Here is a 71,402-nt window from a genome sequence, read left to right as displayed (position 1 = left end):
GTGTGTATGGGGGGGTCTCGGTTCGGTTGTGTGTGGGGGGTCTCGGTTAGGTTGTGTGTGTGGGGTAATCGTGGTTAGGTTGTGTGCGTGGGGGTCACGGTTAGGCTGTGTGTGGGGGGGGGTCTCGGTTAGGTTGTGTGTATGGGGGGGTCTCAGTTAGGTTGTGTGTGGGGGGGTCTCGATTAGGTTGTGTGTGGGGGGGTCTCGGTTAGGTTGAATGGGGGGAGATGGTCATGTTTAGTTTGTGTGTGTGGGGGTGGTGTCACGGTTAGGTTGTGTGTGTGGGGGGGTCTCGGTTAGGTTGTGTGTGTGGGGCGGGGGTCACGGTTAGGTTGTGTATGTGGGGGGGGGGGTCTCGGTTAGGTTGTGTGTATGGGGAGGCCTCGGTTAAGTTGTGTGTGTGTGGGGGGGTCTCGGTTAGGTTGTGTGTGTGGGGGGGTCTCGGTTAGGTTGTGTGTGTGGGGCGGGGGTCACGGTTAGGTTGTGTGTGTGGGGGGGGGTCTCGGTTAGGTTGTGTGTGTGGGGGGGGCTCGGTTAGGTTGTGTATGGGGGGGAATCTCGGTTAGGTTGTGTGTGTGGAGCGGGGGTCACGTGTGTGGGGGGGGCTCGGTTAGGTTGTGTATGTGGGGGGGGGTCTCGGTTAGGTTGTGTATGTGGGGGGGGGGTCTCGGTTAGGTTGTGTGTGTGGGGGGGGGTCTCGGTTAGGTTGTGTGTGTGGGGGGGGGAATCTCGGTTAGGTTGTGTGTGTGGGGGGTGGGTGTGTAACAGTTAGTTACAGATATAACATCAGTTCTACACTCACTGGTTCCCCTCCCCTGAAGGTGCTGACTCTGGCTGGGTTCAGTTCTACTCACTGGTTCCCCTCCCCTGAAGGTACTGACTCTGGCTCGGCTCAGTTCCAGACACCGACATCATTCACTTTATTCCTGTACGAAGATGGCCGCGGAAAATGGCGGCGCGCTGAACCTGCCTTCCTGTACCAAGATGGCCGCCGTTAGCCTGGGGCTGTGACGGGAGAAAGCCCTGAAGCTGCAACCGCCGATATTCCGGTTATTATTCCGGGCTTGCGGCGGGCACCGGTTGTTTATGAAGCCTGCCCGGCTCCCCGCTGGTACATTATTCCGCTCCGTCCCACTGAAAAGGGCACTTCTGAGGAGCCTGTGTAAAACATGTCTTCTCCGCCATTACACGCACCGCGCCTGCTCCAAACACAGCCAGGGCCCGCGCCTGCGTACTGAGCTCCTGCAGTCTGGGTGCGGCACATTCTCCATCACGGGGCATGCTGGGTACAGAAGACCATGAGAAATAGGAGCAGGAGTGGGCCACTCGGACTCCTCCACCCCCTCGAGCCTGCTCCCCATTCAATAACATTTGACTGGACAGTCTAGGGGGAACTTTACTCTGTACCTGTTCTGCAGTGTTTGATGGGACAGCGTACAGGGAGATTAACTCTGTATCTAACCAATGCAGTACCTAACCTGGGAGCGTTTGGGACAGGTTGGAGAGAGATTAAATCTTTAGGTAACCCGTCCTGTATCTTCCCAGGGTTTGTTGGTAAAGTAAAGACGGAGAAATTACTCTCTATTTATACCATTCTGTTCCTGCCGTGGAGTGTTTCGGGAAGATATACACCGTGTCTATCCTGTGCTGTACTGGCCCTGGCACTGTTTGATGGGACAATGCTGAGGGGGCTTTACTCTTCATCTAACCTGTGCTGTGCATGCGCTGGGAATGTCTGGTGGGACAGTGCAGAGGGATCCTCACTGTGTATTTAACCTGTGCTGTCCTGCCCTGGGAGTGTTTAATGGGTCAGACTTCAGGGAGCTTTAAATTGTGATGAACCTTTGCTGTACCTGCCCTGGGATTCTTTAGGACAGTGCAGAAGGAGCATTACTCTGTATATAACCCGTACTGTACCTGCCCTGGGACTGTGTAGAGAGAGATTTACTCTGTGTTTAAACTGTGCTGTACTTCACCTTAGTGTTTGATGCAGGAGAGTAGAGGGAACTTTACTTGGTAACTATCATCTTTTGTACCTGCCCTGTGAGTGTTTGATGTGTCAGTGCAGAGGGAGCTTTAGTCTGTGTCTAACATATGTTGTACTTGCGCTGGGAGTGTTTATGAGGACAGTGCAGAGGGAGCTTTATTTGGTATCTAACCCGCGCTGTACCTGCCCTGGGAGTATTTGTTGGGACTCACCAGATCAGTGTGTGTGTGTAATTCACTGGGTCAGTGTATGTGTAAATCGCCAAATCAGTGTGTGTGTAAATCACGAGGTCAGCGTGTGTGTGTGTAAATCACCAGGTCAGTGTCTGCGTGTAAATCACCAAGCCAGTGTGTGTGTGTGTACATCACCAGATCAGTGTGTGTGTGTGTGTGTACATTACCAGATCAGTGTGTGTATAAATCACGAGGTCAGTGTGTGTGTGTTTAAATCACCAGGTCAAATGTAATTCTGTAAATCACCAGGTGAGTGTGTGTGTAAATATCCGGGTCAGTGAGTGTGTAACTCACCAGATCAGTGTGTGTGTAAATCACGAGGTCAGCGTGTGTATGTGTAAATCACCAGGTCAGTGTATGCGTGTAAATCACCAAGCCAGTGTGTGTGTGTACATCACCAGATCAGTGTGTGTACATCACCAGATCAGTGTGTGTACATTACCAGATCAGTGTGTATAAATCACCAGGTCATTGTGTGTGTAAATCACCAGGTCAGTGTGTGTTTGTGTAAATCACCAGGTCAGTGTATGTGTGTAAATCACCAGGTCAGTGTATGTGTGTAAATCACCAGGTCAGTGTATGTGTGTAAATCACCAGGTCTGTGTGTGTGCAAATCACCATGTCTGTGTGTGTGTGTAAATCACCAGGTCAGTGTGTGTGTGTAAATCACCAGCTCAGTGTGTGTGTGCATTTAAATCACCAGGTCAGTGTGTGTGTGTCTGTAAATCATCAGTTCGGTGGGTGTAAATCACCAGCTCAGTGTGTGTGTATGAATCACCAGGTCAGTGTGCATGTGTGAATCACCAGGTCAGTGTGTATGTGGAAATCACCAGGTCAGTGTGTTTGTGGAAATCACCAGGTCAGTGTGTGGGTGTGTGTGTAAATCACGATGTCAGTGTGTTTTTGTGTGTGTAAATCACGATGTCAGTGTGTATGTGTAAATCACCAGGTAAGTGCGTGTGTGTAAATCACCAGGTTAGTGTGTGTGTAAATCACAAGTTCAGTGTGTGTATGTGTAAATCACCAGGTCAGTGTATGTGTGTAAATCACCACGCCACTGTGTGTGTGTGTAAATCACCTGGTCAGAGTGTGTGTGTGTGTGTGTAAATCACCAGGTCAGTGTGTGTGTGTGTACATCACCGGGTCAGTGTGAGTGTGTGTGTGTGTGTAACTCACCTGGTCATTGTGTGTGTGTAAATCATCAGGTCAGTGTGTGTGTGTGTGTGTGTGCGCGTGTGTAAATCACCAGGTCAGTGTGTGTATAAATCACCAGGTCAGTGTGTGTGTGTGTGTGTAAATCACCAGGTCAGTGTGTGTGAGTGTTTGTGTGTGATTGAATCACCAGGAAAGTCTATGTGCGTGCAAATCATCAGGTCAGTGTGTGTGTGTAAATCATCAGGTCAGTGTGTATGTGTAAATCACCAGATCAGTGTCTGTATAAATCACCAGGTTAATGTGTGTGTGTAAATCACCAGGTCAGTGTGTGTAAATCACCAGGTCAGTGTGTGTGTGTGTGTGCGTTTGTTCATCACCAGGTCCGTGTGTGTGTGCATAAATCACCAGGTCAGTGTGTGTGTAAATCACCAAGTCTGAGTGAGTGAGTGTGTGTGTGCAAATCACCAGGTCAGTGTGTCTGTGTGTGTGTGTACATCATCTGATCAGTGTGAATGTAAATCACCAATTCAGTGTGTGTGTAATGACCAGCTCAGTGTGTGTGTGTGTGTGTGTGTGTGTGTAAATCACCAGGTTAGTGTATATGTGTGTAAATCACCAGGTTAGTGTGTGTCTCTGTCTGTACATCACCAGGTCAGTGCATGTGTAAATCACCAGGTCAGTGTGTGTGTGTACATCACCAGGTCAGTGCGTGTGTAAATCACCAGGTCAGTGTGTGTGTGGAAATCACCAGGTCAGTGTGAGGTGTGTGTGTGTGTAAATCACAAGCTCAGTGTGCGTGTGTTTGTAAATCACCATGTCAGTGTGTGTTTAAATCACCAGGTCAATGTGTGTGAAAGTAAATCACCAGATCCGTGTGTGTGTAAGTAAATCACCAGATCCGTGTGTGTGTGCGTAAATCACCATGTCAGTGTGTATGTAAATCCCCTGGTCATTTTGCGCGTGTATAAATCACCAGGTCAGTGTGTGTGTGCAAATCACCAGGTCAGTGTGTGTGTGTGTGTGTGTAAATCACCAGATCAGTGTCTGTATAAATCACCAGGTCAGTGTGTCTGTGTGTAAATCACCAGATCAGTGTGTGTGTGTGTGCAATTCACCAGGTTAGTGTGTGTGCGTGTAAATGACCAGGTCAGTGTGTGTGTGTGTTAATCACCAGGTCTGTGTGCGCGTGTGTATATCACCAGGTTAGTGTGTGTATGTGTCTGTAAATCACCAGGTCAGTGTATATGTGTATATTACCAGGTCAGCGTGTGTGTAAATCACCAGGTCAGTGTGTGTGTGTGTAAATCACCAGGTTAGTGCGTGTCTCTGTCTGTACATCACCAGGTCAGTGTATGTGTGCATATCACCAGGTCAGTGCGTGTGTAAATCACCAGGTCAGTGTGTGTGTGTGTAAATCACCATGTCAGTATGTATATAAATCCGCTGGTCAGTTTGCGCGTGTGTAAATCACCAGATCAGTGTGTGTATAAATCACCAGGTCAGTGCGTGTGTAAATCACCAGGTCAGTGTGTGTGTGTGTAAATCACCATGTCAGTATGTATATAAATCCGCTGGTCAGTTTGCGCGTGTGTAAATCACCAGATCAGTGTGTGTATAAATCACCAGGTCAGTGTGTGTGTAAATCACCAGGTCAGTGTGTGTGAGTGTTTGTGTGTGATTGAATCACCAGGAAAGTCTATGTGCGTGCAAATCACTAGGTCAGTGTGTGTGTGTAAATCATCAGGTCAGTGTGTGTGTGTAAATCACCAGATCAGTGTCTGTATAAATCACCAGGTTAATGTGTGTGTGTAAATCACCAGGTCAGTGTGTGTAAATCACCAGGTCAGTGTGTGTGTGTGTGTGCGTGTGATCATCACCAGGTCCATGTGTGTGTGCATAAATCACCAGGTCAGTGTGTGTGTAAATTCCCAGGTCAGTGTGTGTGTGTGTGTTTGAAAAATCACCAGGTCAGTGTGTGTGTGTGTGTACATCACCAGATCAGTGTGTGTGTGTAAATCACCAGATCAGTGTGTGTGTAAATCACCAGGTCAGTGTGTGTGTGTAAATCACCATGTCAGTGTGTATATAAATCCCCTGGTCAGTTTGCGCGTGTATAAATCACCAGATCAGTGTGTGTATAAATCACCAGGTCAGTGTGTGTGTGTAAATCACCATGTCAGTGTGTATATAAATCCCCTGGTCAGTGTGTGTGTATAAATCACCAGATCAGTGTCTGTATAAATCACCAGGTTAATGTGTGTGTGTAAATCACCAGGTCAGTGTGTGTAAATCACCAGGTCAGTGTGTGTGTGTGCGTGTGTTCATCACCAGGTCCGTGTGTGTGTGTGTAAATCACCAGGTCAGTGTGTGTAAATCACCAGGTCAGTGTGTGTGTGTGCGTGTGTTCATCACCAGGTCCGTGTGTGTGTGCATAAATCACCAGGTCAGTGTGTGTGTAAATCACCAAGTCAAAGTGAGTGAGTGAGTGTGTGTGTGTGTGTAAATCACCAGGTTAGTGTATATGTGTGTAAATCACCAGGTTAGTGTGTGTCTCTGTCTGTACATCACCAGGTCAGTGCATGTGTAAATCACCAGGTCAGTGTACGTGTGCATATCACCAGATCAGTGTGTGTGTAAATCACCAGGTCAGTGTGTGTGTGTGTACATCACCAGGTCAGTGCGTGTGTAAATCACCAGGTCAGTGTGTGTGTGGAAATCACCAGGTCAGTGTGTGTGTGTGTGTGTGTAAATCACAAGCTCAGTGTGCGTGTGTTTGTAAATCACCATGTCAGTGTGTGTTTAAATCACCAGGTCAATGTGTGTGAAAGTAAATCACCAGATCCGTGTGTGTGTAAGTAAATCACCAGATCCGTGTGTGTGTGCGTAAATCACCATGTCAGTGTGTATGTAAATCCCCTGGTCATTTTGCGCGTGTGTAAATCACCAGGTCAGTGTGTGTGTGCAAATCACCAGGTCAGTGTGTGTGTGCAAATCACCAGTTCAGTGTGTGTGTGCAAATCACCAGGTCAGTGTGTGTGTACATCATCTGATCAGTGTGCATGTAAATCACCATGTCAGTGTGTGTGTAAATGACCAGCTCAGTGTGTGTGTGTGTGTAAATCACCAGGTTAGTGTGTGTCTGTATCTGTACATCACCAGGTCAGTGTGTGTTTAAATCACCAGGTCAGTGTGTGTGTGAGTAAATCACCAGGTCAGTGTCTGTGTAAATCACCAGGTCAGCGTGTGTGTGTAAATCACCAGGTCAATGTGTGTGTAAGTAAATCACCAGGTCAGTGTGTGTGTGTGTAAATCACCAGGTTAGTGTGTGTCTGTATCTGTACATCACCAGGTCAGTGTGTGTGTGTACATCACCAGGTCAGTGTGTGTGTAAATCACCAGGTCAGTGTGTGTGTGTGTAAATCACCATGTCAGTGTGTATGTAAATCCCCTGGTCAGTTTGCGCATGTGTAAATCACCAGATCAGTGTGTGTATAAATCACTAGATCAGTGTGTGTGTGTAAATCACCAGGTCAGTGTATGTGTGTGTATAAATTACCGGTCAGTGGTATGTGTGTGTAAATCACCACGTCAATGTTTGTGTTAATCGGCAGGTCAGTGTGCGCATGTAAATCACAATGTCAGTGTGTGTGTGTAAATGACCAGGTCAGTGTGTGTGTGTGTGTGTGTGTGTGTAAATCACCAGTTCAGTGTGTGTGTAAATGACCAGGCACTGTGTGTGTGTGTAAATGACCAGGCACTGTGTGTGTGTGTAAATGACCAGGCACTGTGTGTGTGTGTAAATGACCAGGCACTGTGTGTGTGTGTAAATGACCAGGCACTGTGTGTGTGTGCAGATCACCAGGTCAGTGTCTGTATAAATCACCAGGTTAATGTGTGTGTGTAAATCACCATGTCAGTGTGTCTGTGTGTAAATCACCAGATCAGTGTTTGTGTGTGCAATTCACCAGGTTAGTGTGTGTGCGTGTAAATTACCAGGTCAGTGTGTGTGTGTGTGTTAATCACCAGCTCAGTGTGTGTGTAAATCCCCAGGTCAGTGTGCGCGTGTGTAAATCACCAGGTAAGTGTGTGTATGTGTCTGTAAATCACCAGGTCAGTGTATATGTGTATATTACCAGGTCAGTGTGTGTGTGAGTAAATCACCAGGTCAGTGTCTGTGTAAATCACCAGGTCAGCGTGTGTGTGTAAATCACCAGGTCAATGTGTGTGTAAGTAAATCACCAGGTTAGTGCGTGTCTCTGTGTGTACATCACCAGGTCAGTGCATGTGTAAATCACCAGGTCAGTGTATGTGTGCATATCACCAGGTCAGTGCGTGTGTAAATCACCATGTCAGTGTGTATATAAATTCGCTGGTCAGTTTGCACGTGTGTAAATCACCAGGTCAGTGTCTGTGTAAATCACCAGGTCAGTGTGTGTGTGTGTAAATCACCAGGTTAGTGTGTGTCTGTATCTGTACATCACCAGATCAGTGTGTGTGTAAATCACCAGATCAGTGTGCGTGTGTACATCACCGGGTCAGTGTGTGTGTAAATCACCAGGTCAGTGTGTGTGTGTAAATCACCAAGTCAGTGTGTGTATATGTTAATCACCAGGTCAGAGTGTGTGTGTTAGTGTGTGTTTGTGTGTGTGCAAATCACCAGGTCAGTGTGTGTTCATCACCAGGTCAGTGTGCGTGTGTAAATCACCAGATCAGTTTGTGTATAAATCACTAGGTCAGTGTGTGTGTGTAAATCACCAGGTCAGTGTGTGTGTGTGTATAAATTACCGGTCAGTGGTATGTGTGTGTAAATCACCACGTCAATGTTTGTGTTAATCGGCAGGTCAGTGTGCGCATGTAAATCACAATGTCAGTGTGTACGTGGAAATGACCAGGTCAGTGTGTGTGTGTGTGTGTGTGTAAATCACCAGTTCAGTGAGTGTAAATGACCAGGCACTGTGTGTGTGTGTAAATCACCAGGTCAGTGTGTGTAAATCACCAGGTCAGTGTGTGTATATGTTAATCACCAGGTCAGAGTGTGTGTGTTAGTGTGTGTTTGTGTGTGTGCAAATCACCAGGTCAGTGTGTGTTAATCACCAGGTCCGTGTGTGTGTGCATAAATCCCCAGGTCAGTGTGTGAGTAAATCACCAGGTCAGTGTGTGTGTAAATCACCAGGTCAGTGTGTGTGTGTGTAAATCACCAGGTTAGTGTGTGTCTCTGTCTGTACATCACCAGGTCAGTGCTTGTGTAAATCACCAGGTCAGTATATGTGTGCATATCACCAGATCAGTGTGCGTGTAAATCACCAGGTCAGTGTGTGTGTGTACATCACCAGGTCAGTGCGTGTGTAAATCATCAGGTCAGTGTGTGTGTGTAAATCACTAGGCCAGTGTGTCTGTGTGTGTCTGTGTAAATCACCAGGTTAGTGTGTGTCTGTGTCTATACATCACCAGGTCAGTGTATGTGTGTACATCACCAGGTCAGTGTATGTGTGTACATCACCAGGTCAGTGTGTTTGTGTATATCACCGTGTGTGTGTGTGTGTGTGTGTGTGTGTGTGTAAATCACCAGGTCAGTGTGTGTGTGTGTATAAATTACCGGTCAGTGGTATATGTGTGTAAATCACCACGTCAATGTTTGTGTTAATCGGCAGGTCAGTGTGCGCATGTAAATCACAATGTCAGTGTGTGTGTGGAAATGACCAGGTCAGTGTGTGTGTGTGTGTGTGTGTGTAAATCACCAGTTCAGTGTGTGTGTAAATGACCAGGCACTTTGTGTGTGTGTGTAAATCACCAGGTCAGTGTGTGTAAATCACCAGGTCAGTGTGTGTATATGTTAATCACCAGGTCCGTGTGTGTGTGCATAAATCCCCAGGTCAGTGTGTGAGTAAATCGCCAGGTCAGTGTGTGTAAATCACCAGGTCAGTGTGTGTGTGTGTGTCTGTAAATCACCAGGTCAGTGTGTGTGTAAATCACCAGGTTAGTGTATGTCTCTGTCTGTACATCACCAGGTCAGTTCGTGTGTGTACATCACCAGGTCAGTGTGTGTGTGTAAATCACCAGGTCAGTATGTCTGTGTGTGTCTGTGTAAATCACCAGGTTAATGTGTGTCTGTGTCTCTACATCACCAGGTCAGTTCGTGTGTAAATCACCAGGTCAGTGTGTGTGTGTACATCACCAGGTCAGTGTGTGTGTGTGTACATCACCAGGTCAGTGTGTGTGTGTGTAAATCACCAGGTTAGTGTGTGTCTCTGTCTGTACATCACCACGTCAGTGCATGTGCAAATCAACAGATCAGTGTGTGTGTGTATAAATCACCAGGTTAGTGTCTGTCTGTGTCTGTAAATCACCAGGTCAGTGTGTGTGTGTAAATCACCAGGTCAGTGTGTGTGTGTAAATAACCAGGTCAGTGTGTGTGTGTGTGTGTGTGTGTGTGTAAATCACCAGGTCAGTGTGTGTGTAAATCATCAGGTCAGTGTGTGTGTGTGTATTTCACCAGGTTAGTGTGTGTGTGTGTGTGTAATTCACCAGGAAAGTCTATGTGCGTGCAAATCACTAGGTCAGTGTGTGTGTGTAAATCACCATGTCAGTGTGTCTGTGTGTGTCTGTGTAAATCACCAGGTCAGTGCATGTGTACATCATCAGGTCAGTGCATGTGTACATCACCAGGTCAGTATATGTGTGCATATCACCAGATCAGTGTGTGTGTAAATCACCAGGTCAGTGTGTGTGTGTACATCACCAGGTCAGTGCGTGTGTAAATCACCAGATCAGTGTGTGTGTGTGTATATCACCAGGTGTGTGTAAATCACCAGGTTAGTGTGTGTCATTGTCTATACATCACCAGGTCAGTGTGTGTGTAAATCACCAGGTCAGTGTGTGTGTGTGTACATCACCAGGTCAGTGTGTGTGTAAATCACCAGGTCAGTGTGTGTGTGTGTACATCACCAGATCAGTGTGTGTGTGTTTGTGTACATCACCAGATTAGTGTGTGTGTAATTAAATCACTAGGTCAGTGTGTGTGTGTGTGTGTGTGTGTGTAAATCACCAGGTCAGTGTGTGTGTGTGTGTGTGTACATCACCAGATCAATGTGTGTGTAATTAAATCACTAGGTCAGTGTGTGTGTGTGTGTATAAATTACCGGTCAGTGGTATGTGTGTGTAAATCACCACGTCAATGTTTGTGTTAATCGACAGGTCAGTGTGCGCATGTAAATCACCATGTCAGTGAGTGTGTAAATGACCAGGCACTGTGTGTGTGTGTGTAAATGACCAGACACTGTGTGTGTGTGTGTGTAAATCACCAGGTCAGTGTGTGTATATGTTAATCACCAGGTCCGTGTGTGTGTGCATAAATCGCCAGGTCAGTGTGTGAGTAAATCGCCAGGTCAGTGTGTGTGTCAATCACCAGGTCAGTGTGTGTGTGTGTAAATCACCACGTCAGTGTCTGTGTAAATCACCAGGTCAGCGTGTGTGTGTAAATCACCACACCACTGTGTGTGTGGAAATCACCAGGTCAGTGTGTGTGTGTGTGTGCAAATCACCAGGATCAGTGTGTGTGTGTGTACATCACCAGGTCAGTGTGTGTGTGTGTACATCACCAGGTCAGTGTGTGTGTGTGTACATCACCAGGTCAGTGTGTGTGTGTGTACATCACCAGATCAATGTGTGTGTGTGTACATCACCAGATCAATGTGTGTGTGTGTACATCACCAGATCAATGTGTGTGTAAGTAAATCACCAGGTCAGTGTGTGTGTAAATCACGATGTCAGTGTGTGTTTAAATCACCACGCCACTGTGTGTGTGTAAATTAGCAGGTCAGTGTGTGTGTTTAAATCACCAGGTCAGTGGGCGTGTGTGTGTAAATCACCAGGTCTGTGTGTGTGTGTGTGTAAATCACGAGATCAATGTGTGTCTAAGTGAATCACCAGGTCAGTGTGTGTGTGCGTGTGTAAATCACCAGGTCTGTGTGTGTGTGCATAAATCACCAGGTCAGTGTGTATGTAAATCCCCAGGTCAGTTTGCGCGTGTGTATATTACCAGGTCAGTGTGTGTGTATATTACCAGGTCAGTGTGTATGTAAATCACCAGGTCAGTGTGTGTGTGTGTAAATCACAAGGTCAGTGTGTGTGTGTGTGTGTAAATCACAAGGTCAGTGTGCGTATGTGTGTAAATCACCAGGTCAGTGTGTGTGTATATCACCAGGTGTGTGTGTCTGTGTAAATTACCAGGTTAGTGTGTGTCTGTGTCTATACATCACCAGGTCAGTTCGTGTGTGCATCACCAGGTCAGTGTGTGTGTGTACATCACCAGGTTAGTGTGTGTCTCTGTCTGTACATCACCATGTCAGTGTGTGTGTGTAAATCACCAGGTTAGTGTTTGTGTAAATCACCAGGTCAGTGTGTCTAAGTAAATCACCAGGTCAGTGTGTGTGTGTGTGTGTGTGTGTGTGTAAATCACCAGCTCAGTGTGTGTGCAAATCCCCAGGTCAGTGTGCGTGTGTGTAAATCACCAGATCAGCGTGTGTGTAAATCAGCAGGTGAGTGTGTGTGTGTGTGTGTGTGCAAGTCACCAGGTCAGTGTGTGTGTGTGTAAATCACAAGGTCAGTGTGCGTATGTGTGTAAATCACCAGGTTAGTGTGTGTCTCTGTCTGTACATCACCAGGTCAGTGCATGTGCAAATCACCAGGTCAGTGTGTGTGTGTTTAAATCACCAGGTCAGTGTGTGTGTGTATAAATCACCAGGTCAGTGTGTGTGTGTGTGTGTAAATCACCAGGTCAGTGTTTGTGTCTGTGGAAATCACCAGGTCAGTGTGTGTGTGTGCGTGCGTTCATCACCAGGTCCTTGTGTGTGTGCATAAATCACCAGGTCAGTGTGTGTGTAAATTCCCAGGTCAGTGTGTCTGTGTAAATCACCAGGTCAGTGTGTGTGTATATCACCAGGTGTGTGTGTCTGTGTAAATCACCAGGTTAGTGTGTGTCTGTGTCTATACATCACCAGGTCAGTTCGTGTGTAAATCACCAGGTCAGTGTGTGTGTGTGTGTAAATCACCAGGTTAGTGTGTGTCTCTGTCTGTACATCACCAGGTCAGTGCATTTGCAAATCACCAGGTCAGTGTGTGTGTGTTTAAATCACCAGGTCAGTGTGTGAGTCTGTGTGTGTGATTAAATCACCAGGAAAGTCTATGTGCGTGCAAATCACTAGGTCAGTGTGTGTGTGTAAATCACCATGTCAGTGTGTCTGTGTGTGTCTGTGTACATCACCAGGTCAGTGCATGTGTACATCACCAGGTCAGTGCATGTGTACATCACCAGGTCAGTGCATGTGTACATCACCAGGTCAGTGCATGTGTACATCACCAGATCAGTGTGTGTGTAAATCACCAGGTCAGTGTGTGTGTCTGTGTAAATCACCAGGTTAGTGTGTGTCTGTGTCTATACATCACCAGGTCAGTGTGTGTGTAAATCACAAGGTCAGTGTGTGTGTGTGTACATCACCAGGTCAGTGTGTGTGTGTGTAAATCACCAGGTCAGTGTGTGTGTGTGTACATCACCAGGTCAGTGTGTGTGTGTGTACATCACCAGGTCAGTGTGTGTGTGTGTACATCACCAGGTCAGTGTGTGTGTGTAAATCACCAGGTCAGTGTGTGTGTGTAAATCACCAGTTTAGTGTGTGTCTCTGTCTGTACATCACCAGGTCAGTGCATGTGTAAATCACCAGGTCAGTGTATGTGTGCATATCACCCGATCAGTGTGTGTGTAAATCACCAGGTCAGTGTGTGTGTGTACATCACCACGCCACTGTGTGTGTAAATCACCAGGTCTGTGTGTGTGTGTGTGTGTGTAAATCACCAGGAAGTCTATGTGCGTGCAAATCACTAGGTCAGTGTGTGTGTGTAAATCACCAGGTCAGTGTGTGTGTGTGTGTGTGTGTGTAAATCACCAGGTCAGTGTGTGTGTGTACATCACCACGCCACTGTGTGTGTAAATCACCAGGTCTGTGTGTGTGTGTGTAAATCACGAGATCAATGTGTGTCTAAGTGAATCACCAGGTCAGTGTGTGTGTTTGTGTTAATCACCAGATCCGTGTGTGTGTGCATAAATCACCAGGTCAGTGTGTATGTAAATCCCCAGGTCAGTTTGCGCGTGTGTAAATCACCAGATCAGTGTGTGTGTGTAAATCACCAGGTGAGTGTGTGTGTGCGATTAAATCACCAGGAAAGTCTATGTGCGTGCAAATCACTCGGTCAGTGAGTGAGTGTAAATCATCAGGTCAGTGTGTGTGTGTAAATCACCAGAACAGTGTCTGTATAAATCACCAGGTTAATGTGTGTGTGTATATTACCAGGTCAGTGTGTGTGTAAATCACCAGTTTAGTGTGTGTCTCTGTCTGTACATCACCAGGTCAGTGCATGTGTAAATCACCAGGTCAGTGTATGTGTGCATATCACCAGGTCAGTGTGTGTGTGTGTGTAAATCACCAGGTCAGTGTGTGTGTGTGTACATCACCAGCTCAGTGTGTGTACATCACCAGCTCAGTGTGTGTACATTAACAGGTCAGTGTGTGTGTGTACATCACCAGGTCAGTGTGTGTGTGTGTAAATCACCAGGTTTGTGTGTGTAAATCACGAGATCAATGTGTGTCTAATTGAATCACCAGGTCAGTGTGCGTGTGTGTGTGTGTCTCGGTTAGGTTGTGTGTGGGGGGGGGGTCTCGGTTAGGTTGTGTGTATGAGGGGGTCTCGGTTCGGTTGTGTGTGGGGGGGTCTCGGTTAGGTTGTGTGTGGGGGGGTCATGAATAGGTTGTTTGTGGGGCTGCTCTCAGTTAGGTTGTTTTTGGGGGGGTCTCAGTTAGGTTGTGTGTGGGGGGGGGTCTCGGTTAGGTTGTGTGTGTGGGGTAATCGTGGTTAGGTTGTGTGCGTGGGGGTTTCTCGGTTAGGTTGTGTGCGGGGGGGTCTCGGTTAGGTTGTGTGTGTGGGGTAATCGTGGTTAGGTTGTGTGCGGGGGGGTCTCGGTTAGGTTGTGTGTGGGGGGTCATGGATAGGTTGTTTGTGGGGCTGCTCTCAGTTAGGTTGTTTTTGGGGTGTCTCAGTTAGGTTGTGTGTGGGGGGGGGTCACGGTTGGGTTCTTTGTGGGGGGGTCACGGTTGGTTTGTTTGTGTGGGGGTCTCGGTTACGTTTGTGTGGGGGGGTCACGGTTTGGTTGTTTGTGGGGAGGTCTCGATTAGGTTGTATGGGGAAGGGTCACGGTTAGGTTGTGTGTGTGGTGGGGGTCTCGGTTAGGTTGTGTGTGGGGGGGTCTCGGTTAGGTTGTGTGTGGGGGGGTCTCGGTTAGGTGGTGTGTGGGGGGGTCTCGGTTAGGTTGTGTGTGTGGGAGGTCTCGGTTAGGTTGTGTGTGGGGGGGTCTCGGTTAGGTTGTGTGTGTGGGGGGTCTCAGTTAGGTTGTGTGTGGGGGGGTCTCGGTTAGGTTGTGTGTGTGGGGGGTCTCAGTTAGGTTGTGTGTGGGGGGGTCTCGGTTAGGTTGAATGGGGGGAGATGGTCATGTTTAGTTTGTGTGTGTGGGGGTGGTGTCACGGTTAGGTTGTCTGTGTGGGGGAGGCCTCGGTTAGGTTGAATGGGGGGAGATGGTCATGTTTAGTTTGTGTGTGTGGGGGTGTTGTCACGGTTAGGTTGTCTGTGTGGGGGAGGCCTCGGTTAGGTTGTGTGTATGGGGAGGCCTCGGTTAGGTTGTGTGTGTGTGGGGGGTCTCGGTTAGGTTGTGTGTGTGGGGGGGGCTCGGTTAGGTTGTGTGTGTGGGGGGGGCTCGGTTAGGTTGTGTGTGTGGGGGGGGGGGTCACGGTTAGGTTGTGTGTGTGGGGGGGGGCTCGGTTAGGTTGTGTATGGGGGGGTCTCGGTTAGGTTGTGTGTGGGGGGGGGTCTCGGTTAGGTTGTGTGTGTGGAGCGGGGGTCACGTGTGTGGGGGGGCTCGGTTAGGTTGTGTGTGTGGGGGGGGGTCTCGGTTAGGTTGTGTGTGTGGGGGGTGGGTGTGTAACAGTTAGTTACAGATATAACATCAGTTCTACACTCACTGGTTCCCCTCCCCTGAAGGTGCTGACTCTGGCTGGGTTCAGTTCTACTCACTGGTTCCCCTCCCCTGAAGGTACTGACTCTGGCTCGGCTCAGTTCCAGACACCGACATCATTCACTTTATTCTTGTACGAAGATGGCCGCGGAAAATGCCGGAGCGCTGAACCTGCCTTCCTGTACCAAGATGGCCGCCGTTAGCCTGGGGCTGTGACGGGAGAAAGCCCTGAAGCTGCAACCGCCGATATTCCGGTTATTATTCCGGGCTTGCGGCGGGCACCGGTTGTTTATGAAGCCTGCCCGGCTCCCCGCTGGTACATTATTCCGCTCCGTCCCACTGAAAAGGGCACTTCTGAGGAGCCTGTCTAAAACATGTCTTCTCCGCCATTACACGCACCGCGCATGCTCCAAACACAGCCAGGGCCCGCGCCTGCGTACTGAGCTCCTGCAGTCTGGGTGCGGCACATTCTCCATCACGGGGCATGCTGGGTACAGAAGACCATGAGAAATAGGAGCAGGAGTGGGCCACTCGGACTCCTCCACCCCCTCGAGCCTGCTCCCCATTCAATAACATTTGACTGGACAGTCTAGGGGGAACTTTACTCTGTACCTGTTCTGCAGTGTTTGATGGGACAGCGTACAGGGAGATTAACTCTGTATCTAACCAATGCAGTACCTAACCTGGGAGCGTTTGGGACAGGTTGGAGAGAGATTAAATCTTTAGGTAACCCGTCCTGTATCTTCCCAGGGTTTGTTGGTAAAGTAAAGACGGAGAAATTACTCTCTATTTATACCATTCTGTTCCTGCCGTGGAGTGTTTCGGGAAGATATACACCGTGTCTATCCTGTGCTGTACTGGCCCTGGCACTGTTTGATGGGACAATGCTGAGGGGGCTTTACTCTTCATCTAACCTGTGCTGTGCATGCGCTGGGAATGTCTGGTGGGACAGTGCAGAGGGATCCTCACTGTGTATTTAACCTGTGCTGTCCTGCCCTGGGAGTGTTTAATGGGTCAGACTTCAGGGAGCTTTAAATTGTGATGAACCCTTGCTGTACCTGCCCTGGGATTCTTTAGGACAGTGCAGAAGGAGCTTTACTCTGTATATAACCCGTACTGTACCTGCCCTGGGACTGTGTAGAGAGAGATTTACTCTGTGTTTAAACTGTGCTGTACTTCACCTTAGTGTTTGATGCAGGAGAGTAGAGGGAACTTTACTTGGTAACTACCATCTTTTGTACCTGCCCTGTGAGTGTTTGATGTGTCAGTGCAGAGGGAGCTTTAGTCTGTGTCTAACATATGTTGTACTTGCGCTGGGAGTGTTTATGGGGACAGTGCAGAGGGAGCTTTATTTGGTATCTAACCCGCGCTGTACCTGCCCTGGGAGTATTTGTTGGGACTCACCAGATCAGTGTGTGTGTGTAATTCACTGGGTCAGTGTATGTGTAAATCGCCAAATCAGTGTGTGTGTAAATCACGAGGTCAGCGTGTGTGTGTGTAAATCACCAGGTCAGTGTCTGCGTGTAAATCACCAAGCCAGTGTGTGTGTGTGTACATCACCAGATCAGTGTGTGTGTGTGTGTGTACATCACCAGATCAGTGTGTGTACATCACCAGATCAGTGTGTATAAATCACCAGGTCAGTGTATGTGTGTAAATCACCAGGTCAGTGTATATGTGTAAATCACCACGTCTGTGTGTGTGTGCAAATCACCAGGTCTGTGTGTGTGTAAATCACCAGGTCAGTGTGTGTGTGTAAATCACCAGGTCAGTGTGTGTGTGTAAATCACCAGCTCAGTGTGTGTGTGTAAATCACCAGCTCAGTGTGTGTGTGCATTTAAATCACCAGGTCAGTGTGTGTGTGTGTCTGTAAATCATCAGTTCGGTGGGTGTGTAAATCACCAGCTCAGTGTGTGTGTATGAATCACCAGGTCAGTGTGCGTGTGTGAATCACCAGGTCAGTGTGTATGTGGAAATCACCAGGTCAGTGTGTGGGTGTGTGTGTAAATCACGATGTCAGTGTGTTTTTGTGTGTGTAAATCACGATGTCAGTGTGTGTGTGTGTAAATCGCCAGGTCAGTGTGTATGTGTAAATCACCAGGTAAGTGCGTGTGTGTAAATCACCAGGTTAGTGTGTGTGTAAATCACAAGTTCAGTGTGTGTGTGTGTAAATCACCAGGTCAGTGTGTGTGTGTGTAAATCACCGGGTCAGTGTGAGTGTGTGTGTGTGTAAATCACCTGGTCATTGTGTGTGTGTAAATCATCAGGTCAGTGTGTGTGTGTGTGTGTGTGCGTGTGTGTAAATCACCAGGTCACTGTGTGTGTGCAAATCACCAGCTCAGTGTGTGTGTGCATGTAAATCACCAGATCAGTGTGCGTGTGTAAATCACCATGTCAATGTGCATGTGTGTGTGTGTAAATCACCTGGTCAATGTGTGTGTGTAAATCACCAGGTCAGTGTGTGTGTGTTTAAATCACCAGGTCAGTGTGTGTGTAAATCACAAGGTCAGTGTGTGTGTGTGTGTAAATTACCAGGTCAGTGTGTGTGTGTGTAAATCACCATGTCTGTGTGTGTGTAAATCATCACTTCGGTGTGTGTGTGTAAATCACCAGGTCAGTGTGTGGGTGTAAATTACCAGATCAGTGTGTGTGTGTGTAAATCACTTGATCAGTGTGTGTGTGTGTAAATTACCAGATCAGTGTGTGTGTGTGTAAATCACCAGATCAGTGTGTGTGTGTGTAAATCACCAGGTCAGTGTGTGTGTGTGTAAATCACCAGGTCAGTGTGTTTGTGTGTCTGTGAAAATCACCAGGTCAGTGAGTATGTGTATAAATCACCAGGTCCTTATGTGTGTGTGTGTGTAAATCACCAGTTCAATGTGTGTGTCAATCACCAAGTGACTGTGATTGTAAATCACCAGGTCAGTGTGTGTTTAAATCACCAGGTCAGTGTGTGTGTGTGTGTACATCATCTGATCAGTGCGAATGTAAATCACCATGTCAGTGTGTGTGTAAATGACCAGCTCAGTGTGTGTGTGTGTGTGTGTGTGTGTGTAAATCACCAGGTTAGTGTATATGTGTGTAAATCACCAGGTTAGTGTGTGTCTCTGTCTGTACATCACCAGGTCAGTGCTTGTGTAAATCACCAGGTCAGTGTATGTGTGCATATCACCAGATCAGTGTGTGTGTAAATCACCAGGTCAGTGTGTGTGTGGAAATCACCAGGTCAGTGTGTGTGTGTGTAAATCACAAGCTCAGTGTGTGTGTGTGTAAATCACCAGATCAGTTTGTTTATAAATCACCAGATCAGTGTGTTTATAAATCACCAGGTCAGTGTGTGTGTGCAAATCACCAGGTCAGTGTGTGTGTGTGTGTACATCATCTGATCAGTGCGCATGTAAATCACCATGTCAGTGTGTGTGTAAATGACCAGCTCAGTGTGTGTGTGTGTAAATCACCAGGTTAGTGTGTGTCTGTATCTGTACACCACCAGGTCAGTGTGTGTGTGTAAATCACCAGATCAGTGCGCATATAAATCACCAGGTCAGAGTGTGTGTGTTTGTGTGTGTGCAAATCACCAGGTCAGTGTGTGTTAATCACCAGGTCAGTGTGCGTGTGTAAATCACCAGATCAGTGTGTGTGTGTAAATCACCAGGTCAGTGTGTGTGTGTGTATAAATTACCGGTCAGTGGTATGTGTGTGTAAATCACCACGTCAATGTTTGTGTTAATCGGCAGGTCAGTGTGCGCATGTAAATCACAATGTCAGTGTGTGTGTGGAAATGACCAGGTCAGTGTGTGTGTGTGTAAATCACCAGTTCAGTGTGTGTGTAAATGACCAGGCACTGTGTGTGTGTGTAAATGACCAGGCACTGTGTGTGTGTGCAAATCACCAGGTCAGTGTGTGTAAATCACCAGGTCAGTGTGTGTATATGTTAATCACCAGGTCAGAGTGTGTGTGTTAGTGTGTGTTTGTGTGTGTGCAAATCACCAGGTCAGTGTGTGTTAATCACCAGGTCCGTGTGTGTGTGCATAAATCCCCAGGTCAGTGTGTGAGTAAATCGCCAGGTCAGTGTGTGTGTAAATCACCAGGTCAGTGTGTGTGTGTGTAAATCACCAGGTTAGTGCGTGTGTAAATCACCAGGTCAGTGTGTGTGTGTAAATCACCAGGCCAGTGTGTCTGTGTGTGTCTGTGTAAATCACCAGGTTAGTGTGTGTCTGTGTCTGTAAAACACTAGGTCAGTGCATGTGTAAATCACCAGGTCAGTGTGTTTGTGTATATCACCAGGTGTGTGTGTGTAAATCACCAGGTCAATGTTTGTGTTAATCGGCAGGTCAGTGTGCACATGTAAATCACCAGGTCAGTGTGTGTGTAAATCACCAGGTCAGTGTGTGTGTGTGTAAATCACCAGGTTAGTGCGTGTGTAAATCACCAGTTCAGTGTGTGTGTGTAAATGACCAGGCACTTTGTGTGTGTGTAAGTCACCAGGTCAGTGTGTGTATATGTTAATCACCAGGTCCGTGTGTGTTAATCACCAGGTCCGTGTGTGTGTGCATAAATCCCCAGGTCAGTGTGTGAGTAAATCGCCAGGTCAGTGTGTGTGTAAATCACCAGGTCAGTGTGTGTGTGTGTGTCTGTAAATCACCAGGTCAGTGTGTGTGTGGAAATGACCAGGTCAGTGTGTGTGTGTGTGTAAATCACCAGTTCAGTGTGTGTGTAAATGACCAGGCACTTTGTGTGTGTGTAAGTCACCAGGTCAGTGTGTGTATATGTTAATCACCAGGTCCGTGTGTGTTAATCACCAGGTCCGTGTGTGTGTGTGCATAAATCCCCAGGTCAGTGTGTGAGTAAATCGCCAGGTCAGTGTGTGTGTAAATCACCAGGTCAGTGTGTGTGTGTGTGTCTGTAAATCACCAGGTCAGTGTGTGTGTAAATCACCAGGTTAGTGTATGTCTCTGTCTGTACATCACCAGGTCAGTGTGTGTGTAAATCACCAGGTCAGTTCGTGTGTGTACATCACCAGGTCAGTGTGTGTGTGTAAATCACCAGGTCAGTGTGTCTGTGTAAATCACCAGGTTAGTGTGTGTCTGTGTCTCTACATCACCAGGTCAGTTCGTGTGTAAATCACCAGGTCAGTGTGTGTAGTACATCACCAGATCAGTGTGTGTGTGTACATCACCAGGTCAGTGTGTGTGTGTAAATCACCAGGTCAGTGTGTGTGTAAATCATCGGGTCAGTGTGTGTGTGTGTGTGTGTGTGTAATTCACCAGGTTAGTGTGTGTGTGTGTAAATGACCAGGTTAGTGTGTGTGTGTATAAATCACCAGGTCAGTGTGTGTGTCTAAATCACCAGGTCAGTGTGTGAGTCTGCGTGTGTGATTAAATCACCAGGAAAGTCTATGTGCGTGCAAATCACTAGGTCAGTGTGTGTGTGTAAATCACCATGTCAGTGTGTCTGTGTGTGTCTGTGTAAATCACCAGGTCAGTGCATGTGTAAATCACCAGGTCAGTGCATGTGTACATCACCAGGTCAGTGCATGTGTACATCACCAGGTCAGTGCATGTGTACATCACCAGGTCAGTGTATGTGTGCATATCACCAGATCAGTGTGTGTGTGTAAATCACCAGGTCAGTGTGTGTGTGTACATCACCAGGTCAGTGCGTGTGTAAATCACCAGATCAGTGTGTGTGTGTATATCACCAGGTGTGTGTGTCTGTGTAAATCACCAGGTTAGTGTGTGTCTGTGTCTATACATCACCAGGTCAGTGTGTGTGTAAATCACCAGGTCAGTGTGTGTGTAAATCACCAGGTCAGTGTGTGTGTGTGTAAATCACCAGGTCAGTGTGTGTGCGTGTGTACATCACCAGATCAATGTGTGTGTAATTAAATCACTAGGTCAGTGTGTGTGTGTGTATAAATTACCGGTCAGTGGTATGTGTGTGTAAATCACCACGTCAATGTTTGTGTTAATCGACAGGTCAGTGTGCGCATGTAAATCACCATGTCAGTGAGTGTGTAAATGACCAGGCACTGTGTGTGTGTGTGTAAATGGCCAGACACTGTGTGTGTGTGTGTGTGTGTGTAAATCACCAGGTCAGTGTGTGAAAATCACCAGGTCAGTGTGTGAAAATCACCAGGTCAGTGTGTGTATATGTTAATCACCAGGTCAGTGTGTGTGTCAATCACCAGGTCAGTGTGTGTGTGTGTAAATCACCACGTCAGTGTCTGTGTAAATCACCAGGTCAGCGTGTGTGTGTAAATCACCACGCCACTGTGTGTGTGGAAATCACCAGGTCAGTGTGTGTGCGTGTGTGTGCAAACCACCAGGTCAGTGTGTGTGTGTGTGTACATCACCAGGTCAGTGTGTGTGTGTGTGTACATCACCAGATCAATGTGTGTGTGTGTGTACATCACCAGATCAATGTGTGTGTAAATCACCAGGTCTGTGTGTGTGTGTGTAAATCACCAGGTCAATGTGTGTGTGTAAATCACCAGGTCTGTGTGTGTGTGTGTGTAAATCACGAGATCAATGTGTGTCTAAGTGAATCACCAGGTCAGTGTGTGTGTGTGTGTGTGTGTAAATCACCAGGTCAGTGTGTGTGTGCATAAATCACCAGGTCAGTGTGTATGTAAATCCCCAGGTCAGTTTGCGCATGTGTAAATCACCAGATCAGTGAGTGTGTGTAAATCATCAGGTCGGTGTGTGTGTGTAAATCACCAGATCAGTGTCTGTATAAATCATCAGGTTAATGTGTGTGTGTAAATCACCAGGTCAGTGTGTGTAAATCACCAGGTCAGTGTGTGTGTATATTACCAGGTCAGTGTGTATGTAAATCACCAGGTCAGTGTGTGTGTGTGTAAATCACAAGGTCAGTGTGTGTGTGTGTGTAAATCACAAGGTCAGTGTGCGTATGTGTGTAAATCACCAGGTCAGTGTGTGTGTGTGTAAATCACAAGGTCAGTGTGTGTGTGTGTGTAAATCACAAGGTCAGTGTGCGTATGTGTGTAAATCACCAGGTCAGTGTGTGTGTATATCACCAGGTGTGTGTGTCTGTGTAAATTACCAGGTTAGTGTGTGTCTGTGTCTATACATCACCAGGTCAGTGTGTGTGTGTACATCACCAGGTCAGTGTGTGTGTAAATCACCAGGTTAGTGTGTGTCTCTGTCTGTACATCACCATGTCAGTGCATGTGCAAATCAACAGGTCAGTGTGTGTGTGTAAATCACCAGGTCAGTGTGTGTGTGTGTATAAATTACCGGTCAGTGGTATGTGTGTGTAAATCACCACGTCAATGTTTGTGTTAATCGACAGGTCAGTGTGCGCATGTAAATCACCATGTCAGTGAGTGTGTAAATGACCAGGCACTGTGTGTGTGTGTGTAAATGACCAGGTCAGTGTGTGAAAATCACCAGGTCAGTGTGTGTATATGTTAATCACCAGGTCCGTGTGTGTTAATCACCAGGTCCGTGTGTGTGTGCATAAATCCCCAGGTCAGTGTGTGAGTAAATCGCCAGGTCAGTGCGTGTGTAAATCACCAGGTCAGTGTATGTGTGTACATCACCAGGTCAGTGTGTGTGTAAATCACCAGGTCAGTGTGTTTGTAAATCACCAGGTCAGTGTGTGTGTGTGTGTGTAAATCACCAGGTTAGTGTGTGTCTCTGTCTGTACATCACCAGGTCAGTGCATTTGCAAATCAACAGGTCAGTGTGTGTGTGTTTAAATCACCAGGTCAGTGTGTGTGCGTATAAATCACCAGGTCAGTGTGTGTGTCTAAATCACCAGGTCAGTGTGTGAGTCTGTGTGTGTGATTAAATCACCAGGAAAGTCTATGTGCGTGCAAATCACTAGGTCAGTGTGTGTGTGTAAATCACCATGTCAGTGTCTCTGTGTGTGTCTGTGTACATCACCAGGTCAGTGCATGTGTACATCACCAGGTCAGTGCATGTGTACATCACCAGGTCAGTGCATGTGTACATCACCAGGTCAGTGCATGTGTACATCACCAGGTCAGTGCATGTGTACATCACCAGGTCAGTGCATGTGTACATCACCAGGTCAGTGCATGTGTACATCACCAGGTCAGTGCATGTGTACATCACCAGGTCAGTGCATGTGTACATCACCAGGTCAGTGCATGTGTAAATCACCAGGTCAGTGCATGTGTACATCACCAGGTCAGTGCATGTGTAAATCACCAGGTCAGTGAATGTGTGCATATCACCAGATCAGTGTGTGTGTAAATCACCAGATCAGTGTGTGTGTGTATATCACCAGGTGTGTGTGTCTGTGTAAATCACCAGGTTAGTGTGTGTCTGTGTCTATACATCACCAGGTCAGTGTGTGTGTAAATCACCAGGTCAGTGTGTGTGTGTAAATCACCAGGTCAGTGTGTGTGTGTGTGCATAAATCACCAGGTCAGTGTGTGTGTATATTACCAGGTCAGTGTGTGTGTATAAATCACCAGTTTAGTGTGTCTCTGTCTGTACATCACCAGGTCAGTGCATGTGTAAATCACCAGGTCAGTGTATGTGTGCATATCACCCGATCAGTGTGTGTGTAAATCACCAGGTCAGTGTGTGTGTGTGTGTGTGTGTACGTGTGTTCATCACCAGGTCCGTGTGTGTGTGCATAAATCACCAGGTCAGTGTGTGTTTAAATCACCACGCCACTGTGTGTGTGTAAATCACCAGGTCTGTGTGTGTGTGTGTAAATCACGAGATCAATGTGTGTCTAAGTGAATCACCAGGTCAGTGTGCGTGTGTGTGTGTGTGTGTCTCGGTTAGGTTGTGTGTGGGGGGGGGTCTCGGTTAGGTTGTGTGTATGGGGGGGTCTCGGTTCGGTTGTGTGTGGGGGGTCTCGGTTAGGTTGTGTGTGTGGGGTAATCGTGGTTAGGTTGTGTGCGTGGGGGTTTCTCGGTTAGGTTGTGTGCGGGGGGGTCTCGGTTAGGTTGTGTGTGGGGGGGTCATGGATAGGTTGTTTGTGGGGCTGCTCTCAGTTAGGTTGTTTTTGGGGAGGTCTCAGTTATGTTGTGTGTGGGGGGTGGTCACGGTTGGGTTCTTTGTGGGGGGGTCATGGTTGGTTTGTTTGTGTGGGGGTCTCGGTTACGTTTGTGTGGGGGGGTCACGGTTTGGTTGTTTGTGGGGAGGTCTCGATTAGGTTGTATGGGGAAGGGTCACGGTTAGGTTGTGTGTGTGGTGGGGGTCTCGGTTAGGTTGTGTGTGTGGGGGGTCTCAGTTAGGTTGTGTGTGGGGGGGTCTCGGTTAGGTTGTGTGTGGGGGGGTCTCGGTTAGGTTGAATGGGGGGAGATGGTCATGTTTAGTTTGTGTGTGTGGGGGTGGTGTCACGGTTAGGTTGTCTGTGTGGGGGAGGCCTCGGTTAGGTTGAATGGGGGGAGATGGTTATGTTTAGTTTGTGTGTGTGTGGGGGTGGTGTCACGGTTAGGTTGTCTGTGTGGGGGAGGCCTCGGTTAGGTTGTGTGTATGGGGGGGTCTCGGTTAGGTTGTGTATGGGGGGGAATCTCGGTTAGGTTGTGTGTGTGTGGGGGGGTCTCGGTTAGGTTGTGTATGGGGGGGAATCTCGGTTAGGTTGTGTTTATGGGGGGGTCTCGGTTAGGTTGTGTGTGTGTGGGGGGTGTCTCGGTTAGGTTGTGTGTGTGGGGGGGTCTCGGTTAGGTTGTGTATGGGGGGGGTCTCGGTTAGGTTGTGTGTGTGGGGGGGTCTCGGTTCGGTTGTGTGTGTGGAGCGGGGGTCACGTGTGTGGGGGGGGCTCGGTTAGGTTGTGTATGGGGTGGGATCTCGGTTTGGTTGTGTGTGTGGGGGGGTGGGTGTGTAACAGTTAGTTACAGATATAACATCAGTTCTACACTCACTGGTTCCCCTCCCCTGAAGGTACTGACTCTGGCTCGGCTCAGTTCCAGACACCGACATCATTCACTTTATTCCTGTACGAAAATGGCGGAGCGCTGAACCTGCCTTCCTGTACCAAGATGGCCGCCGTTAGCCCGGGGCTGTGACGGGAGAAAGCCCTGAAGCTGCAACCGCCGATATTCCGGTTATTATTCCGGGCTTGCGGCGGGCACCGGTTGTTTATGAAGCCTGCCCGGCTCCCCGCTGGTACATTATTCCGCTCCGTCCCACTGAAAAGGGCACTTCTGAGGAGCCTGTCTAAAACATGTCTTCTCCGCCATTACACGCACCGCGCATGCTCCAAACATAGCCAGGGCCTGCGCCTGCGTACTGAGCTCCTGCAGTCTGGGTGCGGCACATTCTCCAAAACGGGGCATGCTGGGTACAGAAGACCATGAGAAATAGGAGCAGGAGTGGGCCACTCGGACTCCTCCACCCCCTCGAGCCTGCTCCCCATTCAATAACATTTGACTGGACAGTCTAGGGGGAACTTTACTCTGTACCTGTTCTGCAGTGTTTGATGGGACAGCGTACAGGGAGATTAACTCTGTATCTAACCAATGCAGTACCTAACCTGGGAGCGTTTGGGACAGGTTGGAGAGAGATTAAATCTTTAGGTAACCCGTCCTGTATCTTCCCAGGGTTTGTTGGTAAAGTAAAGACGGAGAAATTACTCTCTATTTATACCATTCTGTTCCTGCCGTGGAGTGTTTCGGGAAGATATACACCGTGTCTATCCTGTGCTGTACTGGCCCTGGCACTGTTTGATGGGACAATGCTGAGGGGGCTTTACTCTTCATCTAACCTGTGCTGTGCATGCGCTGGGAATGTCTGGTGGGACAGTGCAGAGGGATCCTCACTGTGTATTTAACCTGTGCTGTCCTGCCCTGGGAGTGTTTAATGGGTCAGACTTCAGGAAGCTTTAAATTGTGATGAACCCTTGCTGTACCTGCCCTGGGATTCTTTAGGACAGTGCAGAAGGAGCTTTACTCTGTATATAACCCGTACTGTACCTGCCCTGGGACTGTGTAGAGAGAGATTTACTCTGTGTTTAAACTGTGCTGTACTTCACCTTAGTGTTTGATGCAGGAGAGTAGAGGGAACTTTACTTGGTAACTACCATCTTTTGTACCTGCCCTGTGAGTGTTTGATGTGTCAGTGCAGAGGGAGCTTTAGTCTGTGTCTAACATATGTTGTACTTGCGCTGGGAGTGTTTATGGGGACAGTGCAGAGGGAGCTTTATTTGGTATCTAACCCGCGCTGTACCTGCCCTGGGAGTATTTGTTGGGACTCTCCAGATCAGTGTGTGTGTGTAATTCACTGGGTCAGTGTATGTGTAAATCGCCAAATCAGTGTGTGTGTAAATCACGAGGTCAGCGTGTGTGTGTGTAAATCACCAGGTCAGTGTCTGCGTGTAAATCACCAAGCCAGTGTGTGTGTGTGTGTACATCACCAGATCAGTGTGTGTGTGTGTGTACATTACCAGATCAGTGTGTGTATAAATCACCAGGTCAGTGTGTGTGTGTTTAAATCACCAGGTCAAATGTAATTCTGTAAATCACCAGGTGAGTGTGTGTGTAAATATCCGTGTCAGTGAGTGTGTAACTCACCAAATCAGTGTGTGTGTGTAATTCACTGGGTCAATACATGTGTAAATCGCCAAATCAGTGTGTGTGTAAATCACGAGGTCAGCGTGTGTATGTGTAAATCACCAGGTCAGTGTATGCGTGTAAATCACCAAGCCAGTGTGTGTGTGTACATCACCAGATCAGTGTGTGTACATTACCAGATCAGTGTGTGTACATTACCAGATCAGTGTGTGTACATTACCAGGTCAGTGTGTGTATAAATCACCAGGTCAGTGTGTGTGTAAATCACCAGGTCAGTGTGTGTGTGTAAATCACCATGTCAGCGTGTGTGTGTAGATAACAATGTCAGCGTGTGTGTGTAGATCAGCAGTCAGTGTATGTGTGCAAATCACCAGCTCAGTGTGTGTGTGCATGTAAATCACCAGGTCAGTGTGCGTGTGTAAATCACCAGGTCAGTGTGTGTGTGTCTGTAAATCATCAGTTCGGTGGGTGTATGAATCACCAGGTCAGTGTGCATGTGTGAATCACCAGGTCAGTGTGTATGTGGAAATCACCAGGTCAGTGTGTGTGTGTGTGTGTCTGTAAATCATCAGTTCGGTGGGTGTGTAAATCACCAGGTCAGTGTGCATGTGTGAATCACCAGGTCAGTGTGTATGTGGAAATCACCAGGTCAGTGTGTGTGTAAGTCACAAGTTCAGTGTGTGTATGTGTAAATCACCAGGTCAGTGTGTGTGTATAAATCACCAGGTCAGTGTGTGTGTGCAAATCACCAGGTCAGTGTGTGTGTGTGTGTACATCATCTGATCAGTGCGCATGTAAATCTCCAGGTCAGTGTGTGCGTGTAAATGACCAGGTCAGTGTGTGTATGTGTAAATCACCAGATCAGTGTGTGTGTGTGTGTACATCACCAGATCAGTGTGTGTGTGTAAATCAGTGGGTCAGTGTGTGCGTAAATCACCAGGTCAGAGTGTGTGTGTTTAAATCACCAGGTCAGTGTGTGTGTGTGCAATTCACCAGGTTAGTGTGTGTGCGTGTAAATGACCAGGTCAGTGTGTGTGTGTGTGTTAATCACGAGCTCAGTGTGTGTGTAAATCCCCAGGTCAGTGTGCGCATGTGTAAATCACCAGATCAGTGTGTGTGTAAATCACCAGGTGAGTGTGTGTGTGTTTGTGATCAAATCACCAGGTCAGTGTTTGTGTGTGTGTAAATCACCAGGTCACTGTTTGTGTGCGTGTAAATCACCAGGTCAGTGTGTGTATGTGTAAATCACCAGATCAGTGTGTGTGTGTAAATCACCATGCCTGTGTGTGTGTGTAAATCACCAGGTCAGTGTGTGTGTGAATCACCAGGTCAGTGTGTCTGCGTATAAATCACCAGGTCAGTGTGTCTGCGTATAAATCATCAGGTCAGTGTGTGTGTGTAAATCACCAGATCAGTGTGTGTGTGTGTGTGTGTGTGTAAATCACCAGGTTAGTGTGTGTCTGTATCTGTACATCACCAGGTCAGTGCGTGTGTAAATCACCAGGTCAGTGTGTGTGTGTGTAAATCACCAGGTCAGTGTGTATGTAAATCCCCTGGTCAGTTTGCGCGTGTGTACATCACCAGGTCAGTGTGTGTGTGTAAATCACCAGGCCAGTGTGCCTGTGTGTGTCTGTGTAAATCACCAGGTTAGTGTGTGTCTGTGTCTATACATCACCAGGTCAGTTCGTGTGTAAATCACCAGGTCAGTGTATGTGTGTACATCACCAGGTCAGTGTATGTGTATATCACCAGGTCTGTGTGTGTGTGTGTGTCTGTAAATCACCAGGTCAGTGCATGTGTAAATCACCAGGTCAGTGTGTTTGTGTATATCACCAGGCCAGTGTGTCTGTGTAAATCACCAGGTTAGTGTGTGTCTGTGTCTATACATCACCAGGTCAGTTCATGTGTAAATCACCAGGTCAGTGTAGGTGTGTACATCACCAGGTCAGTGTTTGTGTATATCACCAGGTGTGTGTGTGTGTGTAAATCACCAGTTCAGTGTGTGTGTAAATGACCAGGCACTTTGTGTGTGTGTGTAAATCACCAGGCTGTGTGTGTGTGTTAATCACCAGGTCAGTGTGTGTAAATCACCAGGTCAGTGTGTGTATATGTTAATCACCAGGGCCGTGTGTGTTAATCACCAGGTCCGTGTGTGTGTGCATAAATCCCCAGGTCAGTGTGTGAGTAAATCACCAGGTCAGTGTGTGTGTAAATCACCAGGTTAGTGTTTGTCTCTGTCTGTACATCACCAGGTCCGTGTGTGTGTGCATAAATCCCCAGGTCAGTGTGTGAGTAAATCGCCAGGACAGTGTGTGTGTAAATCACCAGGTCAGTGTGTGTGTGTGTGTGTACATCATCAGGTCAGTGTGTGTGTAAATCACCAGGTAAGTGTGTGTGTGTGTAAATCACCAGCTTAGTGTCTGTCTGTGTCTGTAAATCACCAGGTCAGTGTTTGTGTAAATCACTAGATCAGTGTGTGTGTAAATCATCAGGTCAGTGTGTGTGTGTAATTCACCAGGTTAGTGTGTGTGTGTGTAAATGACCAGGTCAGTGTATGTGTGTGTAAATCACCAGCTCAGTGTGTGTGCAAATCCCCAGGTCAGTGTGCGTGTGTGTAAATCACCAGATCAGCGTGTGTGTAAATCAGCAGGTGAGTGTGTGTGTGTGTGCGCAAGTCACCAGGTCAGTGTGTGTGTGTGTAAATCACAAGGTCAGTGTGCGTATGTGTGTAAATCACCAGGTTAGTGTGTGTGTGTAAATTAGCAGGTCAGTGTGTGTGCAAATCATCAGGTCAGTGGGCGTCTGTGTGTAAATCACCAGGTCTGTGTGTGTGTGTAAATCACCAGGTCAGTGTTTGTGTCTGTGGAAATTACCAGGTCAGTGTGTGTGTGTGTGTGTGCGTTCATCACCAGGTCCTTGTGTGTGTGCATAAATCACCAGGTCAGTGTGTACGTAAATTCCCAGGTCTGTGTGTCTGTGTAAATCACCAGGTTAGTGTGTGTCTGTGTCTATACATCACCAGGTCAGTTCATGTGTAAATCACCAGGTCAGTGTATGTGTGTACATCACCAGGTCAGTGTGTGTGTAAATCACCAGGTCAGTGTGTTTGTAAATCACCAGATCAGTGTGTGTGTGTGTAAATCACCAGGTTAGTGTGTGTCTCTGTCTGTACATCACCAGGTCAGTGCATGTGCAAATCAACAGGTCAGTGCATGTGTGCATATCACCAGATCAGTCTGTGTGTAAATCACCAGGTCAGTGTGTGTGTGTACATCACCAGGTTAGTGTGTGTCTGTGTCTATACATCACCAGGTCAGTGTGTGTGTGTGTACATCACCAGGTCAGTGTGTGTGTAAATCACCAGGTCAGTGTGTGTGTGTGTACATCACCAGATCAGTGTGTGTGTGTTTGTGTACATCACCAGATTAGTGTGTGTGTAATTAAATCACTAGGTCAGTGTGTGTGTGTGTGTGTGTACATCACCACATCAATGTGTGTGTAATTAATTCATTAGGTCAGTGTGTGTGTGTGTATAAATTACCGGTCAGTGGTATGTGTGTGTAAATCACCACGTCAATGTTTGTGTTAATCGACAGGTCAGTGTGCGCATGTAAATCACCATGTCAGTGAGTGTGTAAATGACCAGGCACTGTGTGTGTGTGTGTAAATGACCAGACACTGTGTGTGTGTGTGTGTGTGTGTAAATCACCAGGTCAGTGTGTGAAAATCACCAGGTCAGTGTGTGTATATGTTAATCACCAGGTCCGTGTGTGTTAATCACCAGGTCCGTGTGTGTGTGCATAAATCCCCAGGTCAGTGTGTGAGTAAATCGCCAGGTCAGTGCGTGTGTAAATCACCAGGTCAGTGTATGTGTGTACATCACCAGGTCAGTGTGTTTGTAAATCACCAGGTCAGTGTGTGTGTGTGTGTAAATCACCAGGTTAGTGTGTGTCTCTGTCTGTACATCACCAGGTCAGTGCATTTGCAAATCAACAGGTCAGTGTGTGTGTGTTTAAATCACCAGGTCAGTGTGTGTGCGTATAAATCACCAGGTCAGTGTGTGTGTCTAAATCACCAGGTCAGTGTGTGAGTCTGTGTGTGTGATTAAATCACCAGGAAAGTCTATGTGCGTGCAAATCACTAGGTCAGTGTGTGTGTGTAAATCACCATGACAGTGTCTCTGTGTGTGTCTGTGTACATCACCAGGTCAGTGCATGTGTACATCACCAGGTCAGTGCATGTGTACATCACCAGGTCAGTGCATGTGTACATCACCAGGTCAGTGCATGTGTACATCACCAGGTCAGTGCATGTGTAAATCACCAGGTCAGTGTATGTGTGTATATTACCAGGTCAGTGTGTGTGTAAATCACCAGATCAGTGTGTGTGTGTATATCACCAGGTGTGTGTGTCTGTGTAAATCACCAGGTTAGTGTGTGTCTGTGTCTATACATCACCAGGTCAGTGTATGTGTGTAAATCACCAGGTCAGTGTATGTGTGTAAATCACCAGGTCAGTGTGTGTGTGTAAATCACCAGGTCAGTGTGTGTGTGTGTGTGCATCACCACGCCACTGTGTGTGTGTAAATCACCAGGAAGTCTATGTGCGTGCAAATCACTAGGTCAGTGTGTGTGTGTGTGTAAATCACCAGGTCTGTGTGTGTGTGTGTGTAAATCACGAGATCAATGTGTGTCTAAGTGAATCACCAGGTCAGTGTGTGTGTTTGTGTTAATCACCGGATCCGTGTGTGTGTGCATAAATCACCAGGTCAGTGTGTATGTAAATCCCCAGGTCAGTTTGCGTGTGTGTAAATCACCAGGTGAGTGTGTGCGATTAATTCACCAGGAAAGTCTATGTGCGTGCAAATCACTCGGTCAGTGAGTGAGTGTAAATCATCAGGTCAGTGTGTGTGTGTAAATCACCAGATCAGTGTCTGTATAAATCACCAGGTCAGTGTGTGTGTAAATCACCAGGTCAGTGTGTGTGTGTGTGTACATCACCAGCTCAGTGTGTGTGTGTACATTAACAGGTCAGTGTGTGTGTGTGTGTACATCACCAGCTCAGTGTGTGTGTGTGTGTACATCACCAGCTCAGTGTGTGTGTGTACATTAACAGGTCAGTGTGTCTGTGTAAATCACCAGGTGAGTGTGTGCGATTAATTCACCAGGAAAGTCTATGTGCGTGCAAATAACTCGGTCAGTGAGTGAGTGTAAATCATCAGGTCAGTGTGTGTGTGTAAATCACCAGATCAGTGTCTGTATAAATCACCAGGTCAGTTTGTGTGTGTGTGTGTATAAATCACCAGTTTAGTGTGTGTCTCTGTCTGTACATCACCAGGTCAGTGCATGTGTAAATCACCAGGTCAGTGTATGTGTGCATATCACCAGATCAGTGTGTGTGTAAATCACCAGGTCAGTGTGTGTGTATGTGTACATCACCAGCTCAGTGTGTGTGTGTACATTAACAGGTCAGTGTGTCTGTGTACATCACCAGGTCAGTGTGTGTGTGTAAATCACCAGGTCAGTGTGTGTGTGTGTGTGTCTGTAAATCATCAGTTCGGTGGGTGTGTAAATCACCAGGTCAGTGTGCATGTGTGAATCACCAGGTCAGTGTGTATGTGGAAATCACCAGGTCAGTGTGTGTGTAAGTCACAAGTTCAGTGTGTGTATGTGTAAATCACCAGGTCAGTGTGTGTGTATAAATCACCAGGTCAGTGTGTGTGTGCAAATCACCAGGTCAGTGTGTGTGTGTGTGTGTGTGTACATCATCTGATCATGCGCATGTAAATCTCCAGGTCAGTGTGTGTGTGTAAAAGACCAGGTCAGTGTGTGTATGTGTAAATCACCAGATCAGTGTGTGTGTGTGTGTACATCACCAGATCAGTGTGTGTGTGTGTAAATCAGTGAGTCAGTGTGTGCGTAAATCACCAGGTCAGAGTGTGTGTGTTTAAATCACCAGGTCAGTGTGTGTGTGTGCAATTCACCAGGTTAGTGTGTGTGCGTGTAAATGACCAGGTCAGTGTGTGTGTGTGTTAATCACGAGCTCAGTGTGTGTGTAAATCCCCAGGTCAGTGTGCGCGTGTGTAAATCACCAGATCAGTGTGTGTCTGTGTACATCACCAGGTCAGTGTGTGTGTGTAAATCACCAGGTCAGTGTGTGTGTGTGTGTGTCTGTAAATCATCAGTTCGGTGGGTGTGTAAATCACCAGGTCAGTGTGCATGTGTGAATCACCAGGTCAGTGTGTATGTGGAAATCACCAGGTCAGTGTGTGTGTAAGTCACAAGTTCAGTGTGTGTATGTGTAAATCACCAGGTCAGTGTGTGTGTATAAATCACCAGGTCAGTGTGTGTGTGCAAATCACCAGGTCAGTGTGTGTGTGTGTGTGTGTGTACATCATCTGATCATGCGCATGTAAATCTCCAGGTCAGTGTGTGTGTGTAAAAGACCAGGTCAGTGTGTGTATGTGTAAATCACCAGATCAGTGTGTGTGTGTGTGTACATCACCAGATCAGTGTGTGTGTGTGTAAATCAGTGAGTCAGTGTGTGCGTAAATCACCAGGTCAGAGTGTGTGTGTTTAAATCACCAGGTCAGTGTGTGTGTGTGCAATTCACCAGGTTAGTGTGTGTGCGTGTAAATGACCAGGTCAGTGTGTGTGTGTGTTAATCACGAGCTCAGTGTGTGTGTAAATCCCCAGGTCAGTGTGCGCGTGTGTAAATCACCAGATCAGTGTGTGTATGTGTAAATCACCAGATCAGTGTGTGTGTGTAAATCACCACGCCTGTGTGTGTGTGTAAATCACCACGCCTGTGTGTGTGTGTAAATCACCAGGTCAGTGTGTCTGCGTATAAATCACCAGGTCAGTGCGTCTGTGTATAAATCACCAGGTCAGTGTGTCTGCGTGTAAATCACCAGGTCAGTGTGTCTGCGTGTAAATCACCAGGTCAGTGTGTCTGCGTGTAAATCACCAGATCAGTGTGTGTGTGTAAATCACCATGTCAGTGTGTATATAAATCCGCTGGTCAGTTTGCGCGTGTGTAAATCACCAGGTCAGTGTGTGTGATTGAATCACCAAGAAAGTCTATGTGCGTGCAAATCATCAGGTCAGTGTGTGTGTGTAAATCATCAGGTCAGTGTGTGTGTGTAAATCACCAGATCAGTGTGTGTGTGTGTGTGTAAATCACCAGGTTAGTGTGTGTCTGTATCTGTACATCACCAGGTCAGTGCGTGTGTAAATCACCAGGTCAGTGTGTGTGTGTAAATCACCATGTCAGTGTGTATGTAAATCCCCTGGTCAGTTTGCGCGTGTGTAAATCACCAGATCAGTGTGTGTATAAATTACTGGTCAGTGGTATGTGTGTGTAAATCACCACGTCAATGTTTGTGTTAATCGGCAGGTCAGTGTGCGCATGTAAATCACAATGTCAGTGTGTGTGTGTAAATCACCAGGTCAGTGTGTGTGTGTGTGTGTGTAAATCACCAGGTTAGTGTGTGTCTCTGTCTGTATATCACCAGGTCAGTGCATGTGTAAATCACCAGGTCAGTGTATGTGTGCATATCACCAGATCAGTGTGTGTGTGTAAATCACCAGGTCAGTGTGTGTGTGTAAATCACCAGGCCAGTGTGTCTGTGTGTGTCTGTGTAAATCACCAGGTTAGTGTGTGTCTGTGTCTATACATCACCAGGTCAGTTCGTGTGTAAATCACCAGGTCAGTGTATGTGTGTACATCACCAGGTCAGTGTATGTGTATATCACCAGGTCTGTGTGTGTGTGTGTCTGTAAATCACCAGGTCAGTGCATGTGTAAATCACCAGGTCAGTGTGTTTGTGTATATCACCAGGCCAGTGTGTCTGTGTGTGTCTGTGTAAATCGCCAGGTTAGTGTGTGTCTGTGTCTATACATCACCAGGTCAGTTCGTGTGTAAATCACCAGGTCAGTGTAGGTGTGTACATCACCAGGTCAGTGTTTGTGTATATCACCAGGTGTGTGTGTGTAAATCACCAGTTCAGTGTGTGTGTAAATGACCAGGCACTTTGTGTGTGTGTGTAAATCACCAGGCTCTGTGTGTGTGTAAATCACCAGGTCAGTGTGTGTAAATCACCAGGTCACTGTGTGTGTGCATAAATCCCCAGGTCAGTATGTGAATAAATCGCCAGGTCAGTGTGTGTGTAAATCACCAGGTTAGTGTATGTCTCTGTCTGTACATCACCAGGTCCGTGTGTGTGTGTGCATAAATCCCCAGGTCAGTGTGTGAGTAAATCGCCAGGACAGTGTGTGTGTAAATCACCAGGTCAGTGTGTGTGTGTGTGTGTAAATCACCAGGTCAGTGTGTGTGTAAATCACCAGGTCAGTGTGTGTGTGTGTGTGTGTAAATCACCAGCTTAGTGTGTGTCTCTGTCTGTACATCACCAGGTCAGTGCATGTGCAAATCAACAGGTCAGTGTGTGTGTGTATAAATCACCAGGTTAGTGTCTGTCTGTGTCTGTAAATCACCAGGTCAGTGTTTGTGTAAATCACTAGATCAGTGTGTGTGTAAATCACCAGGTCAGTGTGTGTGTGTAAATCACCAGGTCAGTGTGTGTGTGTAAATAACCAGGTCAGTGTGTGTGTAAATCACCAGGTCAGTGTGTGTGTAAATCATCAGGTCAGTGTGTGTGTGTAATTCACCAGGTCAGTGTGTGTGTGTAAATGACCAGGTCAGTGTATGTGTGTGTAAATCACCAGCTCAGTGTGTGTGCAAATCCCCAGGTCAGTGTGCGTGTGTGTAAATCACCAGGTCAGTGTATGTGTGTAAATCACCATGTCAGTGTGTATGTAAATCCCCTGGTCAGTTTGCGCGTGTGTAAATCACCAGATCAGTGTGTGTATAAATCACTAGGTCAGTGTGTGTGTGTGTAAATCACCAGATCAGTGTGTGTGTGTGTAAATCACCAGGTCAATGTGTGTGTGTGTGTAAATCACCAGGTTAGTGTGTGTCTGTGTCTATACATCACCAGGTCAGTTCGTGTGTAAATCACCAGGTCAGTGTATGTGTGTACATCACCAGGTCAGTGTGTGTGTATATCACCAGGTCTGTGTGTGTGTGTGTGTCTGTAAATCACCAGGTCAGTGCATGTGTATATCACCAGGTCAGTGTGTTTGTGTATATCACCAGGTGTGTGTGTGTGTGTAAATCACCAGTTCAGTGTGTGTGTAAATGACCAGGCACTTTGTGTGTGTGTGTAAATCACCAGGTCAGTGTGTGTAAATCACCAGGTCAGTGTGTGTATATGTTAATCACCAGGTCCGTGTGTGTGTGCATAAATCCCCAGGTCAGTGTGTGAGTAAATCGCCAGGTCAGTGTGTGTGTAAATCACCAGGTTTGTGTGTTTGTGTATATCACCAGGTGTGTGTGTGTGTGTAAATCACCAGTTCAGTGTGTGTGTAAATGACCAGGCACTTTGTGTGTGTGTGTAAATCAACAGGTCAGTGTGTGTATATGTTAATCACCAGGTCCGTGTGTGTTAATCACCAGGTCCGTGTGTGTGTGCAGAAATCCCCAGGTCAGTGTGTGAGTAAATCGCCAGGTCAGTGTGTGTGTAAATCACCAGGTTAGTGTGTGTCTCTGTACATCACCAGGTCAGTGCATGTGCAAATCAACAGGTCAGTGTGTGTGTGTGTATAAATCACCAGGTTAGTGTCTGTCTGTGTCTGTAAATCAACAGGTCAGTGTTTGTGTAAATCACTAGATCAGTGTGTGTGTAAATCACCAGGTCAGTGTGTGTGTGTAAATAACCAGGTCAGTGTGTGTGTGTGTGTGTAAATCACCAGGTCAGTGCGTGTGTAAATCATCAGGTCAGTGTGTGTGTGTGTGTGTGTAATTCACCAGGTTAGTGTGTGTGTGTGTGTAAATGACCAGGTCAGTGTGTGTGTGTGTAAATCACCAGCTCAGTGTGTGTGCAAATCCCCAGGTCAGTGTGCGTGTGTGTAAATCAGCAGGTGAGTGTGTGTGTGCAAGTCACCAGGTCAGTGTGTGTGTGTGTAAATCACAAGGTCAGTGTGCGTATGTGTGTAAATCACCAGGTCAGTGTGTGTGTATATCACCAGGTGTGTGTGTCTGTGTAAATCATCAGGTTAGTGTGTGTCTGTGTCTATATATCACCAGGTCAGTTCGTGTGTGCATCACCAGGTCAGTGTGTGTGTGTACATCACCAGGTCATTGTGAGTCTGTGTGTGTGATTAAATCACCAGGAAAGTCTATGTGCATGCAAATCACTAGGTCAGTGTGTGTGTGTACATCACCAGGTCAGTGCATGTGTACATCACCAGGTCAGTGTATGTGTACATCACCAGGTCAGTGCATGTGTAAATCACCAGGTCAGTGTATGTGTGCATATCACCAGATCAGTGTGTGTGTAAATCACCAGGTCAGTGTGTGTGTGTACATCACCAGGTCAGTGCGTGTGTAAATCACCAGATCAGTGTGTGTGTGAATATCACCAGGTGTGTGTGTCTGTGTAAATCACCAGGTTAGTGTGTGTCTGTGTCTATACATCACCAGGTCAGTGTGTGTGTAAATCACCAGGTCAGTGTATGTGTGTACATCACCAGGTCAGTGTGTGTGTATATCACCAGGTCTGTGTGTGTGTTTGTCTGTAAATCACCAGGTCAGTGCATGTGTAAATCACCAGGTCAGTGTGTTTGTATATATCACCAGGTGTGTGTGTGTGTGTGTATAAATTACCGGTCAGTGGTATGTGTGTGTAAATCACCACGTCAAATTTTGTGTTAATCGGCAGGTCAGTGTGCGCATGTAAATCACCATGTCAGTGTGTGTGTGGAAATGACCAGGTCAGTGTGTGTGTGTGTGTGTGTGTGTGTAAATCACCAGTTCAGTGTGTGTGTAAATGACCAGGCACTTTGTGTGTGTGTAAATCACCAGGTCAGTGTGTGTAAATCACCAGGTCAGTGTGTGTATATGTTAATCACCAGGTCCGTGTGTGTTAATCACCAGGTCCGTGTGTGTGTGCATAAATCCCCAGGTCAGTGTGTGAGTAAATCGCCAGGTCAGTGTGTGTGTAAATCACCAGGTCAGTGTGTGTGTGTGTGTCTGTAAATCACCAGGTCAGTGTGTGTGTAAATCAACAGGTTAGTGTATGTCTCTGTCTGTACATCACCAGGTCAGTGTGTGTGTAAATCACCAGGTCAGTTCGTGTGTGTACATCACCAGGTCAGTGTGTGTGTGTGTGTAAATCACCAGGTCAGTGTGTGTGTGTAAATCACCAGGTCAGTGTGTCTGTGTGTCTGTGTAAATCACCAGGTTAGTGTGTGTCTGTGTCTCTACATCACCAGGTCAGTGTGTGTGTAAATCACCAGGTCAGTGTGTGTGTGTAAATCACCAGGTCAGTGTGTCTGTGTGTCTGTGTAAATCACCAGGTTAGTGTGTGTCTGTGTCTCTACATCACCAGGTCAGTGTGTGTGTAAATCACCAGGTCAGTGTGTGTGTAAATCACCAGGTCAGTGTGTGTGTGTACATCACCAGGTCAGTGTGTGTGTGTACATCACCAGGTCAGTGTGTGTGTGTGTAAATCACCAGGTTAGTGTGTGTCTCTGTCTGTACATCACCAGGTCAGTGCATGTGCAAATCAACAGGTCAGTGTGTGTGTGTAAATCACCAGGTCAGTGTGTGTGTGTAAATAACCAGGTCAGTGTGTGTGTGTGTGTGTGTGTGTGTAAATCACCAGGTCAGTGTGTGTGTAAATCATCAGGTCAGTGTGTGTGTGTGTGTAATTCACCAGGTTAGTGTGTGTGTGTGTGTGTGTGTAAATCACCAGGTCAGTGTGTGTGTATAAATCACCAGGTCAGTGTGTGTGTCTAAATCACCAGGTCAGTGTGTGAGTCTGTGTGTGTGATTAAATCACCAGGAAAGTCTATGTGCGTGCAAATCACTAGGTCAGTGTGTGTGTGTAAATCACCATGTCAGTGTGTCTGTGTGTGTCTGTGTAAATCACCAGGTCAGTGCATGTGTACATCACCAGGTCAGTGCATGTGTGCATATCACCAGATCAGTGTGTGTGTAAATCACCAGGTCAGTGTGTGTGTAAATCACCAGGTCAGTGTGTGTGTGTGTACATCACCAGGTCAGTGTGTGTGTAAATCACCAGGTCAGTGTGTGTGTGTGTACATCACCAGATTCGTGTGTGTGTAATTAAATCACTAGGTCAGTGTGTGTGTGTGTGTGTGTGTGTGTAAATCACCAGGTCAGTGTGTGTGTGTGTGTACATCACCAGATCAATGTGTGTGTAATTAAATCACTAGGTCAGTGTGTGTGTGTGTATAAATTACCGGTCAGTGGTATGTGTGTGTAAATCACCACGTCAATGTTTGTGTTAATCGACAGGTCAGTGTGCGCATGTAAATCACCATGTCAGTGAGTGTGTAAATGACCAGGCACTGTGTGTGTGTGTAAATGACCAGACACTGTGTGTGTGTGTGTGTGTGTGTGTGTGTAAATCACCAGGTCAGTGTGTGAAAATCACCAGGTCAGTGTGTGTATATGTTAATCACCAGGTCCGTGTGTGTTAATCACCAGGTCCGTGTGTGTGTGCATAAATCCTCAGGTCAGTGTGTGAGTAAATCGCCAGGTCAGTGTGTGTGTCAATCACCAGGTCAGTGTGTGTGTGTGTAAATCACCACGTCAGTGTCTGTGTAAATCACCAGGTCAGCGTGTGTGTGTAAATCACTACGCCACTGTGTGTGTGGAAATCACCAGGTCAGTGCGTGTGTGTGGAAATCACCAGGTCAGTGCGTGTGTGTGTGTGTGTGTGTGCAAATCACCAGGTCAGTGTGTGTGTGTGTACATCACCAGGTCAGTGTGTGTGTGTGTGTACATCACCAGATCAGTGTGTGTGTGTGTGTACATCACCAGATCAATGTGTGTGTAAGTAAATCACCAGGTCAGTGTGTGTGTAAATCACCAGGTCTGTGTGTGTGTGTGTAAATCACGATGTCAGTGTGTGTTTAAATCACCACGCCACTGTGTGTGTGTAAATTAGCAGGTCAGTGTGTGTGTTTAAATCACCAGGTCAGTGGGCGTGTGTGTGTAAATCACCAGGTCAGTGTGTGTGTGTAAATCACCAGGTCTGTGTGTGTGTGTGTAAATCACGAGATCAATGTGTGTCTAAGTGAATCACCAGGTCAGTGTGTGTGTGTGTGTGTGTGTAAATCACCAGGTCTGTGTGTGTGTGTGTAAATCACCAGGTCAGTGTGTGTGTGCATAAATCACCAGGTCAGTGTGTATGTAAATCCCCAGGTCAGTTTGCGCGTGTGTAAATCACCAGATCAGTGTGTGTGTGTAAATCACCAGGTGAGTGTGTGTGTGTGCGATTAAATCACCAGGAAGGTCTATGTGCGTGCAAATCACTCGGTCAGTGAGTGTGTGTAAATCATCAGGTCGGTGTGTGTGTGTAAATCACCAGATCAGTGTCTGTATAAATCATCAGGTTAATGTGTGTGTGTAAATCACCAGGTCAGTGTGTGCGTGTGTTCATCACCAGGTCTGTGTGTGTGTGCATAAATCACCAGGTCAGTGTGTGTGTATATTACCAGGTCAGTGTGTATGTAAATCACCAGGTCAGTGTGTGTGTGTGTGTGTAAATCACCAGGTCAGTGTGTGTGTATATCACCAGGTGTGTGTGTCTGTGTAAATTACCAGGTTAGTGTGTGTTAGCGTTAGTGTTTTCTTAGAAGAATCACTCAACACTCAGGGTCGGTTCCGATGCTGAAGCAGCTTTTATTACGCTCAGCGGGAAGGAAAAACTCAGGACCGTATCCAGGTTTCTCTTCACAGAACAAAGAGTTACATGTACCTTTATATGTTTCACAACAGTTACAAAACAGTTTACTACAGTTACACAGCCCATCACGGCTGGACACAAGCCAATCACAACGATTATAGATTACATATAGGTTCTTTTAATCCAATAAAATTCTCCTAGTATCCAGGGAACCATATGTTCGGTTATTGTCAGCTTGGGCTGATCGATGGCTTTATAGGTTCTCTCCCTAGTTCTTTCATCTGGGAGAAATAATTGGTATATAGCCTTGTTTACAGCAAATGGTTTCCCTCTTATCTTTCTTCCTGGGGAATTAATTGGTTTATGGCCTTGTTCACAGGAGATGGTTTCCTTCTTATCTCTGTCTTCCCAGGCATTCCTACAGTGGGCCTCACAGGGTTATTGCTCGGTCAGTGAACGTTCAACAGTTCACAGCTTGACTACCTGGTTTCCCATCATGCCTGGGCAGCCATTTTATGTGTGTGTCCATTTAAGCTTATGTGAGTTTTAAATATCCAGCAGGTGCCTAATGCCTAAGTCTATATATATATTTCTACTCTCTACAACAATTCCCCCTTTCGGTAAAGGGACTAGTCCTAGTCCCCTTTTAACCGAAATACAGCCTTTATCTGATATTTGTGCACGGCCCGGTACTCCTTGCCTCAACGTGCTGGCCAGTCACGCGGTTTCAGGAGTTCCGGTTGCTTAAATCAAATTAACAAAGGCTAGCTCCTCCCGTCCCCTTATCAAACAGGCCTGTTTAATATCCAGGGAACGGTGATTAGTCCGTTTCCGCCGTTTGTGGCGCCTGCATACCTGGCAGGCCATCACGCCCCATGTTATTGCTAAGATTAAATGTATTCCGACCAGTGTGTGTGAAATAATTCGGATCCATGGGTGGATGTTCACATTTATTCCCCAGTCCCAGACCTTTCTCCACCAACTCTGACTTTGTAAGTCTACCTCGGTATCTTCTTTGATTTTAGTTTGTAGCTGGTGATAGAGTTTTACAGATTGACCCACTCTGAGCCTCAACTCCCGTAATACTTCGGTTAGATGTGGGATAGGGACCTGCTCTGGCTCGTCATAATCCTGCAAATGATCATGGAGCTGATCAGTTACTTCAATAACTTCGGACTTCCGGCGCCTAACCTGGGTGATATGCGCTTGCCCGATCGCGACAGGTCGTAGTGGTGTAAAGCAAAAGTTTGGCTGCGGTATAGGGCACTGCAGGTCATTATACTGGTATGAACGCTCAGTAGTAGAGACGCAGTATCTTCCCCTCCCTCCGTAGCCTGCCCTCGCGAAGTGCATGTGTGCGGGCACTATTTCTAGTACACACCTGTTGGTTCGGTTAAACCCGCACTCGTCTAGTTCCCCTCGGCCCACCGGGTGAGGGCATACTGTGATTTCCCCCCTTTGCTTGCAATCTGCTAGGGAAATCCCAGTAAGTATGTTGTTTCGACGAACGGCAGAGGTGGTGGTTAGGTAGTAGCGTATGGAGACATTTTCCCGTATGACTCCGATATTCTCTAGTTGGTATAAGAGGAACGGCCCTGAGTCTGGCGTTGCTATGGGGATCAACAGGACTATCCCTATCCTGGTAGTCCTACCCATCTGGCAATCTGGAATTGCGGGGTATACTCGGGTCAGTCCCTTCAGAGTACAATTATCCAGTGTCCCCCTTTGGTTCGCCAACTGAGCCAAATGTGAACTGTCTATCCAATCGGGTACTTCCCCGCGTTGGATCTGGTCGAGGTTGTGGCGGATCTGTCCCACCATCCACAGACCATAAGCATGACAGAGTTGCCCCTGTCTTTGCTTTATTGTATGTTCTTGTTCTCTATCAATGAGGTGATTGATGGTTTTAGCGTGAGCTTCCAGGACTGAGATGCCATCCAACTGGATTTCGGCACCCTCCTTTCCTAGGTTGGCCTGGTCTTCCTGGTTTTGCTCCACCCTCTCCAATAACCCCTTCATCACCCCTTTAAGCTGTTCTACCCTCTCATTTAGCCCTTGTATGTCTATCGAGTTCACTACGGAGGTCCCTGTATTGAAAACGGTAGCAACATCATTTACTATTTCCCTCTTCACCCTGGGTGCTAACCCCTGTCCCCGGAACTTACTGGCACCCATGGCATCGGCAGCCTGCTGCATTACGACTTTACTTAATACATTGTACATCTTCCTTGACTGTTCGGTACAATATTCCGGCATCTGGATGCCTGAAATATTGATCAGAACAGGCACAATTTCATGTTTAACATTATCATACAATAATTCCCCTTCGTTGTACATTGCAATCCCATTTTCTGGTCCCTTAGTAGTTATGGGACAAGGCAGTTCTTCGGGCAATGTAGTGATTCTTATGGGGCGCGGTGTCGGAGGGGGTGAGAAACATACATACAATTATATTGCAGCCGCCCCCGCCTCCTCGTAATACCCACACAGCCCCATTCCCTTCTTGCGGATGACTGATTGCTGGGATTGTCCCGGAGGCGCGCAAATTATGCCGAAAGTACATTCATCAGGCCCTATGACATCCCTCCGTTTAATGCATCTGCTCCTTATACCCGTGGAGCACTGTACACATACTCTTATTCTTATTAGGATTCTTATTAGGATTCACTTGTAACCATGCATTAAAATAAGTCCTGTCCTTGCTCCAGTCCTTGGCTGCTGGGATGCACATTCTGTCCGTTAAATTAAACAAGACTCCATAGTTCATATAGTTGTTTATTTCCAGCGTGCTCTGCTGTCCGTCGGTGTTGCCCAGGGTACGTGCATGTCGCAGGGCTATCCATATTACGGGTAGCGCCTTTCGTATTCCCATTCTGGTAAGTATTATCTGTAATTTTAAACAGACGGCCTGGTCGTCACCAGGGGTTAAGTTTTTTTGCTCTACGAGTGTCCCTGTCACCCTGCAAAATCAGAAGGACAAGGTTATAATCGAACCATTTCGAGCTGAATCTGTAGGGCGTGCGCCCGTGTCTTTACCCACTTAAATATTACCCAAACTCCTATTATGACCAAGGCCAAAGCTATTCCTCCAAACATCGCTGTCTGCTTTACCGTTAGGTTGGGTTTGTGGACTACACCTACCCACCGTGGGGTACATTGGCTCTATTGCCAGAGGTGATGGTGCTATGGCTGCGCACTGCACTATCCGTCTAGTCCCGTTATCTCTTCCAGCCTGTTTATCTTAGCTTTTAACTCTTCAATTTGTTTTATTGAATATCTATTTCTTTATTGTATCAGGCAAGTATTATTACATAAGCTAGTTCTGTTTTTATTTTTGTTTCCTCTGTTAGGTGAGTCTTTTTTTTTCTATTAAGAAATCCAAATTAATAATGTTCAGTATAAAACGGCTGTCAATGGAAAGGGTTAACTCCTTTCCAGGTTTGTAAGAAGACCTGATGTCATTACGTGACTTCACGTAATCATCTGAAAAAAAAAAGTCTTTGTGCCTTCAAAACTGGCTTCGAAATTAGGAATCCGTTAAACAGCATAAATCATTAGAGTAAACTCCAATGTTTTCTTAACTTCTAATTCAAGTACTTGCCAAAGAATTTTTTTTAAAAATTGTTTTAAAACAAGACCACACATACAATAGCAATTTTGTTTACTGAAATTCAATTCTGTTTTTTTTTAAATTTCTCTCTTTCTCCTCGTTATCTTCAAAACCCTCCTGCTTGTTTAGACTGTTCGGGACATTTTGGAAATCTTTTCAAACTGCATTGAAACTTTTTCATAATTGAAAATTCGAATCCATGTAGAGTGTTTTTTTACTTATTCCAATTTTTTTTTCTCTTCTAATTAAACCAATATCTTTTTCACAGCAAACATCAACTAGTATTTAGTAAGTTATGTCTTTTTCCATTTAGTCTGTTACATCTTTTTTTTCTTTCTTCAAATTAGGTTTTGTATTTTACACGGAGGGTTCGTAACTCCATAAAGTTGTTAATTTAAAATCATTTGTTTACTTTCAAAGTGGCGTCTTTATCTTTTTCTTTTTCTCCATAAATGGAATGGAGTCCAGCTTTTGAGTGCTGCCTTTCGTTATCTCAAAATGCTCCAGTTTCAAAGTCGTTACTAAAGCTTGCTGTTTTTTAACATTTTCCAAAAGTTCCTTTTACACCTTCGCAGAGAGCTCGCCACTTGCCCAGGAGTTTGACCCGATCAGATTTAATTTAATCTTTCTCTTTTTTTTTTAAATCCACCTCAGTATTTCCTGTGCCTTCTCTGAATATCTCAAAATCCCAATTCAAACGTTGTAATTTCAATCTTTATTTAAAACTTTTTTTTTAGAAGCTCTTTTTTTTTTAAAGCATTCTTTATCTCATTCCGAGACTAAATTTATGTCTTTCAACCCAATCAATCATTGCATGTTTTCTTTCGGCAAGTAAGTGAGCATGTCAAATAAATATTTTGCTCAACAAACCTATTCTTTATTTGTTTATTTTCCTAGCTCCGTAACTTATCATCCGAATAAATCCACACCTGCGTTTCTAACTTAAATGTCTTAAAACTTCCCACATACAGGACAACATTACAAAGGGTTTAAAAAAAGACTTTCACTCTGTTTCTAAAATAAACAGACACTTGCATTCCTCTTCCAACCAGGCTTTCGGAACATGAAAACATAAAAAATTCATTCTGCAGTCAAAAATCACACAGACACTTCTCACTCAACGATCAGACATTTACAACAGTCTCTCTTCTTGTTTTGGCCGGCTCTATTTTTGGATCCATGACCTTTCAGGGAATTCGTAGTTTTATCTAAATAATTCCTCACATAACTAATTCCTGAGGATTCCACCCTGCTTTAATCATTTTTTCAATTCGCTTCTTTTGTTTTTCCGCCAGGTGGCGGGTAAGCGACCCTTCTGGTCCCCACTCGAGTTTACTTGTTTTCATGGCCATTCCTGGGTAGGACTATTACCATTAGGAATCTACTCTCAGAGGTCCGCTTTCTTTCTAGCGCGACTTGTAGTAAACTGTCTCTTGGCTACTGTCAGGTCACAAGTTCTGCTGTTGCACAAACTTATACAATTCTTAAAAACGCGTTTAAGCAATTCCCGCAGTGCTCTACGTATCCTTAACGACTACCTACCACCGCTCAGCCTGTTGGTCCGACCCTGTTCACAGGTTTGGATTCCGTTAGCCGCTGTACACCGCTTGGTTCTATCCCGGGGTATTTCAAATTACACTACTGAGTCCGGAAGATGTCTCTCGGTATCACGATCCCACGGTCTAAGTGTGTTCCCTACGCCTACTTGGTTCCTGGCCGTCACGTGGGACAAAAGTCCTCTTAATTCAGGCTCAGGCTAGGCGTTTGAGATATTAGACCGTCTCCTCATGTCGATCAACCAGCTTCCACCTTCCGCACCCTTTATACTTAAAAATTGTTTTTTATACTCACCCGGGTTTTTTTTTTCCAAGGGCGTCCAGCGACTCCGGGAAATCCTGCCGACTACGCCATTGTTAGCGTTAGTGTTTTCTTAGAAGAATCACTCAACACTCAGGGTCGGTTCCAATGCTGAAGCAGCTTTTATTACGCTCAGCGGGAAGGAAAAACTCAGGACCGTATCCAGGTTTCTCTTCACAGAACAAAGAGTTACATGTACCTTTATATGTTTCACAACAGTTACAAAACAGTTTACTACAGTTACACAGCCCATCACGGCTGGACACAAGCCAATCACAACGATTATAGATTACATATAGGTTCTTTTAATCCAATAGAATTCTCCTAGTATCCAGGGAACCATATGTTCGGTTATTGTCAGCTTGGGCTGATCGATGGCTTTATAGGTTCTCTCCCTAGTTCTTTCATCTGGGAGAAATAATTGGTATATAGCCTTGTTTACAGCAAATGGTTTCCCTCTTATCTTTCTTCCTGGGGAATTAATTGGTTTATGGCCTTGTTCACAGGAGATGGTTTCCTTCTTATCTCTGTCTTCCCAGGCATTCCTACAGTGGGCGTCACAGGGTTATTGCTCGGTCAGTGAACGTTCAACAGTTCACAGCTTGACTACCTGGTTTCCCATCATGCCTGGGCAGCCATTTTATGTGTGTGTCCATTTAAGCTTATGTGAGTTTTAAATATCCAGCAGGTGCCTAATGCCTAAGTCTATATATATATTTCTACTCTCTACAACAGTGTGTGTCTCTGTCTGTACATCACCAGGTCAGTGCATGTGCAAATCAACAGGTCAGTGTGTGTGTGTTTAAATCACCAGGTCAGTGTGTGTGTGTATAAATCACCAGGTCAGTGTGTGTGTGTAGGTCAGGTGTGTGTGTGTGTAAATCACCAGGTCAGTGTTTGTGTCTGTGGAAATCACCAGGTCAGTGTGTATGTGTGCGTGCGTTCATCACCAGGTCAGTGTGTGTGTAAATTCCCAGGTCAGTGTGTCTGTGTGTGTCTGTGTAAATCACCAGGTTAGTGTGTGTCTGTGTCTATACATCACCAGGTCAGTGTATGTGTGTACATCACCAGGTCAGTGTGTGTGTAAATCACCAGGTCAGTGTGTTTGTAAATCACCAGGTCAGTGTGTGTGTGTGTAAATCACCAGGTTAGTGTGTGTCTCTGTCTGTACATCACCAGGTCAGTGCATTTGCAAATCAACAGGTCAGTGTGTGTGTGTTTAAATCACCAGGTCAGTGTGTGTGCGTATAAATCACCAGGTCAGTGTGTGTGTCTAAATCACCAGGTCAGTGTGTGAGTCTGTGTGTGTGATTAAATCACCAGGAAAGTCTATGTGCGTGCAAATCACTAGGTCAGTGTGTGTGTGTAAATCACCATGACAGTGTCTCTGTGTGTGTCTGTGTACATCACCAGGTCAGTGCATGTGTACATCACCAGGTCAGTGCATGTGTACATCACCAGGTCAGTGCATGTGTACATCACCAGGTCAGTGCATGTGTACATCACCAGGTCAGTGCATGTGTAAATCACCAGGTCAGTGTGTGTGTATATCACCAGGTGTGTGTGTCTGTGTAAATTACCAGGTTAGTGTGTGTCTGTGTCTATACATCACCAGGTCAGTTCGTGTGTACATCACCAGGTCAGTGCATGTGCAAATCAACAGGTCAGTGTGTGTGTGTGTTTAAATCACCAGGTCAGTGTGTGTGTGTATAAATCACCAGGTCAGTGTGTGTGTGTAGGTCAGTGTGTGTGTGTGTGTGTGTAAATCACCAGGTCAGTGTTTGTGTCTGTGGAAATCACCAGGTCAGTGTGTGTGTGTGCGTGCGTTCATCACCAGGTCCTTAATGTGTGCATAAATCACCAGGTCAGTGTGTGTGTAAATTCCCAGGTCAGTGTGTCTGTGTGTGTCTGTGTAAATCACCAGGTTAGTGTGTGTCTGTGTCTATACATCACCAGGTCAGTGCATGTGTAAATCACCAGGTCAGTATATGTGTGCATATCACCAGATCAGTGTGTGTGTAAATCACCAGGTCAGTGTGTGTGTGTACATCACCAGGTCAGTGCGTGTGTAAATCACCAGATCAGTGTGTGTGTGTATATCACCAGGTGTGTGTGTCTGTGTAAATCACCAGGTTAGTGTGTGTCTGTGTCTATACATCACCAGGTCAGTGTGTGTGTAAATCACCAGGTCAGTGTGTGTGTGTAAATCACCAGGTCAGTGTGTGTGTGTGTGTGTGCGTGTGTTCATCACCAGGTCCGTGTGTGTGTGCATAAATCACCAGGTCAGTGTGTGTGTATATTACCAGGTCAGTATGTATGTAAATCACCAGGTCAGTGTGTGTGTGTGTAAATCACCAGTTTAGTGTGTGTCTCTGTACATCACCAGGTCAGTGCATGTGTAAATCACCAGGTCAGTGTATGTGTGCATATCACCCGATCAGTGTGTGTGTAAATCACCAGGTCAGTGTGTGTGTGTGTGTACATCACCATGCCACTGTGTGTGTGTAAATCACCAGGTCTGTGTGTGTGTGTGTGTGTGTAAATCACCAGGAAGTCTATGTGCGTGCAAATCACTAGGTCAGTGTGTGTGTGTAAATCACCAGGTCAGTGTTTGTGTGTGTGTTTGTGTGTGTGTGTGTGTGTGTGTGTAAATCACCATGTCAGTGTGTGTTTAAATCACCACGCCACTGTGTGTGTGTAAATCACCAGGTCTGTGTGTGTGTGTGTAAATCACGAGATCAATGTGTGTCTAAGTGAATCACCAGGTCAGTGTGTGTGTTTGTGTTAATCACCAGATCCGTGTGTGTGTGCATAAATCACCAGGTCAGTGTGTATGTAAATCCCCAGGTCAGTTTGCGCGTGTGTAAATCACCAGATCAGTGTGTGTGTGTAAATCACCAGGTGAGTGTGTGTGTGCGATTAAATCACCAGGAAAGTCTATGTGCGTGCAAATCACTCGGTCAGTGAGTGAGTGTAAATCATCAGGTCAGTGTGTGTGTGTAAATCACCAGATCAGTGTCTGTATAAATCACCAGGTTAATGTGTGTGTGTAAATCACCAGGTCAGTGTGTGTGTGCATAAATCACCAGGTCAGTGTGTGTGTATATTACCAGGTCAGTGCATGTGTAAATCACCAGGTCAGTGTATGTGTGCATATCACCAGATCAGTGTGTGTGTAAATCACCAGGTCAGTGTGTGTGTGTGTACATCACCAGCTCAGTGTGTGTGTCTACATTAACAGGTCAGTGTGTGTGTGTAAATCACCAGGTCAGTGTGTGTTTAAATCACCACGCCACTGTGTGTGTGTAAATCACCAGGTCAGTGTGTGTGTGTAAATCACCAGGTCTGTGTGTGTGTGTGTAAATCACGAGATCAATGTGTGTCTAAGTGAATCACCAGGTCAGTGTGCGTGTGTGTGTGTGTGTGTGTGTGTCTCGGTTAGGTTGTGTGTGGGGGGGGGTCTCGGTTAGGTTGTGTGTATGAGGGGGTCTCGGTTCGGTTGTGTGTGGGGGGTCTCGGTTAGGTTGTGTGTGTGGGGTAATCGTGGTTAGGTTGTGTGCGTGGGGGTTTCTCGGTTAGGTTGTGTGCGGGGGGGTCTCGGTTAGGTTGTGTGTGGGGGGGGTCATGGATAGGTTGTTTGTGGGGCTGCTCTCAGTTAGGTTGTTTTTGGGGGGGTCTCAGTTAGGTTGTGTCTGGGGGGGGTCACGGTTGGGTTCTTTGTGGGGGGGTCACGGTTGGTTTGTTTGTGTGGGGGTCTCGGTTATGTTTGTGTGGGGGGGTCACGGTTTGGTTGTTTGTGGGGAGGTCTCGATTAGGTTGTATGGGGAAGGGTCACGGTTAGGTTGTGTGTGTGGTGGGGGTCTCGGTTAGGTTGTGTGTGTGGGGGGTCTCGGTTAGGTTGTGTGTGGGGGGGTCTCGGTTAGGTTGTGTGTGGGGGGGTCTCGGTTAGGTTGAATGGGGGGAGATGGTCATGTTTAGTTTGTGTGTGTGTGGGGGTGGTGTCACGGTTAGGTTGTCTGTGTGGGGGAGGCCTCGGTTAGGTTGAATGTGGGGAGATGGTCATGTTTAGTTTGTGTGTGTGGGGGTGGTGTCACGGTTAGGTTGTCTGTGTGGGGGAGGCCTCGGTTAGGTTGTGTGTATGGGGAGGCCTCGGTTAGGTTGTGTGTGTGTGGGGGGGTCTCGGTTAGGTTGTGTGTGTGGGGGGGGTCTCGGTTAGGTTGTGTGTGTGGGGGGGTCTCGGTTAGGTTGTGTGTGTGGGGGGGTCTCGGTTAGGTTGTGTGTGTGGGGGGGGTCTCGGTTAGGTTGTGTATGGGGGGGAATCTCGGTTAGGTTGTGTGTGTGAGGGGGGGGGGTCTCGGTTAGGTTGTCTGTGTGGAGCGGGGGTCACGTGTGTGGGGGGGGCTCGGTTAGGTTGTGTGTGTGGGGGGTGGGTGTGTAACAGTTAGTTACAGATATAACATCAGTTCTACACTCACTGGTTCCCCTCCCCTGAAGGTGCTGACTCTGGCTGGGTTCAGTTCTACTCACTGGTTCCCCTCCCCTGAAGGTACTGACTCTGGCTCGGCTCAGTTCCAGACACCGACATCATTCACTTTATTCCTGTACGAAGATGGCCGCGGAAAATGGCAGAGCGCTGAACCTGCCTTCCTGTACCAAGATGGCCGCCGTTAGCCCGGGGCTGTGACGGGAGAAAGCCCTGAAGCTGCAACCGCCGATATTCCGGTTATTATTCCGGGCTTGCGGCGGGCACCGGTTGTTTATGAAGTCTGCCCGGCTCCCCGCTGGTACATTATTCCGCTCCGTCCCACTGAAAAGGACACTTCTGAGGAGCCTGTCTAAAACATGTCTTCTCCGCCATTACACGCACCGCGCATGCTCCAAACACAGCCAGGGCCCGCGCCTGCGTACTGAGCTCCTGCAGTCTGGGTGCGGCACATTCTCCATCACGGGGCATGCTGGGTACAGAAGACCATGAGAAATAGGAGCAGGAGTGGGCCACTCGGACTCCTCCACCCCCTCGAGCCTGCTCCCCATTCAATAACATTTGACTGGACAGTCTAGGGGGAACTTTACTCTGTACCTGTTCTGCAGTGTTTGATGGGACAGCGTACAGGGAGATTAACTCTGTATCTAACCAATGCAGTACCTAACCTGGGAGCGTTTGGGACAGGTTGGAGAGAGATTAAATCTTTAGGTAACCCGTCCTGTATCTTCCCAGGGTTTGTTGGTAAAGTAAAGACGGAGAAATTACTCTCTATTTATACCATTCTGTTCCTGCCGTGGAGTGTTTCGGGAAGATATACACCGTGTCTATCCTGTGCTGTACTGGCCCTGGCACTGTTTGATGGGACAATGCTGAGGGGGCTTTACTCTTCATCTAACCTGTGCTGTGCATGCGCTGGGAATGTCTGGTGGGACAGTGCAGAGGGATCCTCACTGTGTATTTAACCTGTGCTGTCCTGCCCTGGGAGTGTTTAATGGGTCAGACTTCAGGGAGCTTTAAATTGTGATGAACCCTTGCTGTACCTGCCCTGGGATTCTTTAGGACAGTGCAGAAGGAGCTTTACTCTGTATATAACCCGTACTGTACCTGCCCTGGGACTGTGTAGAGAGAGATTTACTCTGTGTTTAAACTGTGCTGTACTTCACCTTAGTGTTTGATGCAGGAGAGTAGAGGGAACTTTACTTGGTAACTACCATCTTTTGTACCTGCCCTGTGAGTGTTTGATGTGTCAGTGCAGAGGGAGCTTTAGTCTGTGTCTAACATATGTTGTACTTGCGCTGGGAGTGTTTATGGGGACAGTGCAGAGGGAGCTTTATTTGGTATCTAACCCGCGCTGTACCTGCCCTGGGAGTATTTGTTGGGACTCTCCAGATCAGTGTGTGTGTGTAATTCACTGGGTCAGTGTATGTGTAAATCGCCAAATCAGTGTGTGTGTAAATCACCAGATCAGTGTGTGTGTGTGTGTGTACATTACCAGATCAGTGTGTGTATAAATCACCAGGTCAGTGTGTGTGTGTTTAAATCACCAGGTCAAATGTAATTCTGTAAATCACCAGGTGAGTGTGTGTGTGTAAATATCCGTGTCAGTGAGTGTGTAACTCACCAAATCAGTGTGTGTGTGTAATTCACTGGGTCAGTACATGTGTAAATCGCCAAATCAGTGTGTGTGTAAATCACGAGGTCAGCGTGTGTATGTGTAAATCACCAGGTCAGTGTATGCGTGTAAATCACCAAGCCAGTGTGTGTGTGTACATCACCAGATCAGTGTGTGTACATTACCAGATCAGTGTGTGTACATTACCAGATCAGTGTGTGTACATTACCAGATCAGTGTGTGTATAAATCACCAGGTCTGTGTGTGCAAATCACCAGGTCTGTGTGTGTGTAAATCACCAGGTCAGTGTGTGTGTGTAAATCACCAGCTCAGTGTGTGTGTGCATTTAAATCACCAGGTCAGTGTGTGTGTGCAACTCACCAGGTCAGAGAGTGTGTGTAAATCACCATGTCAGCGTGTGTGTGTAGATAACCATGTCAGCGTGTGTGTGTAGATCAGCAGTCAATGTATGTGTGCAAATCACCAGCTCAGTGTGTGTGTGCATGTAAATCACCAGGTCAGTGTGCGTGTGTAAATCACCAGGTCAGTGTGTGTGTGTGTGTGTGTCTGTAAATCATCAGTTCGGTGGGTGTATGAATCACCAAGTCAGTGTGCATGTGTGAATCACCAGGTCAGTGTGTATGTGGAAATCACCAGGTCAGTGTGTGTGTGTGTGTGTGTCTGTAAATCATCAGTTCGGTGGGTGTGTAAATCACCAGGTCAGTGTGCATGTGTGAATCACCAGGTCAGTGTGTATGTGGAAATCACCAGGTCAGTGTGTGTGTAAGTCACCAGGTCAGTGTGTGGGTGTGTGTGTAAATCACGATGTCAGTGTGTTTTTGTGTGTGTAAATCACGATGTCAGTGTGTTTGTGTGTAAATCACCAGGTCAGTGTGTATGTGTAAATCACCAGTTCAGTGTATGTGTGTAAATCACCACGCCACTGTGTGTGTGTGTGTTAATCACCTGGTCAGAGTGTGTGTGTTTGTGTGTGTGTGTGTGTGTGTAAATCACCGGGTCAGTGTGAGTGTGTGTGTGTGTAAATCACCTGGTCATTGTGTGTGTGTAAATCATCAGGTCAGTGTGTGTGTGTGCATGTGTGTAAATCACCAGGTCACTGTGTGTGTGCAAATCACCAGCTCAGTGTGTGTGTGCATGTAAATCACCAGATCAGTGTGCGTGTGTAAATCACCATGTCAATGTGCATGTGTGTGTAAATCACCTGGTCAGTGTGTGTGTGTTTAAATCACCAGGTCAGTGTATGTGTAAATCACCAGGTCAGTGTGTGTGTGTGTAAATTACCAGGCCAGTGTGTGTGTGTGTAAATTACCAGGTCAGTGTGTGTGTGTGTAAATCACCAGGTCAGTGTGTGTGTGTGTAAATCACCTGGTCAGTGTGTGTGTGTGTGTAAATCACTTGGTCATAGTGTGTATGTGTGTGTGTAAATCACCAGGTCAGAGATTGTGTATAAATCACCAGGTCAGTGTGTGTGTGTAAATCACCAGGTCAGTGTGTGTGTGTAAATCACCAGGTCAGTGTGTGTGTATAAATCACCAGGTCAGTGTGTGTGTATAAATCACCAGGTCAGTGTGTGTGTAAATCACTAGGTCAGTGTGTGTGTGTGTGTGTAAATTACCAGGTCAGTGTGTGTGTGTGTAAATCACCATGTCTGTGTGTGTGTAAATCATCACTTCGGTGTGTTTGTGTAAATCACCAGGTCAGTGTGTAGGTGTAAATTACCAGATCAGTGTGTGCGTGTGTAAATCACCATATCTGTGTGTGTGTGTGTAAATCACCATGTCAGTGTGTGTGCGTGTGTGTGTAAATCACCAGGTCAGTGTGTGTGTGTAAATCACCAGGTCTGTGTGTGTGTGTGTGTATTTGTGTAAATCACCTGTTCATAGTGTGTGTGTGTGTGTGTGTGTGTGTGTGTGTGTGTGTGTGTGTGTGTGAGTGAGAATCACCAGGTCAGTGTGTGTGTGTAAATCACCAGGTCAGTGTGTGTTTAAATCACCAGGTCAGTGTGTGTGTGTGTGTGTGTAAATCACCATGTCAGTGTGTGTTTAAATCACCAGGTCAGTGTGTGTGTGTGTGTAAATCACCAGGTCAGTGTCTGTGTAAATCACCAGGTCAGCGTGTCACCAGGTCAGCGTGTGTGTGTAAATCACCAGGTCAATGAGTGTGTAAGTAAATCACAAGGTCAGTATGTGTGTGTGTAATCACCAGGTCAGTGTGTGTCTGTGTAAATCACCAGGTCCGTGTTTGTCTGTGTAAATCACCAGATCAGTGTGTGTATGTGTAAATCACCAGATCAGTGTGTGTGTGTGTACATCACCAGATCAGTGTGTATGTGTAAATCAGTGGGTCAGTGTGTGCGTAAATCACCAGGTCAGAGTGTGTGCATGTAAATCACCAGGTCAGTGTGTGTATGTGTAAATCACCATGTCAGTGTGTGTTTAAATCACCAGGTCAGTGTGTGTGTGTGCAATTCACCAGGTTAGTGTGTGTGCGTGTAAATGACCAGGTCAGTGTGCGCGTGTGTAAATCACCATATCAGTGTGTGTGTAAATCACCAGGTGAGTGTGTGTGTGTCATTAAATCACCAGGTCAGTGTTTGTGTGTGTGTAAATCACCACACCTGTGTGTGTGTGTAAATCACCAGGTCAGTGTGTCTGCGTGTAAATCACCAGGTCAGTGTGTCTGCGTGTAAATCACCAGGTCAGTGTGTCTGTGTAAATCACCAGATCAGTGTGTGTGTGTGCAATTCACCAGATTAGTGTGTGCGTGTAAATGACCAGGTCAGTGTGTGTGTGTGTCTGTAAATCACCAGGTCAGTGTATATGTGTATATTACCAGGTCAGTGTGTGTGTAAATCACCAGGTCAGTGTGTGTGTGTGTAAATCACCAGGTTAGTGCGTGTCTCTGTCTGTACATCACCAGGTCAGTGCATGTGTAAATCACCAGGTCAGTGTATGTGTGCATATCACCAGGTCAGTGTGTGTGTGTAAATCACCAGGTCAGTGTGTGTGTGTAAATCACCAGGTTAATGTGTGTGTGTAAATCACCAGGTCAGTGTGTGTGAGTATTTGTGTGTGATTGAATCACCAGGAAAGTCTATGTGCGTGCAAATCACCAGGTCAGTGTGTGTGTGTGTGTGTGTGTGTGTGTGTGTGTGTAAATCACCAGGTTAGTGTGTGTCTGTGTCTATACATCACCAGGTCAGTTCGTGTGTAAATCACCAGGTCAGTGTATGTGTGTACATCACCAGGTCAGTGTGTGTGTATATCACCAGGTCTGTGTGTGTGTGTGTGTGTGTGTGTGTGTGTGTCTGTAAATCACCAGGTCAGTGCATGTGTATATCACCAGGTCAGTGTGTTTGTGTATATCACCAGGTGTGTGTGTGTGTGTAACTCACCAGTTCAGTGTGTGTGTAAATCACCAGGCACTTTGTGTGTGTGTGTGTAAATCACCAGGTCAGTGTGTGTATATGTTAATCACCAGGTCCGTGTGAGTTAATCACCAGGTCCGTGTGTGTGTGCATAAATCCCCAGGTCAGTGTGTGAGTACATCGCCAGGTCAGTGTGTGTGTAAATCACCAGGTTAGTGTGTGTCTGTCTGTACATCACCAGGTCAGTGCATGTGCAAATCAACAGGTCAGTGTGTGTGTGTATAAATCACCAGGTTAGTGTCTGTCTGTGTCTGTAAATCAACAGGTCAGTGTTTGTGTAAATCACTAGATCAGTGTGTGTGTAAATCACCAGGTCAGTGTGTGTGTGTAAATCACCAGGTCAGTGTGTGTGTGTAAATAACCAGGTCAGTGTGTGTGTGTGTAAATCATCAGGTCAGTGTGTGTGTGTGTGTAATTCATCAGGTTAGTGTGTGTGTGTGTAAATGACCAGGTCAGTGTGTGTGTGTGTAAATCACCAGCTCAGTGTGTGTGCAAATCCCCAGGTCAGTGTGCGTGTGTGTAAATCAGCAGGTGAGTGTGTGTGTGTGTGTGCAAGTCACCAGGTCAGTGTGTGTGTGTGTGTAAATCATCAGGTTAGTGTGTGTCTGTGTCTATATATCACCAGGTCAGTGTGTGTGTATATCACCAGGTCAGTGTGTGTGTGTACATCACCAGGTCAGTGTGAGTCTGCGTGTGTGATTAAATCACCAGGAAAGTCTATGTGCGTGCAAATCACTAGGTCAGTGTGTGTGTGTAAATCACCAGGTCAGTGCATGTGTACATCACCAGGTCAGTGCATGTGTACATCACCAGGTCAGTGCATGTGTACATCACCAGGTCAGTGCATGTGTACATCACCAGGTCAGTGCATGTGTAAATCACCAGGTCAGTGTATGTGTGCATATCACCAGATCAGTGTGTGTGTGTACATCACCAGGTCAGTGCGTGTGTAAATCACCAGATCAGTGTGTGTGTGTATATCACCAGGTGTGTGTGTCTGTGTAAATCACCAGGTTGGTGTGTGTCTGTGTCTATACATCACCAGGTCAGTGTGTGTGTAAATCACCAGGTCAGTGTATGTGTGTACATCACCAGGTCAGTGTGTGTGTATATCACCAGGTCTGTGTGTGTGTGTGTCTGTAAATCACCAGGTCAGTGCATGTGTAAATCACCAGGTCAGTGTGTTTGTATATATCACCAGGTGTGTGTGTGTGTGTGTATAAATTACCAGTCAGTGGTATGTGTGTGTAAATCACCACGTCAATGTTTGTGTTAATCGGCAGGTCAGTGTGCGCATGTAAATCACCATGTCAGTGTGTGTGTGGAAATGACCAGGTCAGTGTGTGTGTGTGTGTGTAAATCACCAGTTCAGTGTGTGTGTAAATGACCAGGCACTTTGTGTGTGTGTAAATCACCAGGTCAGTGTGTGTAAATCACCAGGTCAGTGTGTGTATATGTTAATCACCAGGTCCGTGTGTGTTAATCACCAGGTCCGTGTGTGTGTGCATAAATCCCCAGGTCAGTGTGTGAGTAAATCACCAGGTCAGTGTGTGTGTGTGTGTGTCTGTAAATCACCAGGTCAGTGTGTGTGTAAATCACCAGGTTAGTCTATGTCTCTGTCTGTACATCACCAGGTCAGTGTGTGTGTAAATCACCAGGTCAATTCGTGTGTACATCACCAGGTCAGTGTGTGTGTATATCACCAGGTCTGTGTGTGTGTGTGTCTGTAAATCACCAGGTCAGTGCATGTGTAAATCACCAGGTCAGTGTGTTTGTATATATCACCAGGTGTGTGTGTGTGTGTATAAATTACCAGTCAGTGGTATGTGTGTGTAAATCACCACGTCAATGTTTGTGTTAATCGGCAGGTCAGTGTGTGTGTGTACATCACCAGGTCAGTGTGTGTGTGTGTAAATCACCAGGTTAGTGTGTGTCTCTGTCTGTACATCACCAGGTCAGTGCATGTGCAAATCACCAGGTCAGTGTGTGTGTGTATAAATCACTAGGTTAGTGTCTGTTTGTGTCTGTAAATCAACAGGTCAGTGTTTGTGTAAATCACCAGGTCAGTGTGTGTGTGTAAATCACCAGGTCAGTGTGTGTGTGTAAATCACCAGGTCAGTGTGTGTGTGTAAATAACCAGGTCAGTGTGTGTGTGTGTGTGTGTAAATCACCAGGTCAGTGTGTGTGTATAAATCACCAGGTCAGTGTGTGTGTCTAAATCACCAGGTAAGTGTGTGAGTCTGTGTGTGTGATTAAATCACCAGGAAAGTCTATGTGCGTGCAAATCACTAGGTCAGTGTGTGTGTGTAAATCACCATGTCAGTGTGTCTGTGTGTGTCTGTGTAAATCACCAGGTCAGTGCATGTGTACATCACCAGGTCAGTGCATGTGTACATCACCAGGTCAGTGTATGTGTGCATATCACCAGATCAGTGTGTGTGTAAATCACCAGGTCAGTGTGTGTGTAAATCACCAGGTCAGTGTGTGTGTGTGTACATCACCAGGTCAGTGTGTGTGTAAATCACCAGGTCAGTGTGTGTGTGTGTACATCACCAGATTAGTGTGTGTGTAATTAAATCACTAGGTCAGTGTGTGTGTGTGTGTGTGTGTACATCACCAGATCAATGTGTGTGTAATTAAATCACTAGGTCAGTGTGTGTGTGTGTATAAATTACCGGTCAGTGGTATGTGTGTGTAAATCACCACGTCAATGTTTGTGTTAATCGACAGGTCAGTGTGCGCATGTAAATCACAATGTCAGTGAGTGTGTAAATGACCAGGCACTGTGTGTGTGTGTAAATGACCAGACACTGTGTGTGTGTGTGTAAATGACCAGACACTGTGTGTGTGTGTAAATCACCAGGTCAGTGTGTGAAAATCACCAGGTCAGTGTGTGTTAATCACCAGGTCCGTGTGTGTGTGCATAAATCCCCAGGTCAGTGTGTGAGTAAATCGCCAGGTCAGTGTGTGTGTCAATCACCAGGTCAGTGTGTGTGTGTGTAAATCACCAGGTCAGCGTGTGTGTGTAAATCACCACGCCACTGTATGTGTGGAAATCACCAGGTCAGTGCGTGTGTGTGTGTGTGTGTGCAAATCACCAGGTCAGTGTGTGTGTGTGTACATCACCAGGTCAGTGTGTGTGTGTGTGTGTGTACATCACCAGATCAATGTGTGTGTGTGTACATCACCAGATCAATGTGTGTGTAAGTAAATCACCAGGTCTGTGTGTGTGTGTGTAAATCACCAGGTCTGTGTGTGTGTGTGTAAATCACGATGTCAGTGTGTGTTTAAATCACCACGCCACTGTGTGTGTGTAAATTAGCAGGTCAGTGTGTGTGTGTAAATCACCAGGTCAGTGGGCGTGTGTGTGTAAATCACCAGGTCAGTGTGTGTGTGTAAATCACCAGGTCTGTGTGTGTGTGTGTAAATCACGAGATCAATGTGTGTCTAAGTGAATCACCAGGTCAGTGTGTGTGTGTAAATCACCAGGTCTGTGTGTGTGTGTGTAAATCACCAGGTCAGTGTGTGTGTGCATAAATCACCAGGTCAGTGTGTATGTAAATCCCCAGGTCAGTTTGCGCTTGTGTAAATCACCAGATCAGTGTGTGTGTGTAAATCACCAGGTGAGTGTGTGTGTGTGCGATTAAATCACCAGGAAAGTCTATGTGCGTGCAAATCACTCGGTCAGTGAGTGTGTGTAAATCATCAGGTCGGTGTGTGTGTGTAAATCACCAGATCAGTGTCTGTATAAATCATCAGGTTAATGTGTGTGTGTAAATCACCAGGTCAGTGTGTGTAAATCACCAGGTCAGTGTGTGCGTGTGTATATCACCAGGTCCGTGTGTGTGTGCATAAATCACCAGGTCAGTGTGTGTGTATATTACCAGGTCAGTGTGTATGTAAATCACCAGGTCAGTGTGTGTGTGTGTGTGTAAATCACCAGGTTAGTGTGTGTCTGTGTCTATACATCACCAGGTCAGTTCGTGTGTAAATCACCAGGTCAGTGTATGTGTGTACATCACCAGGTCAGTGTGTGTGTATATCACCAGGTCTGTGTGTGTGTGTGTCTGTAAATCACCAGGTCAGTGCATGTGTATATCACCAGGTCAGTGTGTTTGTGTATATCACCAGGTGTGTGTGTAAATCACCAGTTCAGTGTGTGTGTAAATGACCAGGCACTTTGTGTGTGTGTGTGCATAAATCCCCAGGTCAGTGTGTGAGTAAATCGCCAGGTCAGTGTGTGTGTAAATCACCAGGTTAGTGTGTGTCTCTGTCTGTACATCACCAGGTCAGTGCATGTGCAAATCAACAGGTCAGTGTGTGTGTGTATAAATCACCAGGTTAGTGTCTGTCTGTGTCTGTAAATCAACAGGTCAGTGTTTGTGTAAATCAACAGGTCAGTGTTTGTGTAAATCACTAGATCAGTGTGTGTGTAAATCACCAGGTCAGTGTGTGTGTGTAAATCACCAGGTCAGTGTGTGTGTGTAAATAACCAGGTCAGTGTGTGTGTGTGTAAATGACCAGGTCAGTGTGTGTGTGTGTGTAAATCACCAGCTCAGTGTGCGTGCAAATCCCCAGGTCAGTGTGCGTGTGTGTAAATCAGCAGGTGAGTGTGTGTGTGTGTGTGCAAGTCACCAGGTCAGTGTGTGTGTGTGTAAATCACAAGGTCAGTGTGCGTATGTGTGTAAATCACCAGGTCAGTGTGTGTGTATATCACCAGGTGTGTGTGTCTGTGTAAATCATCAGGTTAGTGTGTGTCTGTGTCTATATATCACCAGGTCAGTTCGTGTGTGCATCACCAGGTCAGTGTGTGTGTGTACATCACCAGGTCAGTGTGAGTCTGTGTGTGTGATTAAATCACCAGGAAAGTCTATGTGCGTGCAAATCACTAGGTCAGTGTGTGTGTGTAAATCACCATGTCAGTGCATGTGTACATCACCAGGTCAGTGCATGTGTACATCACCAGGTCAGTGCATGTGTACATCACCAGGTCAGTGCATGTGTACATCACCAGGTCAGTGCATGTGTACATCACCAGGTCAGTGCATGTGTAAATCACCAGGTCAGTGTATGTGTGCATATCACCAGATCAGTGTGTGTGTAAATCACCAGGTCAGTGTGTGTGTGTACATCACCAGGTCAGTGCGTGTGTAAATCACCAGATCAGTGTGTGTGTGTATATCACCAGGTGTGTGTGTCTGTGTAAATCACCAGGTTAGTGTGTGTCTGTGTCTATACATCACCAGGTCAGTGTGTGTGTAAATCACCAGGTCAGTGTATGTGTGTACATCACCAGGTCAGTGTGTGTGTATATCACCAGGTCTGTTTGTGTGTGTGTCTGTAAATCACCAGGTCAGTGCATGTGTAAATCACCAGGTCAGTGTGTTTGTATATATCACCAGGTGTGTGTGTGTGTGTGTATAAATTACCAGTCAGTGGTATGTGTGTGTAAATCACCACGTCAATGTTTGTGTTAATCGGCAGGTCAGTGTGCGCATGTAAATCACCATGTCAGTGTGTGTGTGAAAATGACCAGGTCAGTGTGTGTGTGTGTGTGTGTGTGTGTGTAAATCACCAGTTCAGTGTGTGTGTAAATGACCAGGCACTTTGTGTGTGTGTAAATCACCAGGTCAGTGTGTGTAAATCACCAGGTCAGTGTGTGCATATGTTAATCACCAGGTCCGTGTGTGTTAATCACCAGGTCCGTGTGTGTGTGCATAAATCCCCAGGTCAGTGTGTGAGTAAATCGCCAGGTCAGTGTGTGTGTAAATCACCAGGCCAGTGTGTGTGTGTGTGTCTGTAAATCACCAGGTCAGTGTGTGTGTAAATCACCAGGTTAGTGTATGTCTCTGTCTGTACATCACCAGGTCAGTGTGTGTGTAAATCACCAGGTCAGTTCGTGTGTGTACATCACCAGGTAAGTGTGTGTGTGTAAATCACCAGGTCAGTGTGTGTGTGTAAATCACCAGGTCAGTGTGCCTGTGTGTGTCTGTGTAAATCACCAGGTTAGTGTGTGTCTGTGTCTCTACATCCAGGTCAGTGTGTGTGTACATCACCAGGTCAGTGTGTGTGTGTACATCACTAGGTCAGTGTGTGTGTGTGTAAATCACCAGGTTAGTGTGTGTCTCTGTCTGTACATCACCAGGTCAGTGCATGTGCAAATCAACAGGTCAGTGTGTGTGTGTATAAATCACCAGGTTAGTGTCTGTTTGTGTCTGTAAATCAACAGGTCAGTGTTTGTGTAAATCACCAGGTCAGTGTGTGTGTGTAAATCACCAGGTCAGTGTGTGTGTGTAAATCACCAGGTCAGTGTGTGTGTGTAAATAACCAGGTCAGTGTGTGTGTGTGTGTGTAATTCACCAGGTTAGTGTGTGTGTGTGTAAATAACCAGGTCAGTGTGTGTGTGTGTGTGTGTGTGTAAATCACCAGGTCAGTGTGTGTGTATAAATCACCAGGTCAGTGCATGTGTACATCACCAGGTCAGTGCATGTGTACATCACCAGGTCAGTGCATGTGTACATCACCAGGTCAGTGCATGTGTACATCACCAGATCAGTGTGTGTGTAAATCACCAGGTCAGTGTGTGTGTAAATCACCAGGTCAGTGTGTGTGTGTGTACATCACCAGGTCAGTGTGTGTGTGTGTACATCACCAGATTAGTGTGTGTGTAATTAAATCACTAGGTCAGTGTGTGTGTGTGTGTGTGTGTGTGTGTGTGTGTGTGTGTGTGTGTGTAAATCACCAGGTCAGTGTGTGTGTGTGTACATCACCAGATCAATGTGTGTGTAATTAAATCACTAGGTCAGTGTGTGTGTGTGTATAAATTACCAGTCAGTGGTATGTGTGTGTAAATCACCACGTCAATGTTTGTGTTAATCGACAGGTCAGTGTGCACATGTAAATCACCATGTCAGTGAGTGTGTAAATGACCAGGCACTGTGTGTGTGTGTAAATCACCAGGTCAGTGTGTGAAAATCACCAGGTCAGTGTGTGTATATGTTAATCACCAGGTCCGTGTGTGTTAATCACCAGGTCCGTGTGTGTGTGCATAAATCCCCAGGTCAGTGTGTGAGTAAATCGCCAGGTCAGTGTGTGTGTCAATCACCAGGTCAGTGTGTGTGTGTGTAAATCACCACGTCAGTGTCTGTGCAAATCACCAGGTCAGCGTGTGTGTGTAAATCACCACGCCACTGTGTGTGTGGAAATCACCAGGTCAGTGCGTGTGTGTGTGTGTGCAAATCACCAGGTCAGTGTGTGTGTGTGTACATCACCAGGTCAGTGTGTGTGTGTGTACATCACCAGGTCAGTGTGTGTGTGTGTACATCACCAGATCAGTGTGTGTGTGTGTGTGTACATCACCAGATCAATGTGTGTGTGTGTACATCACCAGATCAATGTGTGTGTAAGTAAATCACCAGGTCTGTGTGTGTGTGTGTAAATCACCATGTCAGTGTGTGTTTAAATCACCACGCCACTGTGTGTGTGTAAATTAGCAGGTCAGTGTGTGTGTTTAAATCACCAGGTCAGTGTGTGTGTGTAAATCACCAGGTCTGTGTGTGTGTGTGTACATCACCAGGTCAGTGCATGTGTACATCACCAGGTCAGTGCATGTGTACATCACCAGGTCAGTGTGTGTGTATATCACCAGGTGTGTGTGTCTGTGTAAATTACCAGGTTAGTGTGTGTCTGTGTCTATACATCATCAGGTCAGTTCGTGTGTACATCACCAGGTCAGTGCATGTGCAAATCAACAGGTCAGTGTGTGTGTGTTTAAATCACCAGGTCAGTGTTTGTGTCTGTGGAAATCACCAGGTCAGTGTGTGTGTGTGCGTGCGTTCATCACCAGGTCCTTAATGTGTGCATAAATCACCATGTCAGTGTGTGTGTAAATTCCCAGGTCAGTGTGTCTGTGTGTGTCTGTGTAAATCACCAGGTTAGTGTGTGTCTGTGTCTATACATCACCAGGTCAGTGCATGTGTAAATCACCAGGTCAGTGTATGTGTGCATATCACCAGATCAGTGTGTGTGTAAATCACCAGGTCAGTGTGTGTGTGTACATCACTAGGTCAGTGCGTGTGTAAATCACCAGATCAGTGTGTGTGTGTATATCACCAGGTGTGTGTGTCTGTGTAAATCACCAGGTTAGTGTGTGTCTGTGTCTATACATCACCAGGTCAGTGTGTGTGTAAATCACCAGGTCAGTGTGTGTGTGTAAATCACCAGGTCAGTGTGTGTGTGCGTGTGCGTGTGTTCATCACCAGGTCCGTGTGTGTGTGCATAAATCACCAGGTCAGTGTGTGTGTATATTACCAGGTCAGTATGTATGTAAATCACCAGGTCAGTGTGTGTGTGTAAATCACCAGTTTAGTGTGTGTCTCTGTCTGTACATCACCAGGTCAGTGCATGTGTAAATCACCAGGTCAGTGTATGTGTGCATATCACCCGATCAGTGTGTGTGTAAATCACCAGGTCAGTGTGTGTGTGTGTGTACATCACCATGCCACTGTGTGTGTGTAAATCACCAGGTCTGTGTGTGTGTGTGTGTGTGTGTGTGTGTAAATCACCAGGAAGTCTATGTGCGTGCAAATCACTAGGTCAGTGTGTGTGTGTAAATCACCAGGTCAGTGTGTGTGTTTGTGTGTGTGTGTGTGTGTGTGTAAATCACCAGGTCTGTGTGTGTGTGTGTAAATCACGAGATCAATGTGTGTCTAAGTGAATCACCAGGTCAGTGTGTGTGTGTGTGTGTGTAAATCACCCGGTTAGTGTGTATGTAAATCCCCAGGTCAGTTTGCGCGTGTGTAAATCACCAGATCAGTGTGTGTGTGTAAATCACCAGGTGAGTGTGTGTGTGCGATTAAATCACCAGGAAAGTCTATGTGCGTGCAAATCACTAGGTCAGTGAGTGAGTGTAAATCATCAGGTCAGTGTGTGTGTGTAAATCACCAGATCAGTGTCTGTATAAATCACCAGGTTAATGTGTGTGTGTAAATCACCAGGTCAGTGTGTGTATATATTACCAGGTCAATGTGTATGTAAATCACCAGGTCTGTGTGTGTGTGTAAATCACCAGTTTAGTGTGTGTCTCTGTCTGTACATCACCAGGTCAGTGCATGTGTAAATCACCAGGTCAGTGTATGTGTGCATATCACCAGATCAGTGTGTGTGTAAATCACCAGGTCAGTGTGTGTGTGTGTACATCACCAGCTCAGTGTGTGTGTGTACATTAACAGGTCAGTGTGTCTGTGTACATCACCAGGTCAGTGTGTGTGTGTAAATCACCAGGTCAGTGTGTGTGTGTAAATCACCAGGTCAGTGTGTGTAAATCACCAGGTCAGTGTGTGTGTGTGTGCGTGTGTTCATCACCAGGTCCGTGTGTGTGTGCATAAATCACCAGGTCAGTGTGTGTTTAAATCACCACGCCACTGTGTGTGTGTAAATCACCAGGTCTGTGTGTGTGTGTGTGTGTGTGTGTAAATCACGAGATCAATGTGTGTCTAAGTGAATCACCAGGTCAGTGTGTGTGTGTCTCGGTTAGGTTGTGTGTGGGGGGGGGGTCTCGGTTAGGTTGTGTGTATGGTGGGGTCTCGGTTCGGTTGTGTGTGGGGGGTCTCGGTTAGGTTGTGTGTGTGGGGTAATCGTGGTTAGGTTGTGTGCGTGGGGGTTTCTCGGTTAGGTTGTGTGCGGGGGGGTCTCGGTTAGGTTGTGTGTGGGGGGGTCATGGATAGGTTGTTTGTGGGGCTGCTCTCAGGTTGTTTTTGGGGGGGTCTCAGTTAGGTTGTGTGTGGGGGGGGGTCACGGTTGGGTTCTTTGTGGGGTGGTCACGGTTGGTTTGTTTGTGTGGGGGTCTCGGCAATGTTTGTGTGGGGGGGTCACGGTTTGGTTGTTTGTGGGGAGGTCTCGATTAGGTTGTATGGGGAAGGGTCACGGTTAGGTTGTGTGTGTGGTGGGGGTCTCGGTTAGGTTGTGTGTGTGGGGGGTCTCGGTTAGGTTGTGTGTGGGGGGGTCTCGGTTAGGTTGAATGGGGGGAGATGGTCATGTTTAGTTTGTGTGTGTGGGGGTGGTGTCACGGTTAGGTTGTCTGTGTGGGGGAGGCCTCGGTTAGGTTGTGTGTATGGGGAGGTCTCGGTTAGGTTGTGTATGGGGGGAATCTCGGTTAGGTTGTGTGTGTGGGGGGGGGGGTCTCGGTTAGGTTGTGTGTGTGGAGCGGGGGTCACGTGTGTGGGGGGGGCTCGGTTAGGTTGTGTGTGTTGGGGGGGGTCTCGGTTAGGTTGTGTGTGTGGGGGGGGGGCTCGGTTAGGTTGTGTGTGTGGGGGGGGCTCGGTTAGGTTGTGTGTGTGGGGGGGGGTCTCGGTTAGGTTGTGTGTGTGGAGCGGGGGTCACGTGTGTGGGGGGGGCTCGGTTAGGTTGTGTGTGTGGGGGGGGGGGTCTCGGTTAGGTTGTGTATGGGGGGGGGGATCTCGGTTAGGTTGTGTGTGTGGGGGGTGGGTGTGTAACAGTTAGTTACAGATATAACATCAGTTCTACACTCACTGGTTCCCCTCCCCTGAAGGTGCTGACTCTGGCTGGGTTCAGTTCTACACTCACTGGTTCCCCTCCCCTGAAGGTACTGACTCTGGCTCGGCTCAGTTCCAGACACCGACATCATTCACTTTATTCCTGTACGAAGATGGCCGCGGAAAATGGCGAAGCGCTGAACCTGCCTTCCTGTACCAAGATGGCCGCCGTTAGCCCGGGGCTGTGACGGGAGAAAGCCCTGAAGCTGCAACCGCCGATATTCCGGTTATTATTCCGGGCTTGCGGCGGGCACCGGTTGTTTATGAAGCCTGCCCGGCTCCCCGCTGGTACATTATTCCGCTCCGTCCCACTGAAAAGGGCACTTCTGAGGAGCCTGTCTAAAACATGTCTTCTCCGCCATTACACGCACCGCGCATGCTCCAAACACAGCCAGGGCCCGCGCCTGCGTACTGAGCTCCTGCAGTCTGGGTGCGGCACATTCTCCATCACGGGGCATGCTGGGTTCAGAAGACCATGAGAAATAGGAGCAGGAGTGGGCCACTCGGACTCCTCCACCCCCTCGAGCCTGCTCCCCATTCAATAACATTTGACTGGACAGTCTAGGGGGAACTTTACTCTGTACCTGTTCTGCAGTGTTTGATGGGACAGCGTACAGGGAGATTAACTCTGTATCTAACCAATGCAGTACCTAACCTGGGAGCGTTTGGGACAGGTTGGAGAGAGATTAAATCTTTAGGTAACCCGTCCTGTATCTTCCCAGGGTTTGTTGGTAAAGTAAAGACGGAGAAATTACTCTCTATTTATACCATTCTGTTCCTGCCGTGGAGTGTTTCGGGAAGATATACACCGTGTCTATCCTGTGCTGTACTGGCCCTGGCACTGTTTGATGGGACAATGCTGAGGGGGCTTTACTCTTCATCTAACCTGTGCTGTGCATGCGCTGGGAATGTCTGGTGGGACAGTGCAGAGGGATCCTCACTGTGTATTTAACCTGTGCTGTCCTGCCCTGGGAGTGTTTAATGGGTCAGACTTCAGGGAGCTTTAAATTGTGATGAACCCTTGCTGTACCTGCCCTGGGATTCTTTAGGACAGTGCAGAAGGAGCTTTACTCTGTATATAACCCGTACTGTACCTGCCCTGGGACTGCGTAGAGAGAGATTTACTCTGTGTTTAAACTGTGCTGTACTTCACCTTAGTGTTTGATGCAGGAGAGTAGAGGGGACTTTACTTGGTAACTACCATCTTTTGTACCTGCCCTGTGAGTGTTTGATGTGTCAGTGTAGAGGGAGCTTTAGTCTGTGTCTAACATATGTTGTACTTGCGCTGGGAGTGTTTATGGGGACAGTGCAGAGGGAGCTTTATTTGGTATCTAACCCGCGCTGTACCTGCCCTGGGAGTATTTGTTGGGACTCACCAGATCAGTGTGTGTGTGTAATTCACTGGGTCAGTGTATGTGTAAATCGCCAAATCAGTGTGTGTGTAAATCACGAGGTCAGCGTGTGTGTGTGTAAATCACCAGGTCAGTGTCTGCGTGTAAATCACCAAGCCAGTGTGTGTGTGTGTACATTACCAGATCAGTGTGTGTATAAATCACCAGGTCAGTGTGTGTGTGTTTAAATCACCAGGTCAAATGTAATTCTGTAAATCACCAGGTGAGTGTGTGTGTAAATATCCGTGTCAGTGAGTGTGTAACTCACCAAATCAGTGTGTGTGTGTAATTCACTGGGTCAGTGTATGTGTAAATCGCCAAATCAGTGTGTGTGTAAATCACGAGGTCAGCGTGTGTATGTGTAAATCACCAGGTTAGTGCATGTGTGTAAATCACCAAGCCAGTGTGTGTGTGTACATCACCAGATCAGTGTGTGTACATTACCAGATCAGTGTGTGTATAAATCACCAGGTCAGTGTGTGTGTGTGTAAATCACCAAGCCAGTGTGTGTGTGTACATCACCAGATCAGTGTGTGTACATTACCAGATCAGTGTGTGTACATTACCAGATCAGTGTGTGTATAAATCACCAGGTCAGTGTGTGTGTGTGTAAATCACCAGGTCAGTGTGTGTGTGTGTAAATCACCAGGTCAGTGTGTGTGTGTGTAAATCACCAGGTCAGTGTATGTGTGCAAATCACCAGGTCTGTGTGTGTGTAAATCACCAGGTCAGTGTGTGGGTGTAAATCACCAGCTCAGTGTGTGTGTGCATTTAAATCACCAGGTCAGTGTGCGTATGTGTGTAAATCACCAGGTCAGTGTGTGTGTGTATAAATCACCAGGTCAGTGTGTGTGTGTAGGTCAGTGTGTGTGTGTGTAAATCACCAGGTCAGTGTTTGTGTCTGTGGAAATCACCAGGTCAGTGTGTGTGTGTGCGTGCGTTCATCACCAGGTCCTTGTGTGTGTGCATAAATCACCAGGTCAGTGTGTGTGTAAATTCCCAGGTCAGTGTGTCTGTGTGTGTCTGTGTAAATCACCAGGTTAGTGTGTGTCTGTGTCTGTGTCTATACATCACCAGGTCAGTTCGTGTGTAAATCACCAGGTCAGTGTGTGTGTAAATCACCAGGTCAGTGTGTTTGTAAATCACCAGGTCAGTGTGTGTGTGTGTAAATCACCAGGTTAGTGTGTGTCTCTGTACATCACCAGGTCAGTGCATTTGCAAATCAACAGGTCAGTGTGTGTGTGTTTAAATCACCAGGTCAGTGTGTGCGTATAAATCACCAGGTCAGTGTGTGTGTCTAAATCACCAGGTCAGTGTGTGAGTCTGTGTGTGTGATTAAATCACCAGGAAAGTCTATGTGCGTGCAAATCACTAGGTCAGTGTGTGTGTGTAAATCACCATGTCAGTGTGTCTGTGTGTGTCTGTGTACATCACCAGGTCAGTGCATGTATACATCACCAGGTCAGTGCATGTGTACATCACCAGGTCAGTGCATGTGTAAATCACCAGGTCAGTGTATGTGTGCATATCACCAGATCAGTGTGTGGGTAAATCACCAGATCAGTGTGTGTGTGTATATCACCAGGTGTGTGTGTCTGTGTAAATCACCAGGTTAGTGTGTGTCTGTGTCTATACATCACCAGGTCAGTGTGTGTGTAAATCACCAGGTCAGTGTGTGTGTAAATCACCAGGTCAGTGTGTGTGTGTAAATCACCAGGTCAGTGTGTGTGTGCATAAATCACCAGGTCAGTGTGTGTGTATATTACCAGGTCAGTGTGTATGTAAATCACCAGGTCTGTGTGTGTGTGTAAATCACCAGGAAGTCTATGTGCGTGCAAATCACTAGGTCAGTGTGTGTGTGTAAATCACCAGGTCTGTGTGTGTGTGTGTGTGTGTAAATCACCATGTCAGTGTGTGTTTAAATCACCACGCCACTGTGTGTGTGTAAATCACCAGGTCTGTGTGTGTGTGTGTAAATCACGAGATCAATGTGTGTCTAAGTGAATCACCAGGTCAGTGTGTGTGTTTGTGTTAATCACCAGATCCGTGTGTGTGTGCATAAATCACCAGGTCAGTGTGTATGTAAATCCCCAGGTCAGTTTGTGTGTGTGTAAATCACCAGGTGAGTGTGTGTGTGCGATTAAATCACCAGGAAAGTCTATGTGCGTGCAACTCACTCGGTCAGTGAGTGAGTGTGTGTGTGTGTGTCTGTAAATCATCAGTTCGGTGGGTGTATGAATCACCAGGTCAGTGTGCATGTGTGAATCACCAGGTCAGTGTGTATGTGGAAATCACCAGGTCAGTGTGTGTGTGTGTGTGTGTCTGTAAATCATCAGTTCGGTGGGTGTGTAAATCACCAGCTCAGTGTGTGTATGAATCACCAGGTCAGTGTGCATGTGTGAATCACCAGGTCAGTGTGTATGTGGAAATCACCAGGTCAGTGTGTGTGTAAGTCACCAGGTCAGTGTGTGGGTGTGTGTGTAAATCACGATGTCAGTGTGTTTGTGTGTGTGTGTAAATCACCGGGTCAGTGTGAGTGTGTGTGTGTGTGTAAATCACCTGGTCAGCGTGTGTGTGTAAATCACCAGGTCAATGAGTGTGTAAGTAAATCACCAGGTCAGTATGTGTGTGTGTAATCACCAGGTCAGTGTGTGTGTGTGTAAATCACCAGGTCCGTGTTTGTCTGTGTAAATCACCAGATCAGTGTGTGTATGTGTAAATCACCAGATCAGTGTGTGTGTGTGTAAATGAGTGGGTCAGTGTGTATGTAAATCTCCAGGTCAGTGTGTGCGTGTAAATCACCAGATCAGTGTGTGTGTGTACATCACCAGATCAGTGTGTGTGTGTAAATCAGTGGGTCAGTGTGTATGTAAATCTCCAGGTCAGTGTGTGCGTGTAAATGACCGGGTCAGTGTGTGTATGTGTAAATCACCAGATCAGTGTGTGTGTGTAAATCAGTGGGTCAGTGTGTGCGTAAATCACCAGGTCAGAGTGTGTGTGTTTAAATCACCAGGTCAGTGTGTGTGTGTGCAATTCACCAGGTTAGTGTGTGTGCGTGTAAATGACCAGGTCAGTGTGTGTGTGTGTTAATCACGAGCTCAGTGTGTGTGTAAATCCCCAGGTCAGTGTGCGCGTGTGTAAATCACCAGATCAGTGTGTGTGTAAATCACCAGGTGAGTGTGTGTGTGTTTGTGATCAAATCACCAGGTCAGTGTTTGTGTGTGTGTAAATCACCAGGTCAGTGTTTGTGTGTCTGCGTATAAATCACCAGATCAGTGTGTGTGTGTGCAATTCACCAGCTCAGTGTGTGTGTAAATCCCCAGGTCAGTGTGCGCGTGTGTAAATCACCAGGTTAGTGTGTGTATGTGTCTGTAAATCACCAGGTCAGTGTATATGTGTATATTACCAGGTCAGTGTGTGTGTAAATCACCAGGTCAGTGTGTGTGTGTGTAAATCACCAGGTCAGTGTGTGTGTGTAAATCACCATGTCAGTGTGTATATAAATCCGCTGGTCAGTTTGCGCGTGTGTAAATCACCAGGTCAGTGTGTGTGAGTGTTTGTGTGTGATTGAATCACCAGGAGAGCCTATGTGCGTGCAAATCACTAGGTCAGTGTGTGTGTAAATCACCAGGTCCGTGTGTGTGTGCATAAATCACCAGGTCAGTGTGTGTGTAAATTCCCAGGTCAGTGTGTGTGTGTGTGTTTGAAAAATCACCAGAT

The sequence above is a fragment of the Pristiophorus japonicus genome, chromosome 23 (assembly GCF_044704955.1).
Source record: "Pristiophorus japonicus isolate sPriJap1 chromosome 23, sPriJap1.hap1, whole genome shotgun sequence".
NCBI lineage: Eukaryota > Metazoa > Chordata > Chondrichthyes > Pristiophoridae > Pristiophorus > Pristiophorus japonicus.
This window is presented reverse-complemented; position numbering follows the sequence as displayed.